A 72,089-nucleotide genomic window follows, 5' to 3' on the forward strand; every position below is an offset into this window, starting at 1 on the left:
AAAACCTAGTAATTATATCAAACAAGGAAGGAAAAAGAGAGTCAGCTCACCAGCATAAAGTCCATCGTATCCTCTTTCAGAGATCCTCGCAAGGAGCCGCCCTGGTTCGGGTCGGTGTATATAAACACAGGAAAGAGATTTTCTCCAGCGTTTTCCCCTCCCCTTTTCTTTAGAGAGTTATTGGATTTTTAAATTGCAAACAAGAACCCCACATGGTTTAAATAGCCGTCAGGATCTTATTCTTCAGTATAATTGATATAATCATGTTCATTGATTTTTCTGTTTTTATAGAGTTTTTTTTTCCCTTCTTTTTCTTTTCCTTGCTATTTTATTTGTTTCCCCCTCCCCTTTTCTCCCAGAATTAGTTCCACCTGTTCTTATGGGGAGGTTTAGTACCATTAAATATTTGAGACCGGCTCTATCTGAAAACAGATTATGATTAAGACTCACAAGAGTTGAAATGCGTTGCTTGAACTGATGTAAATCATCACTGGAATTGATATATGATGGCATAACTTGTCTTTCTCGGATTTACCTGCTCTTTATATAGAGAGGACATGTGATTTCAGCAGCCAATGACAGAAGCCCTTGTGTCTGGACAGTGTGGATGCTTCCTGCGCTCTGATTGGCTAGCTGCGCTTTGCTCATTTAAAGTTACAGGAAAAAAAAAAAAAGATTACAAGCATGCCGCTCCTCTGACCTCTTCTGCGCTCTCCCCAGCCCCTCCACTCAACACACGTCCCCCCGGTCATCATACACAAGCACTATGCTAGCCAAACTGTTAAAAACACTGTAGTTGCCCCGCAATCATTTTCCCGCACCTATTCGCCGAACGTTACCGAATTCCCGATTTAATAAAAATGCTCGCCTTTCCGATCACGAATTCAAATGTGCCATATTCGTGTCAAATTTAACTTTTGATATTGGATTTCGAACTTATTCGCTCATCAAATGGCACAGCCCTACAAACACCAGCTGCAGAACATTCTCTCAAGAAGATAACTATTGATTCAGCATCAGTTGAGATGAAGAACCTGGAAGACTTCGTCATTCAGAAAACCTACAGGTTCCTTAGCATCACCGGCATGTCATTGGCGTTCCTGTCCAAAGATATAGATCTATCATCTGCAAGTGAAGGCTACCAAGCTGCCAAGAAAACAGTTAGTGGTATGAGAGTGACTAATGATACTGCAGGAAGAGGAGTAGAACTGATAGAAGAATATAACAAGTTGCACACAACAAATGAACAACAGACACAATTTCTGCTGCTGGTAGTCAAAAGTATTGAGAATGATATCGAGATAAGGAGATATGGAGAACGAAAAAGACACTCATGGACTGCAATTAATAAGTGACGCTATCAAACAAGCATTTAACTGTCAGGCAGCAAGAGTAGCTTTTTTGTTGAGAAATAAACATGATGTGTAATTGCTGATCATAATGGTTATTATTTACTAAGATACGTTCAAACGACTACATATCTAGATTGGTAGGGAGTCTGGGACCTGTAAAATTTAAAAGATTTTTAAAATGTTTGTAGTTTATTTAGTTTTTTTACCAAAAGTAATCATTTCAGAGGGTGCCCATCAAAAAATTGAAAATATATTTTTTTGCTTGCATTAAGGACCATCCTAATGGGAGGTCTAGCAGGCTCATTAGATCTAGTCTGGCACACAGCCTAATAAGTGACACATCCCTGAATTCAGTGTATTAACTCCTACATTATGCTATCCCCAGATTACATAGCAAAAACCTGCTGACAGATTGCCTTTAATCTAAACATATAGCCCAAATGTGATGTGAACATAAGTTATGTTGTAATCAAACTATAAGTAACTAAGCACTAGTGATGAGCGAGCACTAAAATGCTCGGGTGCGCTTTGCTCGGATCGAGCAAACTGTGATGCTCGGGTGCCCGACCTGAACAACGAGCCCAATGTAAGTCAAGGGGAAACTAGAGCATTTTTCCGGCGCCCCCCACCGGAGGTCTGGAAGGGGCCTGAAAAATGGCCAAATCTATGGGAACAGTGCTCAAATGATATGGGAACAGCAAGAGGAAGACCCCTGGAAGCATTTATGAATCCCAGGTCACTGCTATGAACAATGTTGTCAGAGTATTACGCCACTTTTACAGACTCACAATAAAACATACAAAAACGAAGCCAAAATGGATTTTCCTGGAAAAAATGTTAAGGAACATTCTTTGCAGGGTAATGATGTGTATATAACGCAAAATAAATAACCAAAATCAAAAACGCTCCTCCACACCCTGGGCTATGTTCACACGTAGCATTTTTGATGCGTTTTTGCACTTTTGCATTGCTTTCAATGGTGAAAAATACATTCACCGGTAAATGTAATTTTAACATTTTACTACCTTATCTGGCCATGTGGTGTGTGAGACATGATCAGACACATTCTGTTTCATTTATGAAGGAGGGACTGTGAAAGTCACGAAGCCTATTTTTACAAGGCCATCACCCGCTTTGAATAAACGCTAGCGGCAGGGCAAGCAAGGATCTCCAAGGCGTAGAGAGCCAGTTCATGTCACGTGTCCTGCTTGGATACCCAATAGTTATAAGGCACAGAGGAATCACGGAGGACATTGGTACGGTTGGCAAGGTACTCCTTCAGCATCTTCCAAAACTTTTCTCTCCCTGTCAGAGTACCCCGAGTATGATGGCCAGTGCGCTGGGAGGGTCTGAGAAAACTGTCCCACATCTTTGACAGTGTTCCTCTGCCTCTGCTGCATCGTATTAGTGTCTCCCTCACCTGTACTTAGTTGTCCAATGAACTGTGACCTCTGACACCAGCATTTTCAGATGGGAATTTTTTTTAATAATTCCTCAACAAGGCCCTTTTGGTACTACAAAGTTTTATTAGACTTCTCCACCACAGGAAGGAGAGATAGAAAATTCCCCTTGTAGCATGGGTCTAGAAGTGTGACCAACCAGTAATTACTGTTGGCCAAAATGTGTGCAGTGCGGGGCTCATGGGAAAGGCAGCAGAACATAAAGTCAGCCATGTGTGTCAGACTGCCAAGAGCCAAGTCTTCCCTGTCCTCACCAAAAGGATGACAGTTCATACTCTCCTCCTCCTCCTTGTCCTCTTCCTCCTTTTCCCTTTCCTCAGGTCATTCACTCTGAACAGATGGTATGACTATTGTGTAGGTAGTACCGTCTGTAGTGCAGGAAAACAGCTCCTGTTCCTCCTCCTCCTCTTCTTCTTCCTCCTCCTCATTATCACCCAATCTGCGTTGAGATGAGATGAGACTGGGCTGTGTGGCATCACCCTGTATGATTCCTTGCTTCATCTCATCGTGCTTCTCCTGCAATGCCTTATTTTTAATTGTGAGCAGTGAGTGTTTCAGTAGACAGAGAAGCGGGATGGTGACGCTAATTATGGCGTCATCGCCACTCACCATCTTGGTGGAGTCCTCAAAGTTTCGGAGGACGGCACAGATGTCAGACATCCATGACCACTCATCAGCTCTTATGTGCAGAGGCTGACTTAAATGCCAATAGGCGTGTTGAAGTTAGTACTCAACAACTGCCCTCTGCTGCTCACAAATCCTTCCCAACATATGCAACGTTGAGTTCAAATGCGTGGTGACATCGCACACCAGTCAGTAAGCTGGAAGCTGCAATTGCTGCTGAATCACGGCGAGGGCGGCGGAAGCTGTAGGTGACTCTCGGAAATGGGCACACACCTGGCTTACTTTCACAAGCAGATCAGGCAGATCCGGGTAGGCTTTGAGAAACCGCTGAACTACTAGGTTGAGCACATGGGCCAGGCTTGGTACGTGTGCGAGCTTGCCTAGCTTCAGAGCTGCCACCAGGTTTCGGCCATTGTCACACACGACCATGCCTGGCTTTAGGTTCAGCGGTGACAGCCACAGATCTGCCTGCTCGGGTACAGCTGTCAACAACTCCGCAGTGGTGTGTGGTTTGTCACCTAAGCATATTAGCTTCAGCACAGCCTGTTGCCGCTTGGCCAAGGCAGTGCTGCAGTGCTTCGAGCTTCCAACTGTGGTCATTTCAGAGATGAAAACTGAGGAGGAGGAGGAGATGCAGGAGCTGTAAAATGTGGGGGCGACCTGGACTGACCCAGGGCCCCCAATCCTAGTTGTCAGGAGGACGTGTTCCGTCCCAGGGTCCGACTGGGTCCGGTCTTCCACTATATTAACCCAGTGCGCCGTCAGCGAGATGGACAGTCTCTGGCCACAAGCACTTGTCCATGTGTCCGTGGTTAGGTGGACCTTTCCAGTAATTGCATTGTTGAGGGAATGGGAAATGTTCTGGGACATGTGCTTGTGTAAGGCAGGGATGGCACATCGGGAGAAATAGTGGCGGCTGGTGATAAAATACCGAGGGATGGCCGCCGCCATGAGGTTGTGGAAAGATTCCGTCTCCAAGAGCCTAAAAGGCAATATTTCCAGTGAGAGCAGTCGAGAAATGTGGCAGTTTAGTATACTGGTCTATGGGTGGTTGGCTGCGTATTTGCGCTTGCGTTCAAAGGACTGGGGAAGGGACAGCTGAACCCTGCACTGGGACAAGGACATGGACGTGGATGCTGATGTTGGTGGTTGCGAGTGTGCAATGACAGGTGCAGGGCGGGAGGCATCTTTGCCTGCGCCATGGACAGGGGTTAGGCATTCATGCACAACAGTGGTATAGGCAGTAGTGTCACCCACAGACACTTTTTCTGGACCTTGGCATTTGGCCCAACTAGTCGGGTGCTTTGCTGTCATGTGCCTGAGCATGCTGTTGGTGGTCAGGCTGATAGTTTTGCTGCACCTGCTGATGCTGACATAGCAGATGTTGCAAATGGTCTTTTTGGGGTTATCTGGACAGTCTTTAAAAAAAAGCCATACTCTGGAAGACCTAACAGTTGGATTGGCAACTTCCCTCGTATTGGTGTTCCGGGGAACAGTTGCCCGCCTTGTGTCTGTGGCCACCCCACTGCTTGTGCCTGCCTGTTGTGGTGCTACGCCTTCCTCCCCCTCTGTGCTGCTGTCCTCGCTATGCATGTCACCTTGCCAGGTTGGATCAGTGACTTAATCGTCCACCACCTCGTCTTCCATGTACGCACCCTGGGTCTCTTCCTGACTTGCTGGCAATTGTGTCTCATCATCATCAAACACCTCTTGCGACAGTTATTGCAGTTTCCCACTGTCGCCTTCATTTGACCGTGGCTGCTCAAATATTTGGGCATCGCTACATGCGATTTCCTCTTGCCCCGCTTGAAGCAGGCCAGGCGAAAGTCCCGGATCTATAGATTAAAAAGTGAACAGCTCATCGGAGTGTCCAAGTGTGGGATCACTTGTCTCCAGGCACTCATCATTATGGGAGGAAGGAGGATCAGGGTGAGGAATATGTGGCTCAGACTCACGGCTACTGAGACTGGACCGTGTGGAAGACAGGGTGGTGGTGGTGGCAAACTGACTGGAAGCATTATCTGCTATCCAACCAGCAACCTTTTCACACTGCTCTGGCTTCAAAAGTGATGTTCCGTGGCCCCTTATAAATTGGGACAGGAAGGTAATTCGACATGATGTAAGTGTTTGTTGTGCTCCCTCAACAGGCACAGTTTCATCTTGCCCATGGCCTTGGTTTCTGCATGCACCATCAGCATCACGTCCACTTCCCTGTCCCTTGCCAAGCGTCTTTCCCATTTTAAATGGAGTGTAATATTTGGAACACTCCCAAAAATGTGACGATTATTACTGCAGCAAAATCGTATCACATCTTAATATCTGCCACGCTCCCAAAAAATTCTGGATTATTAGAGCAGTAATATTTGATCCCGTCTGATGACCACGGTTTTAGGCAGTAGAGTTAGAGATATTGTATTGGTCAGCGACTAAGTGTGAATAGCTTGAACAACACACAACTGGCAGACTTTAACTGGAGTGTAATATTTGGCATGCTCAAAAATATGTGACGATTAGTACCGCAGTAATATCGGATCACGTCTAATGACCATGATTTTAGGCAGTGGCATTAGAGATATTGTATTGGTCAGCGACTAAGTGTGAATAGCTTGAACAACACACAACTGGCAGACTTTAACTGGAGTGTAATATTTTGCATGCTCCAAAAAATGTCACGATTATTACTGCAGTAATATCGGATCATGTCTGATGATAGACAAGTTTCTCTGCTTCCACAATATAGCAATGCCAATAAAATAAAAACAATCTGGCTGTATTCTGCTCACAAGCAAATGGAGCAGTAAAATGGTGTACTGTATTGCTTTTTAAATAAATCATCAGAATTAAGAGCAAAAAAAAATTAGCCCTGATATCTAGGGCTATTGATATCTGTAACAGCAGCAGACAGAACGTGCAATGGACTCTATTCTGCTGTATACAGTGTCCACAAACTCTGCCTACCTAACTCCTGCTATCACCAGTAATATATGTGACGAGCATATAGTCACCGTGTCTGATATAGACCCGATGAATCTATGCGGCCAGCCAATCACTGTAATGCCACAACCAACGTGGCTCCGGCATTACAGTGAGTGGCAGGCAATCCCCGCATGTTTATTCACTGTTAAAACAGCGCCAAACATGCGAGGTGAGCACTCAAGCTCCCGCCCGAACAACCTTGCCAAATGCCGAGCATCTCGAACATTGAGATGCTCGGATGAGTACCAGTTGCGAGCATGCTCGCTCATCACTACTAAGCACCTATAGGAGAGATAGACAATGTTTGTCCGACTTAAGACAATTATACTAAACCAAAAAACAATACAGACAAGAAAATTATATACAAATTGATCTAATCTTTTTTTTTTAAATAATAATAAGAATTTAATATAAAATTAGGAGAATTACACAAAGGAATTCACCAATGGGTTGCACAGGATATATAGTACAAATACAGAAGTTTGACGTTTCACCACACTTGATCATGTCATTCTCCATGAACAAATGAGGTGAAACGTGTGCCGGGGTGCTCCACTGCCACAAGGTCTGTATGGATATCCCACTACTATGATACCTTTTTGATTGTTTTGCTATTATCACTCTAACCATATTCTGTGCTAGCTTGATTTGTACATTGTTTAGTATTTGGTAACAGGGGTTTGTTACTTACTTTATAGAGCATGAGGCAAGTTATTTGCCTCCTACCCTAGTGCTTATGCATGCACAAAATGTCACTGCAACGCTAGTCACTACTCAAGGACTAGCCCTGAGGCAGAGTGGTCAAGAGGTCCAAGGTCAAAAGCCAGGAAGGCACTGCAAAGACAAAGGAATAACTAAGGTCAGAATGAGTCAAAGGCAGGAGGGGTTATACAAACGGGAAGTCAAAAGGCAAATCCAAGGTCTGGTAACAAAAGATCAGAATATCAGAATGCAAAGCACAGGGTAAACACACCACTGAGATGAAGCTACAAGTGGCAATGACCAAACATTACCAACCAGTTAAATAGCCTGGCAATTATCTGGAAAGGAATATACCTGCAAGAAACCCAAAAACTACACTGACAGCCCGACATGCCCCTATTATCCATAGGGTGGCTGAGCTTTCACTCACAGCCTGAAAGACCAATACGCCCCTGTTATCCATAGGGTGGCTGAACAGTCACTTACAGTGTCCTTCGAACACTGTGAGTCGCGGGATCATAACAGTCACCTGGTAGTCAGTAGTAGTTTAAAATCTAATGTAATTTTGTCTATTTTTTACTATTTATCCTGCGCAACCCTTTGGTGGTTTTCTATGTGTAATTCTCCCTATTTTATATCATGTTTTTATTATTTTAAAATAAAGATTAAATTAATTTGAATATAATAATATTATTGTATATATTCATGGATGTGTATATAATAATAATAATGTTGTGTATATAATTTGAATATTGTAATTTATATAATATAATTTTGTGTATATTCTGTAAAAATATATTTTTATATTATTATATCATCAGAGCCTACTGGATACCATTGACATACTGTAGACAGGAGTCTTTATGGATCTGTAATGGTTTCCATCATTTTAACAGTAAGACTAGAACTTTATACATCTAGTAGATACATTTTTTCTATCCTAAGAATTTCCATAGTGGTTACACTTGAAAAATAAATACCATATTGGTTACCTATGCATTACATGCAGACAGAACAATTTAATGTTGCTGTCCTATTTTAATTTGACAATTAATAATGTTTTGTAGTACAAGGCATCTGTCGCAACAGTGTTCATTTATATTCTGTTTAATACAGTTTACTCTCAACAAGATTAAAATCAATACAGATGTCAGTAAACATTCCACTACTTCAATGTGACTATACATCTTTTCAATATTTAAAGATCTTTAATACTTAAACAAACATTTCAATAAATAATGCTTGTTTTTTTGCCTAGATGAAAAAAACACAGACGTCACAAAGGAACTAATCAGCAATGGGCTCATCATTAAGAGCTGAAAAGTCTCTGGGCAAGTGGAAAGGAAATTACAGGAAAGATAGGAGGGTTTGATTGGAGATGGAAGATAATTGACTGCTGGGCTATGAATAGCTATGTTTGACTACATTGAAAATTAAAATTCCAAACTTTACAATGTTTCAACCAGTTCCATTCTTGAGCTTATGATGCTGATTATATCCATTTATTCACATTTGCTGGGAGATAATATCTTGTGTACTTAGAACTCCTTCATAAAAAAATATTTTCTTTTAGTTATTTTTCGTAGGGGTATGCAAACAATATTTGATTTTTTCCATTTCTAATAAATTGTAGAAATTGTTGAATACTGTAATTGGATCCTATATAAAAGCAAATGACACATCAGTATAAGATATAGTGCACACAGTACCGTAATTGTTTTTTTCAAAATACAGTGCATAGCATATTATGCTTCTAAATATCAAGACGGACAGACCATGATCTGTACTGAGCACTTCATATATCTATGCATTTAGGAGATTGAGCTTTCTGCTGCAGAATCACATTACATTCTACAACACTATATGGCTTTTGACAAAATTTCCAGGTAGCCATTCTGGCAGTGGGCAGCATTGGCCCACTGCAATTGTAATAGTATATGCACCCTCTTGATGCAGATTCTATTATCAAACAATGGTAGAGAAGAGAGCTATTGACTCCATGCTTTATCACTAACTGCTGGAGGTGGGTGGAACTCAGCAAATATCATGTGGTGTGATGATGTCACAGTGCCAGACTGTTATAGTGAAGGCGGAGGAGGAGGAAGAGGATAAGCACAATACTACTCATGGTGAGAGAGTAATGAGTCGAGTCTTACTTTATTTTGTTCATTGCCACGCATTCTTACTACAGGAGTCTATGTTAACATGAGGATGCACAGAAAGTCATTATTAATACACTGGGCTCTATTGCTGTGAAAGTAGTATTGGTACTACTTTGGGTATTGCGTAGTTGTTCTTTAGAACTATGGATGCTTCCTATGAATCTTGGCATTCTTTGATTGCATGCAGGTTACCATAACTTTATATTACCTAAACATCCTATGTCTTTCTCATTAACATTCTAGAAGTGTCAGGATTGTACATGAATGTCTTTAGGTTTTATTGTAGCTATGAGCAATTATGGTATTTTCACTGCAATTAATAACAAACAAGACATGACTTTTTCTACTGGTACCAAAGAGCAACCAGATGAAAAGCTCTTTAGGGTAAAACACAGGAAAATAATGTGAAATCACCCAACAGTGCATCTCAACAGTACCAGCCACCATCCTTTAATAACACTAACAGCCACTGCTCCCATAACAGTACTAATCTTTGCTATAGGCAGAATTGAACGATAATCTTATATGTATGGGAGTCTCCCCACTCTTTCCTGATATCATCTGAAAGAAGGACCCATGAATAGGAGCTCTGTGAATCTCTTACCTTTTGGGAACTCCTGCATGGCTTTTGATTAGCTGGGCTAGCATGACATCATTATTACGGCGTGGTACACTGATGACGTTATGCGAATCAAGTAAATCAAAAGTCTTGCCGAAAATCCCAGAAGGTAAGGGCTTTGCAAAACTGTTGTTCAGTGCCCAGAGACTACTGACCTGCATGATGGACTGGAGTTCTGCGAATCGATCCACCTATCACTACTCTCTACTTTCCAGGAAGTCACACTCTTTCCCACAAAACCAGAACCCCTTGTGTCTAAAATACATAAATGTGGTGTATGGCAGGTATGACATAAAGTGTTAAGCACAATGAATCTACCTAATTGTATTCATATTGCTTTATTATCTCTATATTTTGTAAATATAAAAAATCTACAAAAAAGGTTTGTTCCTCTTTAAGCATTTGCTATCTTTTACTAAAGCTTATAAAAAGTAATAAATATAATAATTGATAGCAAATAATATCATTTTCTTATATCCACAGAATATGCCGAAATGTGTGATAGAAAGAAGTCCCATAGGATAGTTGATAACTTGGTGATCCTTTTGAGTCCTACTACTGGGACCTCTAGTGTTCCCACTGTAAATAAGCATTATTTTATTGTTCTAATCTGCTTTTATCTTTTGATTATAGACATTTTTTATTTTATTTTTTATACATGAGTATTGGGCAGCTATCTTGCCTTAACATCTACTCTGCTCTGTCAACAGCAATTCAAAGACGTGCTTTTCAGCAACCACATGGGACTTAGAAAATTTTAGACTGGAGATATTCATGAATTTCCACGCAAGAGTATTTCTAGGCTCTTTTAGGCAGAGTAAGCAGGCTGTTACCATCACATTTGTCTCCAGATTTGTAATATATGCATTATCCAACATTTTGTAAAGATCCCCTTTCAGCAGGATCACAGAGTATCACTCTATAATAGGTTCTGTGTAGAGGTGAGTAAAAAGATTTGCAGAACCCTGGTCCAGTAATCTGTGACCAGCAGACCAGAGCCCTTCAAGCCTATATTGACCTGCCATCATCCCCAATGCCTCTACCGATTAGTAGGTCCAGTGAAATGGCACAGGTTGTCACGCAAGGTGTGGGAAAGACTTAGTGCAACACAAAGGGAAGAGGAAAAGAGAGCCCAGACTCTAGAGAAAGGGGAAAGTGGAGACCTCCGAGGCTGATCTAAGGTCACCCTCTCTCCACTAACGTCCCTATATAGGCTCTTCACCAATCGCCACAAGCGAACCTGGCCCTGTCTTTCTCTAGCGTTTGGCCCTGGCTAGGGAAGGGGAGGGGGATGAGCACTAGTCGATCCCCAATGACAACTAAAGACAACAAGGGGGAACAAACAAGGGGAGATAGCTTAGCTTTAACTGACTTCAGAGAGATGAACACTGGTCTGCAAAGCTCCAGAGAGGAAGAAGTAATACACTTGCTTTGAGCCTTCACAAGGGGTAATGTAAGTATCACCGGCACATTCCTTAAGCAGAGCAGGTATTTATACACCCAGGCCAGGGTGTTAATTAGCCAGAGGAATGTAGCCGCTGAGTCCTAGAGAGACAGCCTCTAAGAAGGTATCTGTAATGCCAAACTTAGAGATCTCCTGCAACCAACTGCAGGGTGACTGTCTGTCACTTCTGACACACCCATGACAGTACCCCCTCCTCCACGAGTCGCCTCCGGACACTCATGACTGGGTTTTTCAGGATAAGTGGTGTGGAATGAACGAACCAACCTGGGAGCGTTCATCTCTGATGCTGAAGCCCACATCCTCTCCTCTGGACCATAACCCTTCCAGTGCACCAAGTATTGTAGATAACGACATTGGAGATGAGAATCTACAATCCTTGAAATCTGGAGCTCCAGATTATCATCAACCATTACTGGGGGTGGTAGTAAAGGAGAGGGCTCAAGAGGTTCCACATAGTTCTTGAGTAAGGACCTGTGGAGCATGTTGCAGACCTTAAGGGCATGGTGAAGTTCAAGACAAAATGCTGCTGGGTTAATGACGGCGGTTATTTTATAGGACCAATAAACCTAGGTCCCAGCTTCCAAGAAGGAACTTTCAATCTTATATTCCTGGTAGACAACCACACAAAGTCATTCACATTCAGGTCTGGACCTAGCAAGCGTTTTCTGTCAGCCATACGTTTATACCTGTCTCCCATGATCTTTAAATTACTCAGAAAACCCTGCGATACAGAGCAGAGCGAGGAAGCAAACTATTCCTCCTCAGGAACTCCTGAAGCTCCTCCCCCACTAAAGGTACCAAATTGTGGGTGATAACCGTATGCACCGAAAAATGGTGACCTACCAGTGGATTCTTGTGGTCAGTAGTAACAGTAATAGGATGGACAGCCTCCAACCAATGTTGCCATTCTTCGAACGCCAATTTGATCGCCAAAAGTTCCCTATTAGCCACGTCTAGTGTTGAGCATTCCGATACTGAAATATCGGGTATCGACCGATATTTGCGGTATCGGAGTTCCGATACTTTTAGAATATCGAATACCGGAATCAGAAGTTCCCATAATGCCTGCGCTCTGCAGTGTCTCTGAAGGATGACAAGCTGGATGGCAGCGCTCAGCTTACTGTACTTGTCATTTAGTGTTAAAGGATTTATTAAAAATAATAATAGAGTTTTCATGCACCGTTTCTTTAAAAAAAAGCCGGCCGGCAATTCAGCATCAGTACCCGACAATTTAGAATAGAAAGAATAGAGCATCACACATAAATTAGATACATAGAAACATGTCAGTCACATATATAAGAAGTACAGTGATGGTGCTGATTACTGTACTTGTCATTTAGTGTTAAAATAAAGGATTTGTTAAAAAAAAATTTGGCGTGGGGTTTCCCGTAATTTTAGTCCCTAGCGGAGGTTAAACAGATGGCTGGGGCAGATGTTTGAAGCATAGGAAGGTGGTAATACCCACTGAGCTTCCCAGGCTACTAATATCAGCCCCCAGCTGAATATCTAGCCTTTACTAGCTATTAAAATGGGGGACCCCCCCAAAAATGACGTGGGGTCCCCCCTATTTTAATAGCTAGCAAAGGCTAGGCAGACAGCTGGGGGCTGATATTAATAGCCCAGGAAGGGTGCCATAAATATTGGCCCCCTCCCAGGCTAGAAACACCAGCCGTTAGCCGCCCCAGAAATGGCGCATCCATAGGATGCGCCAATTCGGGCACTTAGCCTCGCTCTTCCCACTGTAGCGGTGGCAGTGGGGAAATATGGCTGGGGTTGATGACAGCTTATAATGCCAGCTGACATCAAGCCCAGGTTAGTAATGGAGAGGCGTCTATAAGACACCCCCATTACTAACCCCATAGTCAAAGTTTAAAAAAAATACAAACACCCAGAATAAAGTTCTTTAATTGAAATAAACACACAATTCTTTATTGTTCTAAATTAAACCATACTTACCATCATGCCCATTCCAGCTGAAGCCAATGTCTTCTGCAATAAAAGTAAAATAATAAACCAACATCATCCTTACCTTTCCATGGTTCCCACGATGGCTCCAGCTCTGCTACATTGACATGACAGGCTGGATCGCAGCCGAAAGCTGCCATCCAGCTTGCCATGCCGCAGACACTGAGAAGCACAGGCATGCTTGTGCTCCTCAGTGTCTGGCTGAGACGGCATCCAGATGAGCCGAGTTCATGTCCAATGAACTCAGCTCACCTCATGCATGTCACTGACAGTGTGGGAAAGTTCTCCTGTGCTCAGCGCTTCTGCAGGAGAATTCCCCACGCTGGGATGGCATTGAGATGACAGGCTGGATCGCAGCTGAGCGCTGCCATCCAGCTTTTCATCCTTCAGAGACACTGCAGAGCGCCGGCATGCTTGCGCTCTGCAGTGTCTGGCTGTGATGGCATCCAGATGAGCTGAGACCATGTCCAATGAACTCAGCTCACCTCATGCACGTCACTGACAGCGTGGGAATATTCTCCTGTGCTCAGCACTTCAACAGGAGATTTTTCTCACGCTCACTGAAAGCGCAGGAGAATTTTCCCACGCTGTCAGTGACGTGCATGAGGTGAGCTGAGTTCATTGGACATGACCTCGGCTCATCTTTATGCCGTCACAGCCAGACACTGAGGAGCGCAAGCATGCCTGCGCTTCTCAGTGTCTGCGGCATGGCAAGCTGGATGGCAGCTTTCGGCTGTGATCCAGCCTGTCATGTCAATGTAGCAGAGCTGGAGCCGTCGTGGGAACCATGGAAAGGTAAGGATGATGTTGATTTATTATTTTACTTTTATTTCAGAAGACGTTGGCTTTAGCTGGAATGGGCGTGATGGTAAGTATGGTTTAATTTAGAACAATAAAGAATTGTGTGTTTATTTCAATTAAAGGACTTTATTCTGGGTGTTTGTGTTTTTTTTTTAACTTTGACTATGAGGGTAGTATCGGGGGTGTCTTATAGACGCCTCTCCATTACTAACCTGGGCTTGATGTCAGATGGCATTATAAGCTGACGTCAACCCCAGCCCTATTACCCCACTGCCACCGCTACAGGGCAGTGGGAAGAGCGAGGCTAAGTGCCAGAATTGGTGCATCCTATGGATGCGCCATTTCTGGGGCGGCTGACGGCTGGTGTTTCTAGCCTGGGAGGGGACCAATATTCATGGCACCCTTCCTGGGCCATTAATATCAGCCCCGAGCTGTCTGCCTAGCCTTTGCTAGCTATTAAAATAGGGGGGACCCCACGTCATTTTTTTGGGGGTCCCCCATTTTAATAGCTAGTAAAGGCTAGGTATTCAGCTGGGGGCTGATATTAGTAGCCTCGGAAGCTCCGTGGGTATTACCCCCTTCCCAGGCTTCAAACATCTGCCCCAGCTGTCTGCTTAACCTCCGCTAGAGACTAAAATTACAGGGAACCCCACGCCAATTTTTTTTTTTAATAAATCCTTTATTTTAACACTAAATGACAAGTACAGTAATCAACACTATCACTGTATTTCTTATATATGTGACTGACATATTTCTATGTATCTAATCTATGTGTGATGCTCTATTCTTTCTATTCTAAATTGTCGGGTACCGATGCTGAATTGCCGGGCGGCTTTTTTAAAGAGACGGTGCATGAAAACACTATTATTTTTTTAATAAATCCTTTAACACTAAATGACAAGTACAGTAACCAACACTGTCACTGTACTTATTATATATGTGACTGACATGTTTCTATCTATCTAATCTATGTGTGATGCTCTATTCTTTCTGTTCTAAATTGTCGGATACCAGTGTATGCCGCTGCTGAATTGCCGGATTTTCATGTAATACATTCTACATTATTCTTAGTTGTTTTCCTTCATGTAGAAATAACCTACAAGGAAAGAAAGGGTTTATTTTCATTCTGATATTAGTGTCCTATTGACTTGCATTGGTTTCCGGTATCGGAATCGCCGATATCCGATATTTTTTGGGTATCGGTCCGATCCAATCCGATATTTCCCGATATCGGAAGGTACCGCTCAACACTAGCCACGTCATAATTTCTGTGAGCTGAAGACAGACAGGGGACAGACCCTGAGACAACACAGCCCCAACCATCGCATCAACCTCCACAATAAAGGGTTGGGAAACATCGGGTTGACTGTATAGGTGCAGTGGCAAAATTATTCTTTAAAGAAGAAAAAGCCTGGAGGGAAGCATCCGACCATTTGGAAAAATCAGACCCCTACTTAGTCATGTCAGTAAGGGGTTTCACTATAACAGAGTAATTTTAGATGAGTTTCCGGTAAAAATTAGTAAAGCCCAGAAAATGCTGTAGAGCCTTCAGGTTCTCGGGATGAACTCAACCAAGGACTGCATGGATCATTTCCGGATCCATCTGAAAATCCGAAGATGACAACAAGTATCCCAAAAACTGCACCTCCTGAACAGCGAAAAACACATTTTTTCCAGTTTGGCATAAAGTTTGTATCCCTTAATATCTGGAGTAGTGATAAGCGATCATTAAAATGCTCGGGCATTCGTTGCTCAGGTCGAGCAAATTGAAATGCCAGAGTGTTCGATCCGAGTAACGAGCCCAATGTAAGTCTATGGGAAACTCGAGCATTTTTACGGTGGCCCCCCCAGCGGTTTGGAAAGGGAATAAAAATTGCCCAAATCAATGGGAACAGTGCTCAAATGACATGGGAACAGCATGAGGAAGTCCCCTGGAAGCATCTATGACTCCCAGATCACTGCTGTCAACAATGTTTTCAGAGGTATTATGCCACTTTTAAGGATTCACAATAAAACATACAAAAACGAAACCAAAATTGATTTTCCTGTGAAAAATGTTAAGGAACATCCTTTCCAGAGTAATGATTTGTATATAAGGAAAAATAAATAACCCAAAAAAATGCTTCTCCACACCTCGGGCTATGTTCACACATAGTGTTTTTGATGCGTTTTTGCACTTTTGCATTGCTTTCAACAGTGAAAAAATACATTTACCAGTATATGTCATTTTAACATTTTAAAACGCTATCTGGCAATGTGGTGTGAGACATGATCAGACACATCCTGTTTCATTTATGAAGGAAAGACTGTGAAAGTCACAAATACTATTTTTATAGGGCCATCAGGTGGCCCTTACTTTTCTTAAAGGGCCAGCAGTCAGCCCTCACTATTGTTTTAGGGCCATCAGCCGGCTATGCTTTGTTGTACTCATTATTAACTAGTGGGTCTCCTATACTGTTATTGCGTATGCAGTGACTGCAAGGACTGCCAAAAATTTGGACGCACCCCAATAACCCTTTGAAGAGACATAGAGGAGGGCCTCAGTTAAAAAAAAATGCTCCCATTATAAAGGAGTGGGTCTCCTATAGTGGTAATGCCCATGCCATGACTGCAAGGGCTGCCAAAATTTGGGAAAAACCTCAATACCAATTTAAAGACACATAGAGCTGGGCCACAGTAATGACATGTTCCGATTAGAAAGGAGAGGGTCTGCTATATAGTTATTGTGTATGCAGTGAGTCCAACAGCTGCTAAAATTTAGGAAAAACCCTATTAAAAATTTAAAGACACATAGAGCTGGGCCACAGTAACGACGTGTTCCTATTAGAAAGGAGAGGGTCTGCTATACATATTATAGGGTATGCAGTGAATGAAAGGGCTGCCAAAAATTTGGAGGAACTCCAATGTCTCTTGCAAGAGATGTAGAGGTCAGAGGGCCTCATGGAAAAAATGTTCCCATCAATAGGAAGTGGGTCTCCCATACTGTTTGCCTATGCAATGAATGCAAAAGCTGCCAACAATTTGGTGGAACTCCAATGTCCCTTGCAAGAGACGTAGAGGTCGGCAGGCTTCCTGAAAACAAGTTTCCCATTATTAGGAAGTGGGTCTCCCATACTGTTTGCCTATGCAGTGAATGCAAGAGACATAGATATGGTGACATGGTAGATATGGTGGTGGAAGATGAGGATGAGGAGAAGGAGGAGGACAAAAGCAAATAGACAAAATCAGGAAGTGTATACCCATGTCTGGGTGTGAAGACAAAGGTGCATGGCAATAGAGTTAGACCTCCCCCAAAAAAAAGATTTGAGTTTGTTACGCTGCTATCATTTGGTGGTGTTGAGAAGTCTCGCCCAATCCAGCCCTTGCTCATTTTTTGTAAGAGTCAGTCTGTCAGCATTTTCAGTTGACAGGTGGATGCTGCTATCATAATTCCACCAGCGGCACTAAAAACCCGCTCTGACAAAACACCAGCGGCAGGCAGGCAAGGACCTCCAAGCCATAGATATCCAGTTCATGCCACGTATCCAGCTTGGATACCCAATAATTTTAAGGCACAGAGGAATCATGGAGGACGTTGGTACAGTCATCAAGGTACTCCCTCACCATCTTGTGAAACTTTTCCCTCCTTGTGAGAGTACCCCGCGCCTCCGGGCCTGTCTGATGGGAGGGTCTGAGAAAACTGTCCCAGATTTTTGACAGTGTCTCCTGCCTTTGCTGGATTTCATTTGTCTCTCTCTCGCCTGTACTCATGGGTTGTCCAACAAACTGTGACCTCTGTCGCCAGCATTTTCAGATGGGAATTTTTTTTACTAATTCTACAACAAGGGCGTTCTGGTACTGCCCCATTTTATTAGGCCTAGCCTGCACGAGAATAATAGACAGAAAGTTCTCCTTGTAGCGTGGGTCTAGAAGTGTCACCAACCAGTAATGACTGTCAACCAAAATTTGGACAACACGAGAGTCAGGGGAAAAGCAGTGTAACAAACTCAACCATGTGTGCCAGACTGGCTAACAGGCAAGATTTTCGTGTCCTTACCAAGAGGATGACTGACTATGCTCTGCTTCTCATCCTCCTCCTCCTCCTCCCTGTCCTCAGCCCATCCACACTGAACAGACGGTATGACAGTTGTGCAGTTAGTATTTTCATTAGTGCAGGAAACTAGCTCCTGTTCTTCCTCCTCCTCCTCTTCCTCATTGTCACCCAATCCACGTTTGGATGAGATGAGGCTTGGCTGTGTGGAATCACCCTGTATGGTTCCTTGCTCCATCTCATCGTCCTCCTCCTGCAATGCATCCTCTTTAATTGTGAGCAGAGAGCGTTTCAGAAGACAGAGAAGGGGGATGGTGACACTAATTATGGCGTCATCACCACTCACCATCTTGATGGAGTCCTCAAAGGTTTGGAGGATGGTACAGATGTCAGACATCCATGTTCACTCCTGAGGTCTTATGTGTGGAGTCTGACCAGAATACCAATGGCCATGTTGATGCTGGTAGTCAACAACTGCCATCTTCTGCTCACAAAACCTTCCCAACATCTGCAATGTAGAGTTCCAACACGTGGGGACATCGCACACTAGTTGGTGAGTTGGAAGCTGAAGGTGAAGACTTAGTGCAACACAAAGGGAAGAGGGAAAGGAGCCCAGACTCAAGGAGAGGGGGAAGTGGAGACCTCCTAGGCTGATCTAAGGTCACCCTGTCACCACCAACATCCCTATATTGGCTCTTCACCAATCGCCGCACGCGCACCTCACCCTGTCTTTACTAGTGTTGAGCCACCCCCATAGTGTTCGGGTTCGGTTCGTCAAACACCGGGATGTTCGAGGAACTGTTTGTGGAACACCTTAGAACACCGTCGAACACCGTTAAAACCAATGGCAGGCAAACAAAAACACATAGAAACACATAGAAAACACCTTCAAAGGTGTCCAAAAGCTGAAAAACTGCTCAGAAGACACTCTCTTTAAAAAATCCGGCCGGCAATTCAGCAGCGGCATACACCGGTACCCGACAATTTAGACAAGAAGGAATAGAGCATCACACATAGATTATATAGATAGAAACATGTCAGTCACATATATAAGAAGCACAGTGACAGTGATGGTTACTGTACTTGTCATTTAGTGTTAAAGGATTTATAAAAAAAAATATTAGTGTTTTCATGCACTGTCTCTTTAAAAAAGCCGGACGGCAATTCAGCATCGGTACCCGACAATTTATAACAGAAAGAATAGAGCATCACACATAGATTAGATAGATAGAAACATGTCAGTCACATTGTGGCAGACCATCCCTGCATGATTGGTGCTCTAAATAGCGCCAGACATGCAGGACACGCTTTTGGTGCACGAACAGTTATCGAACATAACCTCGAACAGCCAAATTTTTTGCAAATCGTTCGCGTTCGTCGAACGACTTGAACACCGCCCAAAACAGCTCGAATTTGAGATTAGCGAACAGTTCTAGTCGAACACCGCTCATCTCTACTGTTTACCTGGCCTTTAGCCCTGGCTAGGGAAGGGAGGGGGGGGTGAGCACTAGTCGATCCTCACTGACCACTAAGACAACAAGGGGGAACAAACATGGGAAGATAGCTTAGCTTTAGATGACTTCAGAGAGATGAACACCCATACTCAAAGTTCCAGAGAGGAAGAAGTAATGCACTTGCTCCGAGTCTTCACAAAGGGGAATGAGAGTATCGCCGGCGCCTCCCTTAAGCAGAGCAGGCATTTATACATACAGGCCAGGGTGTTAATTAGCCAGAGGAAGGTAGGCGCTGGGTCTTAGAGAGACAGCCTATAAGAAGGTTTCTGCAATGCCAGATGTAGAGATCTCCTGCAACCAACTGCAGGGCGACTTTGTCACTTCTGACACACCCGTGACACAGGTGTGTCATGCCATAGCGATGATGTCTCACTGGATCTACAAATCAGAAGAAGTGCTGAGGTTGTTGGCAGGTTGGAGAAGATTTTCAGAACCCTGGCCCTGCAGCCATGCTAGACCACAAATATATTTGCTCAACTGTGGCTCTGTGTACAATTTAAAAACTGCAAAAATCATAGATTTTTTAATAGGTATAGACATGGAATATTAAAATCTTTATCTATCTATTTGTTAAAGTTTTTATAAGTTGTAGATGCTGCATAGTGTTTCTAGTTGTTTGGGCTTGGTTCCTGAGACCCCACTAAGTGGTCAAAACACTGCTTTAAAGTCTGCAGCTTCTGCATGAGATGTACAAACAGACCAGTTTATGGGCTCAATAGTAAGTCTTTGGGACTTTCTGTGAGAGTGAATGTACTGATCTATTGAACCCCTACACCCCTGTGTGTACAGCTCATGCAGCAGCTACCTACTTCAAAGTGGTGTTTTGGCAAATCAGTGGTGGTCATATAATAATGTAGTAAGTAATGTAATATATAAAAACTTTTACAAAATTATACTTGCACTTTAATTAGACTATACAGTTTTAAAATGATGTTTGATAAAATTGGCAAATCTTTAGACTGTCTAGTTTAAATTTAACCCACTTATTAGTTGGCTTACTTTGGTCAACTAAGTAACGCCAATTTGTGGTGCATTTTTGGTGCAAAGGATTGCAATTTAAGACTCTAATTTTTCTTTACCTTCTTTCCAATAGCCCGTCTATTTGTCCAGCATGTCAAAAAACTTGTCCAAAACGCATTATAAATGTAATGCATGGCACGTATGACAGTCTTTGGGCACAAATTAAATCATATTTCTGTTTTGCTGTTTAGCAAATGAGCCCTAGGAAGTATGAAATATTTACAACGTCAAATTTAATTATCATTTGCCATATGTATAGTGAAAGGTCTTATTAATATTCTACTATGACATCAGATAAGTCAAGTTTTATCTCATTTTACTTTTTAATGCTAAAGGTTATAAATAAATTAATTTCATTTTCTTGATTCAGCTGAACAATTGATTCTGATATAATATAAATAATAAATCTAAATATATTTCTATGCATGGAAATAATATATTATCATTTTACAGTTATAATTCTTCTTACATCAGAATTGATGCTATAAGAAATATATGTGTATTTGCATGCTGCTTCTCCAGCAGATACAGTAACATTCCTAGCATCAATATTATACTTACGCAGCACAATGTGGATCTGTATGCAGCCCATAGTTGATGTTAGTGCAGTTCTGGCAGTCTATTTAAACAAAGGAAGTTTAGATAAGAAAAGGGGTTGTTAAAAACAGCTTTATAAGGCATCTGGGATTATTAAATGTAAACTTCTAGAAATGTGCAAAACCATCTGAATATTTATAATTTTTCATAAGAAGTGTAAAATGTTTTGATGACAGATCCAAACAAAGCTACTCACCTTTCCTGAAGAAAGGAAGAAAAAGAGAATATTTTTTATTGAATAAAAAAATATGACACAAAAGTATCCACTCTAGTATATATTTTTAATTATTTTCCTTCTTCACAAAAAAGTGAAGTGCTATGGCTGTGTGACAGATGTGAGTTCACAAGCTCAATTTATAGGGCTGTCATAGCTTGTGATGTCATGGACCACCATGCCTCTATCTAGGACATAACCTGTGACATCCTTTTCTGGGTCCTTAAGGAGTTTTCTCTGGGAATAGAAAACAATAAAATAAAATAAAATGTCATTTTAAATAATTTTTTTAAATTATTTAATACAATTAATTAATTAATTTACTTGTCAAATGTTACTTTCATATACACCACACCAATTCCGGACCCCATTGCAGGTGTTGTCTTTGTACCTACCTAACATTTCTTCATTTTTGGGATGGAAGTTCATTTTGTGTAGTGTAAAAGGAAAAAATTACTAATGACTTAGGGGGTTAACTTTTGACCCTTTTTAATGAAAAAAAACATGAAAAGTTTGTCAGTGCGCTGTACTGTTAAAGGTGCTGTTGTTACTTCCAGGTTATCATCTGTTTCTATGGTGACATCAAGTTGACATTACTAATGTTGTATTTGTGTTAAAGAGCTTAAAAAGGGTTGAATACAGTTTTAACAGACCTCACAGTGTTACACACGTCTTTTCAGAGCAATTGGAGACTTTCGATTTGCTGCAAATCAGTTCACTGAGAATTTATTTCCTGTTTAAATTTGAACCTAAAAAATTCAAATCTCAAAATGTTTGATCATCTTTACTCCCTAAACAAAGCAATTCTGGTTTGCCAATTAAAGGTATTTAGGAATTTATAATGACATTTCCTTTATTTATTTTTTCTATTCTATTCCATTTAAAGGGAACATGCCACTGATGCTGTCAGCTGCTGTGAGGTGCAGTGGCCGGAATGTAGCAAGTACAAGTCACGTTTATTCATTTGGATTAGCTCCAAGTGAAGCAGCTCACCATTGACTAGTTTGGCAGCAAATCAGAGTGCTTGTTTCCTTTTAGTATACAATTTGCCAGTCGAAGTCTTTTTCATGCATAGAAACCTGCAGTGGTGTGAATTTAGTAGTTAGTTGTACTAGGAAGATAAGTTTTAATCTATCACTCATAGGCTGTGTGCACACGATGCGTTTTTAATGCGTTTCCGCAGCGTTTTTGCAGCTGCAGAAACGCATTAAAAACGCATGGCAGAAGGGCAGCAATGGTCCCCAATAATAATCCGCATGTGCTGTGCCCATGCTGCAGATTTTTCCGCAGCGCTTATGCTGCGCTCAAAAATCCGCCGCATGTCCATTAATTTTGCGGAAGCGCAGCGTTTTCGCCGCCATTGACTTGCATTAGACCGCATGGATTATGCATCACTGTATATGTAGATGCGTAATCCACGCGTTCTAATGTGCGGATGGTACCCGGGTGTGGAGGAGAGGAGAGTCTCATCCACACCCAGGTACCATTAAAAAATCTGTAAAAAAAGAATAAAATAAAAAATAAATGTATATTTACCTTCTGTCGGCCCGCACAGCGCTCCTGCTTGCTTCCCAGCACTTTGCAGTGAGTTGAAGGACCTGCGCTAACGTCAGAGTCATGTGACGGGTCACATGACGCTGAAGTCGGCAGGTCTTTCAATTCAATGTTGCCGGCGAGGTAGAACGGAGTGAGCGGGACACCGGGGGCCATCGGAGGGTAAGTATACTTTATTTTTTATTTTTACCACTCTCTCGGGTCATGCTGTTTGCATGGATTTATATAGTGTGACCTAGTTGTCACAAGCACTTTCCAAGTGATGCTAATCGCTTGGATAGCGCTTGTCAATCCGCATGCGGAAATGTCAGTGGGTACCGCTCCATTTCCGCATGTCCCTGGCAGGAAAACGCATGTACAATCCGCATGCGTTTTTTCCTGCCAGGGAGATGCAGAAACGCTCAGGAAAAAATCCTGAGCATTTCTGCATCGTGTGCACATAGCCATACTGGATCATTCTACCTAGAATTAGAACTAATATGTGTCTGGCTTACCAGTCATGTTCCTGTTTCAGAGCTCTCAGTGCTTCTGTCATGAATGTCACTAAACTCTTACAGTAGATCCAGAGCTTAAGTCCTGGATCATAATTGTAATGCCCAAATCGCTTTAGCTTTTTTTGAAAATTGAATGAAGTTTATTTAACTGTTTGTCACTGCAGGGAACACATGTACACATGTGGCACCCTGCTACCACAGGTACCACAAGACCCAAAAGGGTGCATGGACGGACTTCTCCACAAGAGGCCCTCACTACATAACAGACACCTCCACCCTTCCACCCCATACCACCAGAGGGAGCCCTGTTAGGGATATATATACTGGAGGGTGGAGTTAGGTAGGGAGAGTGTGCTGACACTTTAGATCAGTGAAGGAGCAGCACGTCTACTGCTGTGTTGAGGGCCCCGAGTGTGGCCGAGGCAAGGAGAGAGGAGATAAGGGGGCAGAGGAGCATCTGAAGCTCACCCCAGGACACAAGCCGGACACCAGGTCCGTGCCTGCAGGGTCCTCTACACCCAGTAGGGACAACCGGCATACCAGGAGGATTCCAGATCCCTGGTCAACCTGAAGCTACCATCATTTTACAGAACTAGAAACCACGAAGGCCCCAGCGTCCAGGGATAGTGGTAGCCAAAGAAAAGTTTTACTACCAGCAGACAGATGAGAGAGTGAAACAGCATAAATGCTAGGCCTAGTTCCAGGCTGGCCAGAAGTTTTAGAGAAAGGAAGAAACAGACCAGGAGGCCTACTACCCGCTCACTGGGGAGAGTCCAGAAGTGCACCCTCCTAATAGGTACCCTGGACCATACCTGCCGTTACACTGGTAAAGGTACTGAAGCGAATCCCCTGTGTGCGTGTCCGTCATTCCCCCTGACCCGACAGGGCCACCTCTCACCTGCATCCCTTCCATCAACTCTGCCCCGGGGGCCCGCTCTGCCTGTGGGGGGCAGAAACATCCCAGCTGCCATCCCATCACCCCCGGAGGTCTGCAACAGCACCGGTACTCATTACCGGGAACCACAGGTGGCATCACGAGACAAAAACTGTTAACAAACCCCCTTTTTAAGAGTGACCCCAGGGTACGAGCCCGGGAGCCGACTGCCGTGACATCCCATAGAAGGTCAAGACCGGGGTACCGAGTCTCCCCCCATATCACCCTGGGCGAGTCACACACATACCCAGCTATGTGGACTGCAGGTAAAATCTCCTACATTATCACTGTGCTATCTGATGTGGGTTTCTAGTGACATCTACTATATTATTTGTACTCAGAGACAGAATCGGACATATCGCCGATGCAGCTACACCGAGGCCTGCAGCCAGCTGGAGGTGTGCCCGCTGCCACCAGTGACTACTTCACATTCAGCTGACATGTTTTGAGACGCAGGGAACTCACCGGCTCCCTTCGCTGCAATACATGCCGCCCGCCAATCAGCTAACGTCGGCGTGTCCATGACTGGGAGTGCATGATGTCATTGCCATGGCAGGATGGGGGACATATATCTGAGGATGGGGCATGAGGCACATTATACGAGGGTGGGGGAGATTATACGAGGACAGGGCATGGTATACCAGCATGGGATAAATATACAAGCATGGGGCACGTTATACCAAGATGGGCACATTATAGCAGGATGGGGCACATTATACACTAGCAAGCAAAAGGGTAACAATATTTTGAACTTTTGACTTTCAGGCTCCATATCTCACCATCCCCTACTGCTTTGAACGTGAGACTACCATCATTTTATAGACAATGATCTTGGCTATCTCATATATAAATTTGACTTACAACTATTTTGCATTTGATTAGTTATGTAGATTCTTGTCATGTCACTGCATTGTTACTGTTTTGCTCCTACAAATCTAAATTTTAATTCTTATTAATTTGTTAGTATTTTGTAAATCCACCATTGGATTTCAACACTGCCTGAAACCTTCTGGGCATGCTCTCAATCAGATTCAAGCATGTCTTGAATGAAATCTGATCCTAGGACTCTTCTACATGTTCCCAAAGTTGGTGCATACTGGTCGACTCCCTTGGGTATATCTACAGCTTTTTCTTCAACTCTACCCACAAGTGTTTGATTGGGTTGAGGTCTGGGAACTGTGGGGGCCAATCCAGCACCTCTACTTCATTGTCACTGAACCATTTCTTCTCCAATTTCGAACACTGCTGGAACACTAGGTCATCCTTTTCATATCCACAGTACTCAAGCATATGAAGCAATTCATCATGTAGAATACTCACATATAGCTCAGCATTGAGACTACCATCGATCCTGGTCAAGTATCCAATGCCTTTGGCTGTGAAACAACCCCATATAATTTGGCTTCCTCCAGCGAACTTGACAGTTCCTTCAATTTCTCAATCTGTTAGCCCCTTTTTCCATTGTTTCTTCCAGACCCACTTGCACCCATCAGAACCTTGTCTATTGACTTTTGTCTCATCGCTCCAAATCATACATTTCCAATCTTCTACTGTCCACTTCTCATACTTTTTTGCAAACCAAAGAACTTCTTATGACAATATTGAAGTTGAGACTTCTTCAGCTTTTTTGGGCCACGATTCCAGAGTTGTGTAATGTGCATCGCATGGAGCTTGCATGGACATATGTGATCTCACTATTACGACACAAATGAGCCACCTCCACTGCCATGTTTGTCGCGCCAGAACTGATAAACCTTGTGATGAGCCGACTTGTTGACGCCAATATTTTGCCTTGATGTCCAGCTTTTGGCTTTTGAATGGATGGACGAACTTCATTTTGTATTCTTCCAACTATCATGTCACTCACACGATGCAGTTTGGCAATTTTCTTGGCCGAGAGATGGCTATCGATGAGTTGGATGATGCTGGTTCTCTTTTCTTGGGAAATCTTCTTCATGGCTGCTCTTCGAGTAGAACCAGTGACCTTTCACTTGGGAATCAACTTAATTACACACAGAGCTATTAGGGAATGTGAAATTCTGTTTTGGCTTTTATCCTAAGTCATGTGGCAAAGCTGTTTAAAGGGTCGATATTGACTTTTAGGATTGCTACTTCCAATAGGTGGCACTAGAGTAAAGTTGAGCCACCCCCTGTCACGGGTGTGTTGCCACGAAGATCGTCACGAGTACACAGCCTGACTTCTCGCAGCTGACTTGTTGGTGCTTTGTGTTTTCTCGGCAGTGAAGGAGTTAATTCTCTCTCTCTCTGGGCTAGCTGAGGTCCAGCCTCGCCCAGCTGCAATCAATGCTTCGTTAGTGAGACTCCTTTATATTCCTGCAGGTCTGTTTGTGAGGTGTCGGTGAAAGCTTTTCATTCAGACTTACAGAGCGGATTGTGGTGTTTGGAGTTGCTGAGATAAGTGTATTTGAAAGTGTTATTTCCCTTTCCTCGCTTTATCATTTATCTCCTTTCCCGTTGGTGTTCCCTCTGTTGTAGTTTTGTTGAAGTTGTATGCAAGGTGGTTTTGGTTTTTCCCTTGTACTGTCTCGTTCGTCTAAATACTGTGTGTGGGCATATTATCGCTGGTTCCCAATTGTTGTGATCGGGGTCCTTCTCAGGACTAGATTACTGTGGTGCAGGGATCCTCAGGAGGTAGGGGTTACGCTGGCGGCCTGGACCTCTGTACCTTTAACAGTACCTCCAGGATGAGGGATTAGTCAGGGCCCCAGCTTAGGGTCAGCTTAGGCCCCCTACCTCCAGTATTCTGTGACAGTGTGACATTTTCACCGACCAACTTAGTTTTTCTCCAGCTACCATGGATCCAGTAGCCGGTCTAGCTCAGCAGTTGCAGAGTTTGTCCATGGGGCTGGCGGACGTTAGGTCCAAGGTTTTGCATCCTCTGGAGCAAGCCGGACCAGAACCTAAAGTAGCTCTCCCTGACAGGTTCACTGGGGGGCGGGACAAGTTTTTTGTTTTCCGGGAGGCATGCAAATTGTACTTTCGGCTGCGGCCTCGGTCATCGGGCAGTGAAGAACAAAGGGTGGGAATTGTCATCTCGCTCCTACAAGGGGACCCACAATCTTGGGCGTTCTCTCTTCCCCCTAGCTCCCCAGTTCTCCAGTCAGTGGATAGGTTTTTCGCTGCTTTGGGACTCGTATATGATGACCCAGATCGGATCTCCCTTGCTGAGTCTAAGTTACGTAGGATTCAGCAGGGAGATCGTCCGGCGGAGGAATTCTGTTCGGAGTTCCGTAGGTGGGCCACGGACACCCAGTGGAATGACCCGGCTCTTAGGAGCCAGTTTTGTCATGGTTTATCCGACAAATTACAGGATGTGTTGGCACAGTATGACTCTCCCGCGTCACTGGAAGCCGCTATGGCCCTTGCTATTCGCGTTGACAGACGGCTTCGGGAGAGGTGCGGGATAACTCTACCCCCTGTAATGTCTCCACCTCTTACAAGGTCCCCTCATATGGTGGTTCCCCTGGTCAGTCCGGAGGAGCCTATGCAATTAGGAGGGACATCATTTCGGGGAAGGGGACCGGTGGTGCGCCATAAGACAGGAAGGTGTTTCCTCTGCGGGAAAAAGGGACATTTTATTGGGGGGTGTCCATCCCGCCCCTTGCTGAGTAAAGAGTCGTCGAAAAAACTGTTGATCCCAGGTTGTGTGGTGGACGGCAATCTGGGAGTAGGTATTTCGTCCCTAGGTTCGTCTCAGTTTCTCGTACCGGCGGAGGTGGTGGTGGGTACGAGAACTGAGAGGATATCTGTTCTTCTGGATAGTGGGGCCGGGGCTAATCTGGTTGATGCTCGGTTTGCCCGGGTTCAAGGTATGCGATTGAGTGAGTTGGCTAAACCCATCCCCATATTCTCGATCGATGCCAGGCCTCTCGGTCAGGGAAGTTTTTTGCAAGCTGTGCATGGCGTAAAACTTCAAGTGGGGGCAATACATAAAGAACTGTTGTCTTGCTACGTGTTGGAGGGTCTTCCCACTCCTATAGTGTTGGGCCTTCCTTGGTTAGCTAAGCATAACCCTGTTATTAATTGGCAAACCAGAGAGATAAGCCAATGGAGTAAATTCTGTAATAAAAACTGCATGAACACGGTCATCGGTGCGGTTACTCCTTGGGTCTTACCTCCATTTCTGGCAGACTTTGAGGATGTATTCTCGGAGAATGGGTGTCAGGAACTACCTCCTCATCGCGAGTATGACTGTTCTGTAAAACTGCTCCCTGAGGCCAAGTTACCTAAAGCTAGGTTGTATAACCTTTCTGGTCCTGAGAGGCAGGCCATGAAGGATTATATTTCTGAAAGTCTGGCTAAGGGGCATATTAGACCTTCATCTTCACCGGTGGCCGCGGGGTTCTTCTTTGTTAAGAAGAAAGATGGAGGCCTACGCCCTTGCCTGGATTTCCGTGAACTTAATCGGATTACGGTCCGAGATCCGTATCCGCTCCCACTTATTCCCGATCTCTTTAATCAGATCGTGGGCGCCAAATGGTTCTCTAAGTTGGATCTCAGGGGGGCGTACAATTTGATTAGGATGAAGGAGGGGGATGAGTGGAAGACGGCTTTTAACACTCCGGAGGGGCATTATGAGAACCTTGTCATGCCATTCGGTCTGACTAATGCCCCGGCGGTGTTTCAACACTTTGTTAATGATATTTTTCGCCACCTGGTGGGACAGTTTGTTGTCATATATCTGGATGATATCTTAATTTACTCGCCGGATCTGGTGTCTCATCAGGAGCATGTTAGACAGGTGTTACAGATCTTGCGGGATAATAAACTGTATGCCAAGTGGGAAAAGTGTGTGTTCGCCGTACAGGAACTCCAGTTTTTAGGCTTCCTGGTTTCTGCGTCCGGTTTTCGTATGGACCCTGGGAAAGTGCGGGCAGTTCTTGAGTGGGATCGGCCGGAGAATCTTAAGGCACTACAACGTTTCCTGGGGTTTGCTAACTATTACCGGAAGTTCATTCGTAATTTCTCGTCCGTGGTTAAGCCTCTCACAGACATGACTAAAAAGGGGACGGATTTTTCTAGGTGGTCTGACAAGGCTTGTCAAGCATTCTCCTCCTTGAAAAAATGTTTTGCCTCGGCACCCATACTCATTCAACCTGATGCGTCTCAGCCATTCTTTGTAGAGGTAGACGCTTCCGAGGTAGGGGTGGGAGCAGTATTGTCACAGGGTTCGTCCCCTGGTAAGTGGCATCCGTGCGCCTTTTTCTCTAAAAAATTGTCGTCCGCTGAGAGGAATTACGATGTCGGCAATAGGGAACTCCTGGCCATTAAGTTAGCTTTTGAGGAGTGGCGCCATTTTTTGGAGGGGGCAGTTCATCCGGTCACCGTCATCACCGATCACAAGAACCTGCTATATCTGGAGTCCGCTAAACGTCTGAATCCCAGACAAGCTAGGTGGTCATTGTTTTTTACCAGGTTTAATTTCGTCGTTACATATCGTCCTGGGTCTAAAAATGTAAAGGCGGATGCCTTATCTCGTAGTTTCCCTGGGGCCGGGAATACGGACGACCCGATTCCTGTTCTTCAGGAGGGGGTGGTGGTTTCGGCAGTATGCTCTGAGCTGGAGGAGGAGATATTGGAGGCTCAGGGGGACGCCCCTGTTGGACCTCCGGGGAGACTGTTCGTTCCAGATCAGTTGCGACAAAAGGTGATCGAGGCACACCATAACTCAGTTTTTGCAGGACACCCGGGGAGTAAAGCAACTGTGGATCTCCTCTCGCGTCGGTTTTGGTGGCCTAACTTACATAAAGAGGTGGTAACTTTTGTCGCGTCCTGTGGGGTTTGTGCGCGCTCTAAGACCTCACATACCCGTCCGTCTGGGGCCCTCTTACCTTTGAAGATCCCGGAGCGTCCTTGGACTCATCTGTCTATGGACTTTATTACGGACCTCCCTCCGTCTTCGGGTAAAACGGTCATACTCGTTGTAGTGGACAGGTTCAGCAAGATGGCACATTTTATCGCTCTTCCGGCTCTCCCTAATGCTAAAACTCTTGCGCAGGTGTTCATTGGGGAGATTGTGAGGCTTCACGGGGTACCCTCCGAGGTGGTGTCTGATCGGGGGTCTCAGTTTGTGTCCAAGTTCTGGAAGGCGTTTTGTGCACGGCGGGGGATGCATTTGTCATTCTCGTCGGCTTTTCATCCTCAGACCAATGGTCAGACGGAACGTATGAACCAGAGCTTGGAGACATATCTTCGGTGTTTTGTGTCAGAGAACCAGGAGGACTGGGCTTCTTTCCTACCTCTGGCAGAGTTTGCTCTCAATAATAGGCGAAGCGAGTCCACTGGTAAGTCCCCGTTTTTTGGGGCATATGGTTTTCACCCCCAGTTTTGTACTTTCAGTAGGGGGGGCTCTTCGGGGGTTCCGGAGGAGGAACGATTTTCCTCATCTCTCGCTTCAGTATGGAGAGGGGTGCTGAAGAATCTGAATACTATGGGGAACCGATACAAACGTATGGCTGATAGGAGGAGAGTGTCTGGTCCGGACCTAAGTGTGAACGATCAGGTATGGTTGTCTACCAGGAATATTAAACTTAAGGTTCCCTCCTGGAAACTGGGTCCCAGGTTCATCGGGCCGTACAGAATCAGTTCTGTTATTAATCCGGTGGCATTCCGTCTTGACCTCCCCCCTACGTTTAAAATTCACAACGTGTTTCACAGATCATTGCTTAAGAGGTATGTGGCGCCGGTGGTACCGTCACCTTTACCTCCCCCTCCTGTGGTTGTCAATGGTAACTTGGAGTTCCAGGTATCGAGGGTCATTGATTCACGCTTTAATCGCCGGTCCCTTCAGTACTTGGTTCATTGGAAGGGGTATGGTCCTGAGGAGAGGATGTGGGTTCCTGCGTCGGATATTAACGCAGACCGATTAGTTCGGGCCTTCCACACGACTCACCCGGATAAACCTGGCCCTGAGGGTCCGGAGGCCCCTCGTAGAAGGGGGGGTACTGTCACGGGTGTGTTGCCACGAAGATCGTCACGAGTACACAGCCTGACTTCTCGCAGCTGACTTGTTGGTGCTTTGTGTTTTCTCGGCAGTGAAGGAGTTAATTCTCTCTCTCTCTGGGCTAGCTGAGGTCCAGCCTCGCCCAGCTGCAATCAATGCTTCGTTAGTGAGACTCCTTTATATTCCTGCAGGTCTGTTTGTGAGGTGTCGGTGAAAGCTTTTCATTCAGACTTACAGAGCGGATTGTGGTGTTTGGAGTTGCTGAGATAAGTGTATTTGAAAGTGTTATTTCCCTTTCCTCGCTTTATCATTTATCTCCTTTCCCGTTGGTGTTCCCTCTGTTGTAGTTTTGTTGAAGTTGTATGCAAGGTGGTTTTGGTTTTTCCCTTGTACTGTCTCGTTCGTCTAAATACTGTGTGTGGGCATATTATCGCTGGTTCCCAATTGTTGTGATCGGGGTCCTTCTCAGGACTAGATTACTGTGGTGCAGGGATCCTCAGGAGGTAGGGGTTACGCTGGCGGCCTGGACCTCTGTACCTTTAACAGTACCTCCAGGATGAGGGATTAGTCAGGGCCCCAGCTTAGGGTCAGCTTAGGCCCCCTACCTCCAGTATTCTGTGACAGTGTGACACCCCCGTAGTGTTCGAGTTCGGTTCGGTTCGTCGAACACCCGTATGTTCGTCGAACTGTTCGTCGAACACCTTCGAACACTGTTAAAACCAATGGCAGGCAAACAAAAACACATAGAAATACATAGAAAACACCTTCAAAGGTGTCCAAAAGCTGACAAACTGTTCAGAAGACACAACTAACACATGGAAAAGTGACAAGTACAAATAGTCATGCGAAAAGAAAAGAGGTGGAGGAGTAAAAGGAGGGGGAGACACAGCTATAGGCATGTCATGCCCTTCTAAAACCAAAAAAGTGTGAAGCTGACAAGGCCAGTCCGTTCCTGCCCGTGCGACCTCCGTGTCGCCGGATTTGTGCCAGAGCTGCGGTGGACCCTGACAACCAGCCCTCCTCTCCCAATACTGGTGCCTGTCTGCTGGTGGGTCGAGCGAGCCCCCCTGTGGTGGAGGCAGGTCTAAGCTTTTTAATTTAAATTGTCTCTGAAATTTGAATGAGTACACTTTAAATCCTTTTACAAGGATCTATTGGAGGGCAAGTCTGATGCCAGCAGCCACGGTAATTCCAGCTCCAGTAGCGTCCACTAAAGCTGCTGCAGTTAAAAAGCTTTTATAAGGATCAAGCTTGACGGTCCACTGAAAGGCGTACAACTGCCAGTCCCAGCCCCTGTACCTTGGGGTGCCTCCCCGATGCTCTTCACTGAGTGTCCCGGGGGCCCGAAGCATTTCCTTTGAAAAAATTAAGTGTTCAAACTACAGGTGGTGTAGCTTACTTAACAGGTAGGATACTCCGCTGACTAGCAGACAATGCTACTAGGCCCAAAGTATTGCCTGGGCTAGATGCAGATAAAAATTTGTAATTAGATCGACAGGCGGTGGCTACTCCGCTGACTAGCAGACACTGCTACTAGGCGCAAAGTATTGCCTGGGCTAGATGCAGTTAAAAATTTGTAATTAGATACTCTCGTTGGATGCTGAGAAAGCATTCCATAGAGTCTCCTGGCACGCCATATATTATTCTTTTAAAAAGCTTGGGGTAGGGGTCTAGGGGACCCTTTTATAGCCAAAATCATGGCCCTGTATCGCAATCCGTCAGCTAGGCTGAAGATAAATGGAACATTTTCATCACCTTTCATAATCACCAATGGGACAAGGCAGGGATGTCCTCTGTCCCCTCTCTTATACATCCTAGTGATGGAGCACCTGCTCTCATCAATTCGCGATAACCCCAATATTAGGTGGATTGAGGTGGGAGGCACCGAGTACAAGTGCTCTGCATTTGCTGATGATGTCCTAGTATATATCACTCAATCACATATATCCATCCCTGCTGTTATGGCTGAAATAGATCACTTTGTTACATGGTCAAATTTTAAAATCAATGCAGCGAAGTCTGAGGCCCTCAATGTCTCCCTCCCCAAATCCATACAGGATTCCATCAAGTCCAACTTTTCTTTTGCCTGGCCCTCACAGGGTATCAAATACTTAGGAATTCGTATTCATAGAGACCTCTCCCATCTATTTTATCTTAATTTTGGGCCCTTTATTGAACAACTCCATAAAGATCTTACTTCTTGGACGGTGAAGGATTTTTCCTTGTTCAGCAGAATAAGTATACTAAAAATGAAAGTCCTACCTAAACTCTTATACCTCTTCCAAACCATTCCCGTGGTAATTCCCTCAAATTTTTGGAAAAGACTACGCAGTAGCTTTTAGTCTCCCCAAGATGACACAGGTGGGGCAGATGGTGGTTGTCCCAGCCCGCTAGGCCGCATTAGAGCACAGTGAGCTTCGCACTGCAACTTATGCTTCATATCCATGTGACGGTTCATGCATGAAGTACTCAAACTATGGATTTTTTGGCCTCTACTTAGCTTTTGGTGACAAATGTTACAGATAACACGAGTTGGGTCATCCTTATCGATCTGAAAAAATGCCCAGGCTATGCAAGGCTTATTACCCATGCGACCTGAAGAGCCACCGCGACTTGTGGTCAGAGGCAGAGTTGTGTTTGAGGATGCAGTTGTTAGCGTGCTTCCAGTTCTACGTCTCTGTCCAGGAAGGCGCAACCTGACCTCGTCGTCACTAGCATCCTCCTCCACCTCCTCTGCTGACCTCATCGACTGGCTGACTGTGGGTTGACAGTAAGTGGGATCTGCAACCTCGTCATCATCACCCTGAGTGTTCTCTCACCCGTCGTCCTCAGAGCCAACCTCTTCCTGCCCTGACAAAAAACTATAGTTGTCGCTCCAATCAGGTATTTGAGTCTCATCATCGTCTTCCTCATTGTCTCCACCAACAGGAGTTACAGTTTGGGAACGAGGGTCTACATTATGGTCAGAACCTTCTGCGTCTGGTCCTGGATCCAACTCATAAAGATTCTGGGCATCAGTGCAGATAATTTCCTCGTCTGGATTCACAGAAGCTCAGGAGCCGACCTCTGATTCCCAGGCTATAGTATGAGTAAACAGCTCTGCAGACTCAACCATCTGTTCTACCCCATACTCAGACGGGCAGCTGGAGACTTGGGAGCTGTGAGGAAGCAAGTGCGATTGGGGTGACACCTCTGAGGACTGGAGTATTTGTGATGTTGAAGTTGAGGTGGAGTAGAGCCCACTTAAAGGAGCACTTGATATCCGTTGAAGCACCTGCTGTTTTTGTGCCTCATCTGGAATTTGTAGCGATTGGCGTGGCTTTAAGAAAGGGATCGTATCACATTGTCCGCTAAAAGAAGTAGACATCTTAGTTTGGCTGGAAGATGGTATTTCTTCTGCAGATGTTACTGTTGCTTTAGCACCTACCCCACGGACACAACCTTTTTTTCCCTTCCAAACACGCCTATTCCCCTTTCCACCAGCAGCAGGCCTTTTTCCACTCATTTTGGTGGTTAACTAATTGACAACTCTGGAGTTGTTTGCACAAAAAATGATGGATGGGAACCGAGAAGAGCTGAGTGGCCAAACTGTGGTATTAGCTCAAAAGGATTGGCTGGGTTATATGCAGTAAAACAACTTTATTACATACACAGGTAGTGGAGCTTAGTATAGATGGACTAATAGAATGAGTCCCACACACTGCTACAAGCCCAAAATTATATTCCGAGCTAGATGCAGCTAAAAATTATTTGTAATTTGCAAGCTGGTGGAGCTTAGTATAGAAGGACTAAGAATAAGTCCCACACACTGCTAGAAGCCCAAAATTATTTTCCGAGCTAGATGCGGCTAAAAATTATTTGTAATTTGCAAGCTGGTGGAGCTTAGTATAGAAGGACTAAGAATAAGTCCCACACACTGCTACAAGCCCAAAATTATTTTCCGAGCTAGATGCAGTTAAAAATTGTTTGTAATTTGCAAGCTGGTGGAGCTTAGTATAGATGGACTAAGAATAAGTCCCACACACTGCTACAAGCCCAAAATTATTTTCCAAGCTAGATGCAGATAAAAATTATTTGAAATTTGCAAGCTGGTGGAGCTTAGTATAGATGGACTAAGAATAAGTCCCACACACTGCTACAAGCCCAAAATTTTTTTCCGAGCTAGATGCAGATAAAAATTATTTGCAATTTGCAAGCTGGTGGAGCTTAGTATAGATGGACTAAGAATAAGTCCCACACACTGCTACAAGCCCAAAATTATTTTCCGAGCTAGATGCAGCTAAAATTATTTGTAATTTGTAAGCTGTTGGAGCTTAGCATAGATGGACTAAGAATAAGTCCCACACACTGCTACAAGCCCAAAATTATTTTCCGAGCTAGATGCAGCTAAAATTATTTGTAATTTGTAAGCTGTTGGAGCTTAGCATAGATGGACTAAGAATAAGTCCCACACACTGCTACAAGCCCAAAATTATTTTCCGAGCTAGATGTAGCTAAAAAATATTTGTAATTTGCAAGCTGGTGGAGCTTAGCATAGATGGACTAAGAATAAGTCCCACACACTGCTACAAGCCCAAAATTATTTTCCAAGCTAGATGCAGATAAAAATTATTTGTAATTTGCAAACTGGTGGAGCTTAGTATAGATGGCCTAAGAATAAGTCCCACACACTGCTACAAGCCCAAATTTTTTTTCTGAGCTAGATGCAGTTAAAAATTATTTGTAATTTTCAAGCTGGTGGAGCTTAGTATAGATGGACTAAGAATAAGTCCCACACACTGCTACAAGCCCAAAATTATTTTCCGAGCTAGATGCAGATAAAAATTATTTGTAATTTGCAAGCTGGTAGAGCTTAGTATAGATGGACTAGGAATAAGTCCCACACACTGCTACAAGCCCAAAATTATTTTCTGAGCTAGATGTAGATAAAAATTATTTGTAATCTGCAAGCTGGTGGAGCTTAGTATAGCTGGACTAAGAATAAGTCCCACACTGCAACAAGCCCAAAATTATTTTCCGAGCTAGATGCAGCTAAAAATTATTTGTTATTTGCAAGCTGGTGGAGCTTAGTATAGATGGACTAAGAATAAGTCCCACACACTGCTACAAGCCCAAAATTATTTTCCGAGCTAGATGCAGCTAAAAATTCTTAGTAATTTGCAAGCTGGTGGAGCTTAGTATAGATGGCCTAATAGAATGATGCTATGCCCAAAAGGTTTTACTTGACTAGGTGCAGTGAAAAAAGCTGTATTCTATACACAGGTGGTGTAGCTTGCAACACAGATACGCTACTCCACTGGCTAACACACACTGCAAGAGGCCAAAAAGGATTTGCTTAGCTAGATTTAGCTAAATGCTGTGAAAAACACTTGCACAGCACTGGCACAGACCTGCCTGGCAAAAGGACTGCAATTACAATTAGTCCCTACTCCAAACCTATCTATTTAACAGCACAGACCTGCCTGCCAAAAGTCGTAGGAAATGCTGTAACCTAGTCCTTAAAAGGACTGCAATCACAACTATTCCCTACTCCCAAGCTATCTGTAGATTTCTGAGAAAATTGGCTTGAAATTAACACTGAAAGTATAGCGCACACAGCAACAGCGGTGCCGTCTAACATGCAGCTGCAGCAGTGAGAAAATGGTGGCGACGGTGAAAATGGCTGGGTCTTATAGGGCAAGGACATGTGACATACACAGCCAATGACACATGCCTTTGCTTGTGTGATAAAAAGCGGTTCGCTCCATGTGTGCGCTGCTGATAGGCTGACAGATTGCACCTCCTCACTGTAAATGCGGGAAAGAGAAAAAAAAATGGAGATCTTCATTATTTATGCAGAGATCCATCCCCTGCCCCTCCCCCCACCCCGCTGTACACTAAAACTGAGAATTAACAATGATTATCAGCATTACTGTTAAAAAATCCAGTTTTTATTTTGGTGCACGAGCAGTTATGGAACATAACCTCAAACAGCCAGATTTGTTTCAAATCGTTCGTGTTCGCCGAACGGCTCAAACACCGCTCAAAACAGCTCGAATTTGAGATTGACGAACAGATCGAGTCGAACACCGCTCATCTCTACACTAGAGTTCTAGTCCTCTTCCGCTCTGAAGAGACAATTTGCATATTAAATTTCCCAGAGGAGCATTGCAAGGCTTAAAAGTCTCCTCACCTTGGCATGCCAGGCTTGACATGTTACTCTCCTCAAGGATAAACATTAACCCTTGGATAGGAATGCAGGTGATATCTATTACATTATCTGCACTCAGAGAGTAATTACTGTGTTATCTGTGGCATTCCATAAGGCTGCAGGTAATATCTAGAGATGAGTGGTGTTCGACTCGAACTGTTCGCCAATCTCAAATTCGAGCTGTTTTGGGCGGTGTTTGAGCCGTTCGGCGAACACGAACGATTTGAAAAAAATTTGACTGTTCGAGGTAATGTTCGATAACTGTTAGTGCACCAAAATCATAACTGGATTTTTTCTCAGTAATGCTGAAAATTAATGTTAATACGCAGTTTGAGTGTACAGCGGGGCGGGGGGAGGTTCAGGGTATGGATCTCTGCAGAAATAATGAAGATCTCCATTTTTTTTCTCTTTCCCGCATTTACAGTGGGGAGGTGCAATCTGTCAGCCTATCAGCAGCGCACACACGGAGCGAACTGCTTTTTTTCACACAAGCAAGGGCATGTGTCATTGGCAGTGTATGTCACATGTCCTTGCCCTATAAGACCCATCCATTTTCCCCGTCGCCACCATTTTCTCACTGCTGCAGCTGCATGTTAGACGGCACCGTTGTTGCTGTGTGCACTATACTTTGTTAATTTGAAGCCAATTTTCGCACAAATCTACAGATAGCTTGGGAGTAGGGAATAGTTGTGATTGCAGTCCTTTTAAGGACTAGGTTACATCATTTCCTATGACTTTTATCCGGCAGGTCTGTGCTCTTAAATAGATAGGTTGGGAGTAAAGACTAATTGTAATTGCAGTCCTTTTCAGGGTTAGGTTACATCAGTTCCTATCACTTTTTGCCAGGCAGGTCTGTGCCAGTGCTGTGCAAGTTTTTTTCACAGCATTTGGCTAAATTTAGCAAAGCAAATCCTTTTTGGCCTATTGCAGAGTGTGTTAGTCAGTGGAGTAGCCTATCTGTGTTGCAAGCTACACCACCTGCGTATAGAATACAATTTTTTTTACTGCACCTAGTGAAGTAAAACCTTTTGGGCATAGCATCATTCTATTAGTCCATCTATACTAACCTCCACCAGGTTGCAAATTCAATATAATTTTTTCCTGCATCGAGCTCTGAAAAAATATTTAGGCTTCTAGCAGTGTGTGGGACTTGTTCTATTACTCCATCTATACTAACCTCCATCAGGTTGCAAATTCAATATAATTTTTATCTGCATCCAACCCAGCCAATACTTTTGGGCTAATTCCACAGTTTAGCCACTCAGCTCTGCTCGGTTCCCATTCATTGTTTTTTGTGCAAACAACTCCAGAGTTGTGAATTAGTTAACCACCGAAATGAGTGGAAAAAGGCCTGCTGCTGGTGGAAAGGGGAATAGGCGTGTTGGGAAGAGAAAAAAGGTTGTGTCCGTGGGGTAGGTGTTAAAGCAACAGTAACATCTGCAGAAGAAAGACCATCTTCCAGCCAAACTAAGATGTCTACTTCTTTTAGCGGACAATGTGATAAGATCCCTTTCTTACGGCCACGCCAATCGCTACAAATTCCAGATGAGGCACAAAAACAGCAGGTGCTTCAACGGATATCAAGTGCTCCTTTAAGTGGGCTCTCCTCCACCTCAACTTCAACATCACAAATACTCCAGTCCTCAGAGGTGTCACCCCAATCGCACTTGCTTCCTCACAGCTCCCAAGTCTCCAGCTGCCCGTCTGAGTATGGGGTAGAACAGATGGTTGAGTCTGCAGAGCTGTTTACTCATACTATAGCCTGGGAATCAGAGGTCGACTCCAGAGCTTCTGTGAATCCAGACGAGGAAATGATCTGCACTGATGCCCAGAATCTTTATGAGTCGGATCCAGGACCAGACGCAGAAGGTTCTGACCATAATGTAGACCCTCGTTCCCAAACTGTAACTCCTGTTGGTGGAGACAATGAGGAAGACGATGATGAGACTCAAATACCTGAGCCCCCCCCCACATCTCCTCCCTTGTCTCAGTCTACCAACCTACACGAGCCCTCCGTTCTGCAAATGACTTAAAACTAAAATCTTCCATAATCCGAACTTCCCACTCCCGTCTCCAATATTTCTCGCGTGCTGCGCCAATTCTTTGGAATGCACTACCCAGGACAGTTCGATTAATTCCCAATACCCACAGTTTCAAGTGTACCCTAAAAACACATTTCTTTAGACTGGCGTATCGCCTAAACACACTGTCAGTCCCAGTTTTCCCCCATATTAAAATCTTCTTCAACTTCAGGTTCACACCAACCATGCACTTAATAGCCTCTGTCAGGACAGTACACATACTGGCAGGACACCAGTCCATGTATTATTATATATCCTATTCAGTATATCAAGGCTACATTATACAATATATGTACATTTTACCTTTTGTGTCTCCCCCATTTCCTCATAGACTGTAAGCTTGCGAGCAGGGCCCTCACTCCTTTCGATATGTGATATGCTTATTCTGTATTGTCTGTATATGTCCCCCCTAAAATTTGTAAAGTGCTGCGGAATATGTTGGCGATATAAAAATAAAAACTATTATTATTATTATTATTGGAGAGACAACTTTAGTTTTTTGTCAGGGCCGGGAACAGGTTGGCTCTGAGGACGACGGGTGTGATAACACACAGGGTGATGATGATGAGGTTGGAGATTCCACTTACTGTCAACCCACAGTCAGCCAAGAGATGAGGTCAGCAGAAGAGGTGGAGGAGGATGCTAGTGACGACGAGGTCAGATTGCTCCTTCCTGGACAGAGAAGTAGTACTGGAAGCACGTCAACAACTGCATCCTCAAACACAACTCTGCCTCTGACCACAAGTCGTGGTGGCTAGTGTTGAGCATTCCGATACTGAAATATCGGGTATCGGCCCATATTCGCGGTATCGGAATTCCGATACTTAATTCCGATACTTTTACAATATCGAATACAGGAATTGGAAGTTCCCATAATGCCTGCGCTCTGCAGTGTCTCTGAAGGATGACAAGCTGGATGGCAGCGCTCAGCTGAGATCCAGCCTGTCATCAGAATGCCATCCCAGCGTGGGAGATTTCTCCTGATCGTTTAAAAGCCGGCGGGCGGTAAAAAGCCGCCGGCTTTTAAACAGTCACACAGCCCCATACGGCTTCCCCGCAGCCTACCACCCCGATCCTCTGCTCCCCTCGCCACCTCCCATCCCGATCGTAAGTTAGGACCGGGCGGGGAGGGCAGCACCAAGGAGCGGGGAGCGAAGGACCCGGGCGGGGAAGCCGGCAGTGAAAAGACTTCACCGCCGGCTTTCCCGTTCTGTGCTGCGCTTTCCCGCCGGTTATTTCAAATGAACAGCTGAGGTATCAGATGATGCCGATCATCTGTTCATTTGAAGTCGCCGCGGTGCCCTCAAAGGGTTCACGTGAGTTCATGCTTGACTGCATTGCATGAACTCACATGAACTTTCCCACGGCCGCACAGGTCAGCCTCACCTCCCAGACGATCAGTCCGTCATGATTGGTGTGTGTGGGTGTCTGTGCGCGGTGTCTGCGAGTGTGTGCGGGGTGTCTGTGCGTGTGTCTGCGAGTGTGTGCGGTGTCTGTGCGATGTCTGCGGGTGTGTGCGTGCAGGCAGACATAGGCCGATGTGACACTACTACTCCCATCGGCCTATGTCTGTCCCCAGTCCACTCGTGCCAGCAGGATCAGCTCGATGGGAGCAGTAGTTCCCATCAGCCTGATCCTGCTATTTAAATTGCCCTAATGTGTCCCCAATAAATTTTAAATACATGTCATTGGTGGCCAGTGGTTAACTAAAATAAATTAGTTTATACATTACCTGTCCCCGCCGATCGCCACCTAAAATAAAGTAAAAAATAAAAAACTACACCTAAACTCACCTAGACACCTAATTCCCCGAAGCCATTGATCTCCTGTAATAAAATATAAAATAATAAACCACAACCTTATCCTTACCCCTCCGTAGTAGTCCACGAGTGTCCCATGATGATCTCCAGTTTAGAGCAGCCACATAGAATGTGACCGCTCTGAACCGCTGCCGCCGCTAGAATGACGGGGCCGTAAAGCAGACCCGTCACTGCATAAACGGGTTCGCCGGAGTTCAGGCAGCGCTGCTCCGGTTAGTTCCTTTACGGCCCTGCTGTATCGTGAGAAATTCCCACGGTACAGCAGTGCCGTAAAGGAGGGCTCCGGAGCTGCGCTGTCTGAATGCACTCCGGTGACCTCAGTCAGTGGCTCCTGCTGCCGGGAGCGGACGTATTCCCGGCAGTGTGAGCTTACAGCAGCCATGCACAGCTGTCACCATCTCCAAATGTGACAGCTGTGCATGGGAGATCAGCGCAGGAACGTGGACAGGTAACTATTTTTTTTAGTAAACTAAGAATTAAATAAAATTGTGTGTTTTATTTCAAATAAATTATTTTTTTCTGGGTGTAGTGTTTTTTCTTTTTAACAATTTGTAGGTTAGTAATGGGGGTGTCTTATAGACGTCCATCATTACTAACCAGGGCTTCATGGCAGCTGGCGCTGACATGAACCCCACCACTATTACCCCCTGCCACCGCACCAGGGCAGCGTGGAAGAGCGAGGCTAAGTGCCAGAGTTGGCGCATCCTATGGATGCGCCATTTCTGGGGCGGCTGACGGCTGGTGTTTCTAGCCTGGTAGGGGGCCAATATTCATGGCACCCATCCTGGGCTATTAATATCAGCCCCCAGCTGTCCGCCTAGCCTTTGCTAGCTATTAAATAGGTGGTACCCCACGTCATTTTTTGGGGTGGTCCCCCATTTTAATAACTATTAAAGGCTAGGTATTCAGCTGGGGGCTGATATTAGTAGCCTGGGAAGCTCCGTGGGTATTACCCACTTCCCAGGCTTCAAACATCTGCCCCAGCCGTCTGCTTAACCTCCGCTAGAGCCTAAAATTATGGGGGATCCCACGCCAATTTTTTTTTAAATAAATCCTTTATTTTAACACTAAATGACATTTGAGGAGTTAATAAAGATGCAGTCCCTAAATTATTATTTATTTTTTAATTAATTTTTCCCAAAAATTTTGACGTGGGCTTTGCCATATTTTTGTATGCCAGCCAGGTACAGCATCCAGCTTCTATGAACGCGCCATTTTCCGGGGTGGCTGCGGACTTCAATTTGCACGGGGGGGGGGGGCAGAAAGCTTGGGCCTCCCTGAGCTGCAGATTCCAGCCCCCAGCTGCCTAGTTGTACCTGGCTGGACACACAAATAGGGAGAAGCCCCACGTATTTTTTTTTAAATTATTTCATGAAATTCATGAAATAATAAAGAAAAAAAGGGCTTCCCTATATTGTTGTGTCCGGCCAGGTACAAATAGGCAGCTGGTGGTTGGGCGCAGCTCGTTCCTGCCTGCTGTACCTGGCTGGACACAAATATAGTGCGAAGCCCCACGTCAATTTTTTTTTAATGATTTCAGGAAATTCATGAAATAATTAAAAAAAAAATTGATGTGGGTCTTCGCCCTATATTTGTGTCCAGCCAGGTACAGCAGGCAGGAACGGGCTGCGCCCAACCACCAGCTGCCTATTTGTACCTGGCCGGACACAACAATATAGGGAAGCCCTTTTTTTAAAAAATTATTTCATGAAATAATTTTAAAAAAATTGACGTGGGGCTTCGCACTATATTTGTGTCCAGCCAGGTACAGCAGGCAGGAACGGGCTGCCCCCAACCACCAGCTGCCTATTTGTACCTGGTTGGACACAACAATATAGGGAAGCCCTTTTTTTCTTAATTATTTCATGAATTTCATGAAATAATTAAAAAAAAAATACGTGGGGCTTCGCCCTATTTTTGTGTCCAGCCAGGTACAACTAGGCAGATGGGGGCTGGAATCCACAGCGCAGGGAGGCCCAAGCTTTCTGGGCCCCACCCGCTGCAAATTGCAGTCCGCAGCCACCCCGGAAAATGGCACGTTCATAGAAGCGCCATCTTCTGGCGCTGTACCCAACTCATCCAGGGCCCTGGTGCGGTGGCTCACTGGGTAATAAAGGGGTTAAGGCCAGCTTGGCATTATCAGCTGGCCCTAAGCCCGAAATTCATGGGGTCACGCCAATATTAGACATGACCACCATGAATTTCTAGTAAAGTATGTAAAAAAAACACAACACCCAGAAAAAAGTCCTTTAATTGAAATAAACACACAATTCTTTATTGTTCTAAATTAAACTCTACTTACCATCACGCCCATTCCAGCTGAAGCCAACGATCTCCTGCAATAAAAGTAAAATAATAAACCAACCTCATCCTTACTTTTCCATGGTTCCCACGACAGCTTCAGCTCTACTACATCGAGATGACAGGCTGGACCGCAGCAGAACGCTGCCATCCAGCCTGTCATCCCGCAGACACTGAGAAGCGCAGGCATGCTTGCGCTCCTCAGTGTCTCTCTGTGACGGCATAAAGATGAGCCGAGGTCATGTCCAATGAACTCGGCTCACCTCATGCACGTCACTGACAGCGTGGGAAAATTCTCCTGCACTCAGCGCTTCAGCGTGAGAATTTTCCCACGCTGTCAGTGACGTGAATGAGGTGAGGTCATGTCCAATGAACTCAGCTCACCTCATGCACGTCACTGACAGCGTGGGAAAATTCTCACGCTGAAGCGCTGAGTGCAGGAGAATTCTCCCACGCTGTCAGTGACGTGCATGAGGTGAGCTGAGTTCATTGGACATGAACTCAGCTCATCTGGATGCCATCACAGAGAGACACTGAGGAGCGCAAGCATGCCTGCGCTTCTCAGTGTCTGCGGGATGACAGGCTGGATGGCAGCGTTCTGCTGCGGTCCAGCCTGTCATCTCGATGTAGCAGAGCTGAAGCTGTCCTGGGAACCATGGAAAGGTAAGGATGAGGTTGCTTTATTATTTTTCTTTTATTTCAGGAGATCGTTGGCTTCAGCTGGAATGGGCGTGATGGTAAGTAGAGTTTAATTTAGAACAATAAAGAATTGTGTGTTTATTTCAATTAAAGGACTTTATTCTGGGTGTTTGTGTTTTATTTTTAACTTTGACTATGGGGTTAATAATGGGGGTGTCTTATAGACGCCTCTCCATTACTAACCTGGGCTTGATGTCAGATGGCATTATAAGCTGACGTCAACCCCAGCCCTATTACCCCACTGCCACCGCTACAGGGCAGTGGGAAGAGCGAGGCTAAGTGCCAGAATTGGCGCATCCTATGGATGCGCCATTTCTGGGGCGGCTGACGGCTGGTGTTTCTAGCCTGGGAGGGGGGCAATATTCATGGCACCCTTCCTGTGCTATTAATGTCAGCCCCCAGCTGTCTTCCTAGCCTTTGCTAGCTATTAAATTAGGGGGGACCCCACGTCATTTTTTTGAGGGGTCCCACATTTTAATAGCTAGTAAAGGCTAGGTATTCAGCTGGGGGCTCATATTAGTAGCCTGGGAAGCTCTGTGGGTATTACCCCCTTCCCAGGCTTCAAACATCTGCCCCAGCCGTCTGCTTAACCTCCGCTAGAGACTAAAATTAAGGAGAACCCCACGCCAATTTTTTTTTAAATAATTTCTTTATTTTAACACTAAATGACAAGTACAGTAAGCAACACTGTCACTGTACTTCATATATATGTGACTGACATGTTTCTATCTATCTAATCTATGTGTGAAGCTCTATTCTGTCTGTTATAAATTGTCGGGTACCGCTGCTGAATTGCCGGCCGGCTTTTTTAAAGAGACAGTGCATGAAAACACAATTATTTTTTTAAATAAATCCTTTACACTAAATGACAAGTACAGTAAGCAACACTGTCACTGTACTTCATATATATGTGACTGACATGTTTCTATCTATCTAATCTATGTGTGAAGCTCTATTCTTTCTGTTCTAAATTGTCGGGTACCGGTGTATGCTGCTGATGAATTGCCGGCTTTTCATGTAATACATTCTACATTATTCTTAGTTGTTTTACTTCATGTAGAAAGAACCTACAAGGAAAGAAAGGGTTTATTTTCATTCCGATATTTGTGTCCCATTGACTTGCATTGGTTTCCGGTATCGGAATCGGCGATGTCCGATACTTTTTGGGTATCAGTCCGATCCAATCCGATACGATATTTCCTGATATCGGAAGGTATCGCTCAGCACTAGTGGTGGCTCTTCAGGTCACATGGGTGCTAAGCCTTGCATAGCCTGGGCACTTTTTCAGATCGATAAAGATGACCCAACTCGTGTTATCTGTAGCATTTGTCAGCAAAAACTAAGTAGAGGCCAAAAAATACATAGTTTGAGTACTTCATGCATGAACCGGCACATGGATATGAAGCATAAGTTGCAGTGGGAAGCTCACTGTGCTACAATGCGGCCTAGCCGGCCGGGCCAACCACCGTCTGCCACATCTTGTGCATCCGCGGCCTCTTCATCCTCTGTGACTGAGGGGACAGCGGTCACACCTGTTTTGGGACGCAGACCTGCCACCTCTTTACCCGCAACAGCCAGCGTGATTGGCAGGTCATCATTTTCTTTGGAGGTTGGAAACACCAGCTGGTGTTGAGCGCTGTCCGACATCGATAGCACCACCTTTGGATCAAGGCAACCTAACATGTTCACCTGCATCTTCTTCACAGACCGGCAGTTTGCCGGGGACACCCTACTCAACCCCGTCTAAGCACAACAGCCAGCCCTCGGTCCCTCAGATGTGGACAAGTAAAAGACCATTTCCTCCTAGCCATGAGAAAGCTAAGAGGTTGAATTTCACCATCTGCAAGCTCTTGGCTACAGAAATGCTGCCTTTCCGCCTGGTGGACACAGATGATTTTCGAGACCTTATGTCCGTCGCAGTGCCCCAGTACCAGATGCCCAGTCGGCACTACTTCTCAAAGAAAGGTGTGCCTGCGCTCCACCAGCATGTCGCAAACAACATCACCGCTTCTTTGAGAAACTCGGTGTGTGACAGGGTGCATTTCACCACAGACACTTGGATGAGTAGGCTTGGACAGGGGCATTACATGTCGCTGACTGGGCACTGGGTAACTATGGTGACAGCAGGACAAGGGGCTGCTGTCCAAGTCTTGCTGTCCCCACGAGTTGTGCGTCAATCCTCTTTATCTCAAAGTTCCTCCACTGCTTCTGCCTCCTCAACCTCCTCTCGGTCCTCCACACGCACACAAAGCCTGTCTGGTCATGCCACAAGCTTTCTAACTGTGCAGAAGGGATCCTTCACACCTCCTCACTATGCTGGTAGCAGGGCTCAAAGTCATCAGGCAGTTTTTACTTTGAAATGTCTGGTAAATGTGAGTCACACAGCTGAGGAGTTGTGGTCAGCTCTGGAGAACAAGTTTCATGAATGGTTTTCTCCATTGGACCTGAAACCAGGGAAGGTCGTGTGCGACAATGCTGCAAACCTGGGTGCGGCCCTTCGCCGGGGCAATGTCACACACGTGCCTTGTATGGCTCACATGTTGAACCTGGTTGTCCAGCAATTTTTAGCCCACTATCCCTGACTAGATGGCCTTCTGCAGAGGGCACGGTCGCTGTATGCTCACTTCCGCTGTTCGCATCCCGCAGCTCAGCGACTTACATTTCTACAGAAGTCGTAGGGCCTGCCACTTCACCGGCTAAAATGCGATGTGCCTACCCGGTGGAATTCAACTCTGCACATGTTGCAGCGACTGTGGCAGCACCGACAAGCCCTGGTGCAATACGTTCTGACGTATAGCCTGGGCCAACGAGATCCAGAGATGGGGCAAATCACGCTGGAGGAGTGGTCTCAGATAAGGGACCTTTGCACCCTTCTGCACAGTTTTGAAATGGCGATGAAGATGTTTAGTGCTGACGATGCCATTATCAGCATGACTATACCGGTGATTTACATGCTGGAGCACATGTTAAACAGAATATGGAGTCAGGTGGTGCGACAAGAGGAGGTGGAGGAAGTAGAGGAGGAGGAGTTGTATGCGGAAGGGCTAACATCTGCAAGGTCCAGACGGTCGGCAGCACCAAGGCGGCAGGCATGTGAGGGTTGGGGAGATGGTTTTACCAGGGTGCATGGTAGCAGCCAAACTAGTGAGGAAGATGCAGGAGCCCAGGAAGAAGTGGAGGACGAACTGATGGAAGACTCATCAGATGAGGGAGACCTTGATCACATTTCTGTTGTGCGAGGTTGGGGGGAGAGGGCAGAGGAAGGAAACATGATTGTTACTTCACCACGAACACAACAGGGACATGGTGCTCCTGGATGCGCAAGACACATGAGTGCCTTCTTGCTGCAACATGACCCTCGAATTGTGAGAATTAGAAATAATCCTGACTACTGGGTTGCCACACTGTTAGATCCTCGGTACAAAAGTAAATTTGCAGAAATTATTCCTGCCATAGAAAGGGATGCACGCATGCAGGAGTATCAGCAGAGACTGTTGCAGAATCTTACATGTGCTTTTCCACAAAATACTAGTGGTGCACGTAGTGAATCTCACAGTTCCAACTTGCCAACCGTGGGACCGTCGAGTGTTCAGCACTCAAACCGTAACAGAAACACAGTATCTGCTGGTAACATCAATTTTGCGGAATCATTTCACCACTTTTTTAGCCCATCCTTTGCAAGGCCACAGGAGACAAGAAGTCTGACACATAGTCAACGCCTAGAGACGATGGTACAGGAGTATCTCCAAGTAAACATTGAAGGAATGACTGTGTCACTGGACCCTTGCTCTTTTTGGGCTTCCAATCTGGATAAATGGCCGGAGCTCGCCACTTACGCCTTGGAGATCTTGTCATGCCCTGCTGCCAGCGTTCTGTCTGAACGTGTGTTCAGTGCTGCTGGTGGTGTGCTGACAGATAAGCACACGCGGCTCTCCACTGATAATGTAGACAGACTCACGTTCATAAAGATGAACAAATCATGGATCCGAAACGACTTTTCTACCGCTGTGTCATCCTGGGGAGAATAAAAGCTTGATGATTTGTTAAAATCACCTCACCAACCGTTTTAAGCTTTAAAATTACTAATCATGTTTATCTGTATCTTGGCTGGAAAATAATTTGGGCTTTGTAGCAATTTGTAGTACTGATTCTATTAGGCCATCTATACTAAGCTCCACCAGCTTTCAAATTAATAATAATTTTTAGCTGCATCTAGCCCGGAAAATAATTTTGGGTCTCCTAGATGCACAAGACACATGAGTGCCGTCTTGCTGCATTACCTGCAACATGACCCTCAGATTGTCAGAATTCGAAGTAATCCTGACTACTGGGTTGCCACACTCTTAGATCCACCACACTTTTCGATCAACCTTTTCATTTTAATAAAGAGCAAAAAAATGGTAATTTTTGAAAATATAAGCATTAGCAGGTTATTAGAAACTGAAATCAAACAGTTTTCAACTCAAAACTTTATTCTAGGTGATGCTACATTTGCACATAGGACCCCTTGTTCGAAAGGAGCTTCTGAACTCTCTCGTCCATTGAATTTGTTAGGTTTTGGATGGTTTCTGCTTCAATTGTTTTGCATGAGGACAGAATACCCTCCCAGAGCTGTTGCTTAGATGTGAACTGCCTCCCGCCATCATAGACACTCCTTTTGATGATGCTTCAGAGGATCTGAATGGGGTTGAGGTCAGGGGAGCATGGGGGTCACACCATAAGTTTGTCCCCTTTTATGCCCATATCAGCCAGAGATGCAGATGTGTTATGTGCAGCATGAGATGGTGCATTATCATGCATGAAAATGATCTTGCTGCGGAATACACGGTTCTTCTTCTTGAACCATGGCAGGAAGTGCTGTTTGAGAAACTCCACATACATTATGGAGTTCATCTTTACCCCTTCAGGGATCCTAAAGGGGCCGACAATCTCTCTCCCCATGATTCCAGCCCAAAACATTACTCCACCTCCTCCTTGTTGGTGCTGTAGCCGTGTTTGCGTGGGGTGTCCATCAACCAGCCATCCTCCACTCCATCCATCTGCACCATCGAGCATTGCACGGCACTCATCGGTGAAAAAAACAGATTTGAAGTCAGTCTTCATGTATTGTTTGGCCCACTGGAGCCGTTTCTGCTTGTATGCAGTGGATAGAGGAGGTCGACAGGATGGCTTACGCACAGCTGCAAAGCTCTGAAGGACTCTGCATCTTGTTGTTCGGGGGACGTTGGAGGCACCAGCAGCTTCAAAAACTTGTCTGCTGCTATGACAAGGCTTTTTTGCCGCTGCTCTTTTAACCTGACATAATTGCCTGGACGAAAGAGTCCTCAATTTTCCCTTATCAGCACGCACACGTGTGTACTGTGAATCAGCTACATACTTCTTGATTGTGCGATGATCAGGATGAAGTGTCTTGGCAATGTTGATTGTAGTCATGCCTTGACCTAAACACTCCACAATTTGTTGCTTCTCAGCAGCCGACACATCCTTTTTCTTTCCCATTTTGGCAGAAAATGTAGGCTGCTTAATAATGTGGGACAGCCTTCTTAAGTAGTCTTGCCTTTCATTGGAAACACCTTCCAAACTAATTAGCACAGGTGTCTGCAATTGCTTACAGTGATATAAAGAGCCCTGACACACATCACCATCAATGAGTTTAACTGACAAACAAACAAATTCTTCCCTTATCACTAGTGTTGAGTCACCCCCGTAGTGTTCGAGTTCGGTTCGGTTCGTCGAACACCCGTGTGTTCGCCGAACTGTTCGTCGAACTGTTCGTCGAACACCTTCGAACACCGTTAAAAACAATGGCAGGCAAACAAAAACACATAGAAACACATAGAAAACACCTTCAAAGGTGTCCAAAAGCTGACAAACTGCTCAGAAGACACAACTAACACATGGAAAAGTGACAAGTACATATAGTCATGCGAAAAGAAAAGAGGTGGAGGAGTAAAAGGAGGGGGAGACACAGATATAGGCATGTCATGCCCTTCTAAAATCCAAAAAGTGAGAAGCCGAGACGGCCAGTCCGCTCCTGCCCGTGCCACCTCCGTGTCGCCGGGTTTGTGCCAGAGCCGCGGTGAACCCTGACGGCCAGCCCCCCTCTCCCAATACTGGTGCCTGTCCGCTGGTGGGTCGAGAGAGCCCCCCTGTGGTGGAGGCAGCTCTAAGCTTTTTAATTTAAATTGTCCCTCTAATTTGAATGAATACACTTTAAATCCATTTACAAGGATCTATTGGAGGGCAAGTCTCATGCCAGCAGCCGCGTAATTCCAGCTCCAGTAGCGTCCACTAAAGCTGCTGCAGTTAAAAAGCTTTTATAAGGATCGAGCTCGGCTGTCCACCGCAAGGCATCCTAGTGCCAGTCCCAGCCCCTATGCCTTGGGGTGCCTCCTGATGCTCTTCACTAAGTATCGCGTGGTCCCGAAGCATTTCCTTTGAAAAAATTAAGTGTCCAAACTACAGGTGGTGTAGCTTGCTTCACAGCCGGGATAATCCGCTGACTAGCAGACACTGCTACTAGGCACAAAGTATTTCCTGGGCTAGATGCAGTTAAAAATTTGTAAGTAGATACTCTCGTTGGATGCTGAGAAAGCATTCCATAGAGTCTCCTGGCACGCCATATATGATTCTCTTAAAAAGCTTGGGGTAGGGGTCTAGGGGACCCTTTTATAGCCAAAATCACGGCCCTGTATCACAATACGTCACCTAGGCTGAAGATAAATGGAACTGTAGCACCGAGGGCTCGGTTGCTACAGACGTATTGCACCTCACCCAGAGGTGTGATATCTCACTCTCAGATAAGGATGGAGTGTGGATCAGGACCCGACACCTGCATGCATTACACCACATTGCCGTGGGGCAGGGCGACCAATATGCCCCTGAGATGGGCACGACAGTCCCTGTCCCTGGCTGGAGTGGGGGGAGGGAACACTGAGGAAGGGGAACCCTGCAGTGCAGGAGCAGGGAGGAAGCAGTTCCTGGGTGCATTGAGAAGGGAGTATAAAAGGTGGGCACCATCTTAGTTCAGTGCAGAGAAGTCTGAGCAGAAGTGGCAGGGAGCAGGGGCTCTGCATGAGCTCTGCTCCGGAGGCGGGCCTAGTAACAGAGGCCCAGGCCTGCAAGAGGGAGAAGGAAGGAAGAGGAGCGGAGAAGGCTCCAGGAACGAGGAATGAAGGGATCCCAGGGGTGCGGATGGGCGAGTCGCCACCGCACGCCCGAATCCACCTGCGTGGAGGGGTCAGGCCAAAGGGGGAGACCGGTACCCGAACTAGTGGAGGCAGGAAACGACCCTCAGCTAGAAACCGGAGGCTCTGACATTTTATGTGGCGCAGCCCCTTGCTCCACCCGCTAGGAAGGCACCACATAGGGTCAGGGAAACTGGCGCCAAGTTTACCAAGAGGAGGCCCGAGGCAGCCAGACAGAAGTGTTGGTAAGAAAGGCCAGACAAAGGACACACAAAGGGGGTCCTGTGAAGCGCTCCAAAGTTATCTGGGAGTTGTCTGAGCCCCTCACCTGGTGAGCACAGTACGACGTGGGCAGCCGTTACCTGCAGACGTGGTCTGGATAATAAGAACTGTGAGTAAAGGCCCTGAACTGCATCACTGACTCCGTGTCGTTACTGCTGCTGCCCTGCACCATCACCCCCATCCTCCGCATACACTGCCCTGAGGCTATACTCCTCCCGTGGGGAGTTATGCTACGCTCTGCTGCACCCACAACACCAGCCTTAGCGGTCTGCCCTGTAGCGGCGGTTCACTCTGACCGCAATCCACGGGTGGCGTAGTCGGACATTTAAACATCAAAACCACATAAATAGTTCCGCCACTGGTTTGACCGCCCTGAGCCACGGAACCGGATCGCCGCCACGAAGACTACAACCACCAGCATCCACCAAAAAGTGTCCGGCTCCGGGTGTCCCAAGGCCCAGGGGGTGCGTCAGAACATTTTCATCACCTTTCACAATCACCAATGGGACAAGGCAGGGATGTCCTCTGTCCCCTCTCTTATACATCCTAGTGACGGAGCACCTGCTCTCATCAATTCGCCATAACCCCAATATTAGGTGGATTGAGGTGGGAGGCACCGAGTACAAGTGCTCTCTATTTGCTGATGATGTCCTAGTATATATCACTCAATCACATATATCCATCCCTGCTGTTATGGCTGAAATAGATCACTTTGTTACATGGTAAAATTTTAAAATCAATGCAGCGAAGTCTGAGGCCCTCGATGTCTCCCTCCCTAAATCCATATAGGATTCCATCCAGTCCAACTTTCCCTTTGCCTGGCCCTCACAGGGTATCAAATACTTAGGAATTCCTAGTCATAGAGACCTCTCCCATCTATGTTATCTTAATTTTGGGCCCTTTATTGAACAATTCCATACAGACCACGGTTGGCAAGTTAGAACTGTAAGATTCACTACGTGAACCACTGGTGTTTTGTGGAAAAGCACATGTACACCGCGTTCCAAATTATTATGCAAAAAGTGTTTAGGAGTGATAAGGGAAGAATTTGTTTGTTTGTCAGTTAAACTCATTGATGGTGATGTGTGTCAGGGCTCTTTATATCACTGTAAGCAATTGCAGACACCTGTGCTAATTAGTTTGGCAGGTGTGTCCAATGAAAGGCAAGACTACTTAAGAAGGCTCTCTCACATTATTAAGCAGCCTACATTTTCTGCCAAAATGGGAAAGAAAAAGGATGTGTCGGCTGCTGAGAAGCAACAAATTGTGGAGTGTTTAGGTCAAGGCATGACTACAATCAACATTGTGCGATGATCAGGATGAAGTGTCTTGGCAATCAAGAAGTATGTAGCTGATTCACAGTACACACGTGTGCGTGCTGATAAGGGCAAATTGAGGACTCTTTCCTACAGGCAATTACGTCAGGTTGAAACAGCAGCGGCAAAAAAGCCTTGTCATAGCAGCAGACAAGTTTTTGAAGCTGCTTGTGCCTCCAACGTCCCCCGAACAACAAGATGCAGGGTCCTTCAGAGGTTTGCAGCTGTGCATATGCCATCCTGTCGACCTCCTCTATCCACTTCACACAAGCAGAAACGGCTCCAGTGGGCCAAACATTACATGAAGACTGATTTCAAAACTGTTTTGTTCACGGATGAGTGCCGTGCAGCGCTCGATGGTCCAGATGAATGGAGTGGAGGATGGCTGGTTGATGGACACCCCACGCAAACACGGCTACAGCGCCAACAAGGAGGAGGTGGAGTAATGTTTTGGGCTGGAATCATGGGGAGAGAGATTGTCGGCCCCTTTAGGATCCCTGAAGGCGCTAAAGATGAACTCCATAATGTATGTGGATTTTCTCAAACAGCACTTCCTGCCATGGTTCAAGAAGAAGAACCGTGTATTTCACAGCAAGATCATTTTTCTGCATGATAATGCACCATCTCATGCTGCACATAAAACATCTGCATCTCTGGCTGATATGGGCATAAAAGGGGACAAACTTATGGTGTGACCCCCATGCTCCCCTGACCTCTACCCCATTCAGAACCTTTGGAGCATCATTAAAAGGAGTGTCTATGATGGCGGGAGGCAGTTCACATCTAAGCAACAGCTCTGGGAGGGTATTCTGTCCTCATGCAAAACAATTGAAGCAGAAACCATCCAAAACCTGACAAATTCAATGGACGAGAGAGTTCAGAAGCTCCTTTCGAACAAGGGGTCCTATGTGAAAATGTAACATCACCTAGAATAAAGTTTTGAGTTGAAAACTGTTTGATTTCAGTTTCTAACAACCTGCTAATGCTTATAATTTCAAAAATGACCATTTTTTTGGTCTTTATTAAAATGAAAAGGTTGATCGAAAAGTTTGGGGGATCTAAGAGTGTGGCAACCCAGTAGTCATGATTACTTCGAATTCTGACAATATGAGGGTCATGCTGCAGGTAGTGCAGCAAGAAGGCACTTATGTGTCTTGCGCATCTCGGAGCCCCAAAATTATTTTCCGGGCTAGATGCAGCTAAAAATTATTTTTAATTTTAAATCTGGTGAAGCTTATTATAGATGGCCTAATAGGATCAGTGCTGCACACTGCTACAAAGCCCAAATTATTTTCCAGTCAAGATACAGATAAACATGATTAGTAATTTGAAAGCTTAAAACGGTTGGTAGGGTGATTTTAACCAATCATCAAGCTTTTACTCTCCCCAGGATGACACAGGGGTAGAAAAGTCATTTCGGATCCATAATTTGTTCATCTTTATGAACGTGAGTCTGTCTACATTATCAGTGGAGAGCCGCGTGCGCTTATCTGTCAGCACACCACCAGCAGCGCTGAACACACGTTCAGACAGAACGCTGGCTGCGGGGCATGACAAGATCTCCAAGGCGTAAGTGGCTAGCTCCGGCCATTTATCCAGATTGGAAGCCCAAAAAGAGCAAGGGTCCAGTGACACAGTCGTGGCTTCAATGTTTACTTGGAGATACTCCTGTACCATCGTCTCTAGGCGTTGACTATGTGTCAGACTTCTTGTCTCCTGTGGCCTTGCAAAGGATGGGCTAAAAAAGTGGTGAAATGATTCCGCAAAATTGATGTTACCAGCAGATACTGTGGTTCTGTTACGGTTTGAGTGCTGAACACTTGACGGTCCCACGGTTGGCAAGTTGGAACTGTGAGATTCACTACGTGCACCACTGGTATTTTGTGGAAAAGCACATGTAAGATTCTGCAACAGTCTCTGCTGATACTCCTGCATGCGTGCATCCCTTTCTATGGCAGGAATAATTTCTGCAAATTTACTTTTGTACCGGGGATCTAACAGTGTGGCAACCCAGTAGTCAGGATTATTTCTAATTCTCACAATTCGAGGGTCATGTTGCAGGTAGTGCAGCAAGAAGGCACTCATGTGTGTTGCGCATCCAGGAGCACCAAGTCCCTGTTGTGTTGGTGGCGAGGTAACAATCATGCTTCCTTCCTCTGTCCTCTCCCCCCAACCTCGCACAACAGAAATGTGATCAAGGTCTCCCTCATCTGATGAGTCTTCCATCAGTTCGTCCTCCACTTCTTCCTGGGCTCCTGCACCTTCCTCACTAGTTTGGCTGCTACCATGCGCCCTGGTAAAACCATCTCCCCCACCCTCACATGCCTGCCGCCTTGGTGCTGCCGACCGTCTGGACCTTGCAGATGTTAGCCCTTCCGCATACAACTCCTCCTCCTCTACTTCCTCCACCTCCTCTTGTGCCACCACCTGACTCCGAATTCTGTTTAACATGTGCTCCAGCATGTAAATCACCGGAATAGTCATGCTGATAATGGCATCGTCAGCACTAAACATCTTCGTCGCCATTTCAAAACTGTGCAGAAGGGTGCATAGGTTCCTGATCTGAGACCACTCCTCCAGCGTGATTTGCCCCACCTCTGAATCTCGTTGGCCCAGGCTATACGTCAGAACGTATTGCACCAGGGCTTGTCGGTGCTGCCACAGTCGCTGCAACATGTGCAGAGTTGAATTCCACCGGGTAGGCACATCGCATTTTAGCCGGTGAAGTGGCAGGCCCAACGACTTCTGTAGAGATGTAAGTCGCTGAGCTGCGGGATGCGAACGGCGGAAGTGAGCACACAGCGACCGTGCCCTCTGCAGAAGGCCATCTAGTCTGGGATAGTGGGCTAAAAATTGCTGGACAACCAGGTTCAACACGTGAGCCATACAAGGCACGTGTGTGACATTGCCCCGGCGAAGGGCCGCACCCAGGTTTGCAGCATTGTCGCACACGGCCTTCCCTGGTTTCAGGTCCAGTGGAGACAACCATTCATGAAATTGGTTCTCCAGAGCTGACCACAACTCCTCAGCTGTGTGACTCACATTTCCCAGACATTTCAATGTAAAAACCGCCTGATGACGTTGAGCCCTACTGCCAGCATAGTAAGGAGGTGTGCAGGATCCCTTCTGCGCAGTTAGAAAGCTTGTGGCATGACCAGACAGGCTTTGGGTGCAGGTGGAAGACCGAGAGGAGGTTGAGGAGGCAGAAGCAGTGGAGGAACTTTGACATAAAGAGGATTGACGCACAACTCGTGGGGACGGCAAGACTTGGACAGCAGCCCCTTGTCCTGCTGTCACCATAGTTACCCAGTGCCCAGTCAGCGACATGTAACGCCCCTGTCCATGCCTACTCGTCCAAGTGTCTGTGGTGAAATGCACCCTGTCACACACAGAGTTTCTCAAAGAAGCGGTGATGTTGTGTGCGACATGCTGGTGGAGCGCAGGCACACCTTTCTTTGAGAAGTAGTGCCGACTGGGCATCTGGTACTGGGGCACTGCGACGGACATAAGGTCTCGAAAATCCTCTGTGTCCACCAGGCGGAAAGGCAGCATTTCTGTAGCCAAGAGCTTGCAGATGGTGAAATTCAACCTCTTAGCTTTCTCATGGCTAGGAGGAAATGGTCTTTTACTTGTCCACATCTGAGGGACCGAGGGCTGGCTATTGTGCTTAGACGGGGTTGATAAGGGTGTCCCCGGCAAACTGCCGGTCTGTGAGGAAGATGCAGGCGGACATGTTAGGTTGCCTTGATCCAAAGGTGGTGCTATCGATGTCGGACAGCGCTCAACACCAGCTGGTGTTACCACCTCCAAAGAAAATGATGACCTGCCAATCACGCTGGCTGTTGAGGGTAAAGAGGTGGCAGGTCTGCGCCCCAAAACAGGTGTGACTGCTGTCCCCCCAGTCACAGAGGATGAAGAAGCCGCGGATGCACAAGATATGGCAGACGGTGATTGGCCCGGCCGGCTAGGCCGCATTGTAGCACACTGAGCTTCCCACTGCAACTTATGCTTCATGTCCATGTGCCGGTTCATGCATGAAGTACTCAAACTATGTATTTTTTGGCCTCTACTTAGCTTTTGCTGACAAATGTTACAGATAACACGAGTTGGGTCATCTTTATCGATCTGAAAAAATGCCCAGGCTATGCAAGGCTTAGCACCCATGCGACCTGAAGAGCCACCACGACTTGTGGTGAGAGGCAGAGTTGTGTTTGAGGATGCAGTTGTTGACGTGCTTCCAGTACAACGTCTCTGTCCAGGAAGGCGCAACCTGACCTCGTCGTCACTAGCATCTTCCTCCACCTCCTCTGCTGACCTCATCTCTTGGCTGACTGTGGGTTGACAGTAAGTGGGATCTCCGACCTCATCATCATCACCCTGTGCGTTATCACACCCGTCGTCCTCAGAGCCAACCTGTTCCTGCCCTGACAAAAAACTAAAGTTGTCGCTCCAATCAGGTATTTGAGTCTTATCATCGTCTTCCTCATTGTCTCCACCAACAGGAGTTACAGTTTGGGAATGAGGGTCTACATTATGGTCAGAACCTTCTGCGTCTGGTCCTGGATCCGACTCATAAAGATTCTGGGCATCAGTGCAGATCATTTCCTCGTCTGGATTCACAGAAGCGCTGGAGTCGACCTCTGATTCCCAGGCTATAGTATGAGTAAACAGCTCTGCAGACTCAACCATCTGTTCTACCTCATACTCAGACGGGCAGCTGGAGATTTGGGAGCTGTGAGGAAGCAAGTGCGATTTGGGTGACACCTTTGAGGACTGGAGTATTTGTGATGTTGAAGTTGATGTGGAGGAGAGCCCACTTAAAGGAGCACTTGATATCCGTTGAAGCACCTGCTGTTTTTGTGCCTCATCTGGAATTTGTAGCGATTGGCGTGGCCGTAAGAAAGGGATCTTATCACATTGTCCGCTAAAAGAAGTAGACATTTTAGTTTGGCTGGAAGATGGTCTTTCTTCTGCACCTACCCCACGGACACAACCTTTTTTCCCCTTCCCAACACGCCTATTCCCCTTTCCACCAGCAGCAGGCCTTTTTCCACTCATTTTGGTGGTTAACTAATTCACAACTCTGGAGTTGTTTGCACAAAAAAACAATGGATGGTAACCGAGCAGAGCTGAGTGGCCAAGCTGTGGTATTAGGCCAAAACTATTGGCTGGGCTAGATGCAGAAAAAAATTATTTTTAATTTGCAACCTGATGGAGGTCAGTATAGATGGACTAATAGAACAAGTCCCACACGCTGCTAGAAGCCCAAATATTTTTTCAGAGATAAATGAAGAAAAAAATTATTTTTAATTTGCAACCTGATGGAGGTCAGTATAGATGGACTAATAGACCAAGTCCCACACACTGCTAGAAGCCCAAATATTTTTTCAGAGCTAGATGCAGAAAAAAATTATTTTTAATTTGCAACCTGATGGAGGTCAGTATAGATGGACTAATAGACCAAGTCCCACACACTGCTAGAAGCACAAATATTTTTTCAGAGCTAGATGCAGAAAAAAAATATTTTTAATTTGCAACCTGATGGAGGTCAGTATAGATGGACTAATAGACCAAGTCCCACACACCGCTAGAAGCCCAAATATTTTTTCAGAGCTAGATGCAGAAAAAAATTATTTTTAATTTGCAACCTGATGGAGGTCAGTATAGATGGACTAATAGACCAAGTCCCACACACTGCTAGAAGCCCAAATATTTTTTCAGAGCTAGATGCAGAAAAAAATTATTTTTAATTTGCAACCTGATGGAGGTCAGTATAGATGGACTAATAGAACAAGTCCCACACGCTGCTAGAAGCCCAAATATTTTTTCAGAGATAAATGAAGAAAAAAATTATTTTTAATTTGCAACCTGATGGAGGTCAGTATAGATGGACTAATAGACCAAGTCCCACACACTGCTAGAAGCCCAAATATTTTTTCAGAGCTAGATGCAGAAAAAAATTATTTTTAATTTGCAACCTGATGGAGGTCAGTATAGATGGACTAATAGACCAAGTCCCACACACTGCTAGAAGCCCAAATATTTTTTCAGAGCTAGATGCAGAAAAAAATTATTTTTAATTGGCAACCTGATGGAGGTCAGTATAGATGGACTAATAGACCAAGTCCCACACACCGCTAGAAGCCCAAATATTTTTTCAGAGCTAGATGCAGAAAATTTTTTTATTCAATTTGCAACCTGATGGAGGTCAGTATAGATGGACTAATAGACCAAGTCCTACACACTGCTAGAAGCCCAAATATTTTTTCAGAGCTAGATGCAGAATTTTTTTTTATTCAATTTGCAACCTGATGGAGGTCAGTATAGATGGACTAATAGACCAAGTCCCACACACTGCTAGAAGCCCAAATATTTTTTCAGAGCTAGATGCAGAAAAAAATTATTTTTAATTTGCAACCTGATGGAGGTCAGTATAGATGGACTAATAGACCAAGTCCCACACACTGCTAGAAGCCCAAATATTTTTTCAGAGCTACATGCAGAAAAAAATTATTTTTAATTTGCAACCTGATGGAGGTCAGTATAGATGGACTAATAGAACAAGTCCCACACGCTGCTAGAAGCCCAAATATTTTTTCAGAGATAAATGAAGAAAAAAATTATTTTTAATTTGCAACCTGATGGAGGTCAGTATAGATGGACTAATAGACCAAGTCCCACACACTGCTAGAAGCCCAAATATTTTTTCAGAGCTAGATGCAGAAAAAAATTATTTTTAATTTGCAACCTGATGGAGGTCAGTATAGATGGACTAATAGACCAAGTCCCACACACTGCTAGAAGCCCAAATATTTTTTCAGAGCTAGATGCAGAAAAAAATTATTTTTAATTTGCAACCTGATGGAGGTCAGTATAGATGGACTAATAGAACAAGTCCCACACGCTGCTAGAAGCCCAAATATTTTTTCAGAGATAAATGAAGAAAAAAATTATTTTTAATTTGCAACCTGATGGAGGTCAGTATAGATGGACTAATAGACCAAGTCCCACACACTGCTAGAAGCCCAAATATTTTTTCAGAGCTAGATGCAGAAAAAAATTATTTTTAATTTGCAACCTGATGGAGGTCAGTATAGATGGACTAATAGACCAAGTCCCACACACTGCTAGAAGCCCAAATATTTTTTCAGAGCTAGATGCAGAAAAAAATTATTTTTAATTTGCAACCTGATGGAGGTCAGTATAGATGGACTAATAGACCAAGTCCCACACACCGCTAGAAGCCCAAATATTTTTTCAGAGCTAGATGCAGAAAAAAATTATATTCAGTTTGCAACCTGATGGAGGTCAGTATAGATGGACTAATAGAATGATGCTATGCCCAAAAGATTTTACTTCACTAGGTGCAGTAAAAAAATTGGTATTCTATACACAGGTGGTATATCTTGCAACACAGATAGGCTACTCCACTGACTAACACACTCTGCAATAGGCCAAAAAGGATTAGCTTTGCTAGATTCAGCCAAATGCTGTGAAAAAAACTTGCACAGCACTGGCACAGACCTGCCTGGCAAAAACTGATAGGAACTGATGTAACCTAGTCCTGAAAAGGACTCCAATTACAATTAGTCTTTACTCCCACAATCTATCTATTTAAGAGCACAGACCTGCCTGATAAAAGTCGTAGGAAATGCTGTAACCTAGTCCTTAAAAGGACTGCAATCACAACTATTCCCTACTCCCAAGCTATCTGTATATTTGTGCGAAAATTGGCTTGAAATTAACAAGGTATAGCGCACACAGCAACAGCGGTGCCGTCTAACACGCAGCTGCAGCAGTGAGAAAATGGTGGCGATGGGGAAAATGGCTTGGTTTTATAGGGCAAGGACATGTGACATACACTGCCAATCACACATGCCCTTGCTTGTGTGAAAAAAAGCACTTCGCTCCGTGTGTGCGCTGCTGATAGGCTGACAGATTGCACCTCCCCACTGCAAATGCGGGAAAGAGAAAAAAAAATGGAGATCTTCATTGTTCCTGCAGAGATCCTTCCCCTGCCCCTCCCCCCGCCCCGCTGTACACTCAAACTGCGTATTAACATTAATTTTCATCATTACTGAGAAAAAATCCAGTTATGATTTTGGTGCACGAACAGTTATCGAACATAACCTCGAACAGCCGAATTTTTCTCAAATTGTTCGTGTTCGCCGACCGGCTCGAACACCGCCAAAAACAGCTCGAATTTGAGATTGGCGAACAGTTCGAGTAGAACAACGCTCATCTCTACTTATCACTCCAAAACACTTTTTGCATAATAATTTGGAACACAGTGTACATGTGCTTTTCCACAAAACACCAGTGGTTCACGTAGTGAATCTTACAGTTCTAACTTGCCAACCGTGGTCTGTATGGAGTTGTTCAATAAAGGGCCCAAAATTTAGATAATATAGACGGGAGAGGTCTCTATGAATACGAATTCCTAAGTATTTGATACACTGTGAGGGCTAGGCAAAGGGAAAGTTGGACTGGATGGAATCCTGTATGGATTTGGGGAGGTAGACATCGAGGGCCTCAGACTTCGCTGCATTGATTTTAAAATTTGACCATGTAACAAAGTGATCTATTTCAGCCATAACAGCATGGATGGATATATGTGATTGAGTGATACATACTAGGACATCATCAGCAAATGCAGAGCACTTGTACTCGGTGACTCCCACCTCAATCCACCTAATATTGGGGTTATGGCGAATTGATGAGAGCAGGTGCTCCGTCACTAGGATGTATAAGAGAGGGGACAGAGGACATCCCTGCCTTGTCCCATTGGTGATTATGAAAGGTGATGAAAATGTTCCATTTATCTTCAGCCTAGGTGACGTATTGTGATACAGGGCCGTGATTCTGCCTATAAAAGGGTCCCCTAGACCCCTACCCCAAGCTTTTTAAGGGAATAATATATGGCGTGCCAGGAGACTCTATGGAGTGCTTTCTCAGCATCCAACGAGAGTATCTAATTACAAATTTTTAACTGCATCTAGCCCAGGAAATACTTTGTGCCTAGTAGCAGTGTCTGCTAGTCAGCGGATTATCCCGGCTGTTAAGCAAGCTACATCACCTGTAGTTTGGACACTTAATTTTTTCAAAGGAAATGGTTCGGGCCCCCGGGACACTCAGTGAAGAGCATCGGGGAGACACCCCAAGGCATAGGGGCTGGGACTGGCGGTAGGACGCCTTGTGGTAGACCGCCGAGCTCGATCCTTATAAAAGCTTTTTAACTGCAGCATCTTTAGTGGACGCTACTGGAGCTGGAATTACGCGGCTGCTGGCATGAGACTTGCCCTCCAATAGATCCTTGTAAAAGGTTTTAAAGTGTATTCATTCAAATTAGAGAGACAATTTAAATTAAAAAGCTTAGACCTGCCTCCACCACAGGGTGGCTCGCTCGACCCACCAGCGGACAGGCACCAGTATTGGGAGAGGGGGGCTGGCCGTCAGGGTCCACGGCAGCTCTGGCACAAACCCGGCGACACGGAGGTCGCACGGGCAGGAACGGACTGGCCGTGTCGGCTTCGCACTTTTTTGGTTTTAGAACTGCATGACATGTCTATATCTGTGTCTCCCTCTCCTTTTACTCCTCTACCTCTTTTCTTTTCGCATGAGTATATGTACTTGTCACTTTTCCATGTGTTAGTTGTGTCTTCTGAGCAGTTTGTCAGCTTTTGGACACCTTTGAAGGTGTTTTCTATGTATTTCTATTTGTTTTTGTTTGCCTGCCATTGGTTTTAACGGTGTTCGAAGGTGTTCGACGAACCGAACCGAACTCGAACACTACGGGGGTGGCTCAACACTAGTAATATCCACTACATTATCTGTATTTAGAGATTTATCACTGTGTAATCTGTGGTGTTACAAAGGACTGCAGGCAATATCCACCATATTATCTGTATTCAGAGAATTATCACTGTGTTATCTGTGGTGTTATAGAGGAATGCAGGTGATAGCTGCTACATTTTCTGTACTTTGAGACTAATCACTATGTTACATGTGGTGTTTCAGAGGACTGCCGGTAGCATCCATTGGTGTACTGTTAATAGTGGCAGACTATTGTGAGGCCTAAGAGTCAGGGGGGTGCAATGCTGAACAACAGCTCCCCATTCCCAGTGTCTCAATTTCAATTGCATATACAGACATGGTCTAATGCAATGCTGGTCGAAGGCTCTCTGTTCCACCATTCAACCTATGCGTCTCTGCAAAGCAGGCACAATGATGTCACGGGATCGCACCTGGTAAAATCTACTACATTATCTGTACTCAGAGAGTTATCACTGTGCTATCTGTGTTGTTACATATGGCTGCAGGTAATGGTACCCTACACATTAGACTAACATTGGCTGAACCTATAGATATGACAGGTTCAGCATCAGTCTAATGTACAGTATGTGGAACGTCAGATTTCAGATGGCGGCTTCTTTTGTTCTTTAAGAGATGAGCTGCCACAAAGGTTATCTGACTGTGGCTCTATCTCGTTAAACACAGGAGCATTCGGCAGTGTGGATGACGGGGTGGGAGTGGGAGTAGTATCTTTAAAAACTTGTGTTTTGGAGCTTGGAAGCCTGATCTTTTCTGACCTAAGTAATACCACTGGCTTCTGTAAAGTGCAGTTCACAACAATGATAGGCAGTCTAGCTCATTTTGGTGAACTGAATCATTTGGGTCAGCTCACCAAAAATAGACGTCTCTTTTGAATCCAAAATGGATCCCTATTAAATATGTGCTCACAAGCGGATGAACACAATATTTATGGTATAATAAGACAATTCTGATGCAGTTGAAAACCCAACAACAGCAGAGCATTTTTTTGAGGTGGATAGGCATGGTTTCAGTTGAATCAGCCAGACTGTGTAATTTTACCCACAATTGGAGCCATTAATAAGTGCAAGTGGCATTCAGTGGGGTGCCGACTCTCATCATACACATAAAGGAGCTAGCTCTTTGTATTGACTCATTTGAAAACAACCCATCACTAGTTCACTGGTTTCCTATAATGTCTATTGTAAGGCATCCAGAATCAATTTTGCTATAGAAGCCTATTGTTCATTTTGGATCAGCATGTCAGGAAACCATAGCTGTCAGGATGCTACCAAATTATAGAATAAACTCTCAGATGCAAAATGTCAGAGACAATCATGGTAGTGTAAAAAATCTACATGACATGATCTTTTTAGTAGTATATTTAAAGACAAAAATTATTAGCGTCTGCAAATTCCACATTTAGCTCCAAGCGCTTCAAATTGATTGAAGATTCAAATGGAAAATATGATTTGCAGCTAATGGCAGATGAATCAGATGTGAAATGCTTGTTAATTGATATTAAGACTCTTATTATCTACTCAGCAGGAATGCATTGTTCTTTATTTCAGAACTAAATGAAAACTGAATACCTGGAGAGAGAAGGCGCATATACCACTGTCATAGCGGTATACTTACAGTTTACATTCTATATCCTTGTATAAGTAGTGCCTATAGTGATCTGAATAGAAAATGAAAAGTGCATACAGATTTAACTCTATAGTGGAACGTATAGTTTTTAGGAAAAAAACTCTGCAAAATCATTGTTCCCAAGCCATGGACCCCTTACATGTGGATCCTCAGCTTATAGGAAAGCTGTATGGTGATCTAGAGACACCAAGGACTCCAGAATATTAATGAAACTTAGTACTAGTAAAAGAACTGTGATTTAGTTATTTTCCACTAAGGTAAAAGCCAAGACAGTTAACCCTAAGGTAAGGTTATTATTTCTTTAGAGTTGTTGTCCAGCGATACTAACAAATTTTCAAAACAGCTCAGAATGGTGGTCAATGGTCATTAATAAAAAAGTTATACTAACTTTACCAATCCCCTCACAATCCCATTCCCATTGTGATGCTGCTTGGTCCCCAAATTTTTTGTTTTTTGCTTCACTAATGATGTTCTGATAAATGACTGCTACAGTATATCCAATGAATTTCTGTAGTGAGTCATTTGAAGCTATGCCCATGTGATCATCATTTACCCAGGCTGTAAATGGCAGCTATGGTAGCACTGCAGCGGTCAGCATCATGGTCGCTAGACAAAGCAAGAAGTCATTGGTGGTACAGTATCATAGTGCAATATGAAATAAAATGTTTAAAAATATAAATGGAATAAAAAGTTTTCAAACAAGTTCATGTCCTGCAAAATTATAAAAACTGCGAAAAAACTCACTCAACACTATGAAAGGAAAAGTAAAAATGTTGTAGGCCTTTGTATTCTTAAAGAAATAGTTTTATTTTGCAAAATTATTAAAAACAATTAGTTTAACCCCTCTACCCCCCAAGGTGGTTTGCACGTTAATGACCAGGCCAATTTTTACAATTCTGACAACTGTCACTTTATGATGTAATTACTCTGGAACGCTTCAACGGATACCCCTGATTCTGAGACTCTTTTTTTCATGACATATTGAACTTCATGACTGTGGTAAAATTTCTTCGATATCACTTGCGCTTATTTGTGAAAAAAACTGAAATTTGGTGAAAATTTAGAAAATTTAGCAATTTTCAAAATTTGAATTTTTATGCCCTTAAATCAGAGAGATATGCCACACAAAATAGTTAATAAATAACATTTTCCACATGTCTACTTTACATCAGCACAATTTGGAACCAACATTTTTTTTTATTAGGGAGCTATAATGGTTAAAAATTGACCAGCGATTTCTCATTTTTCCAACAAAATTTACAAAAACATTTTTCTAGGAACCACATCACATTTGAAGTCACTTTGAGGGGTCTTTATGACAGAAAATACCCAAAAGTGACACCATTCTAAAAACTGCTCCCCTTAAGGTGCTCAAAACCACATTCAAGAACTTTATTAACCCTTGAGGTGCTTCACAGGAATTTTTGGAATGTGGAAGAAAAAAATGAACATTTAACTTTTTTCACAAAAATGTTACTTTAGACCCAATTTCTTTTATTTTCGCAGGGGTAACAGGAAAAAATGGACTGAAAAATTTGTTGTGCAATTTCCCTTGAGCACGCAGATACCCCATATGTGGGGGAAAACCACTGCTTGGGCATACAGCAGGGTTCGGAAGGGAAGGAGCACCATTTGACTTTTTGATTTTAAAATTTTCTTGAATAATTAGCGGACACCATGTTACGTTTGGAGAGCCCCTGATGTGCCTAAACAGTAGAAACCCCCCCCCCAAGTGACACCATTTTGGAAACTAGACCCCTCAGGGAACTTATCTAGATGTGTGGTGAGCACCCTGAACCCCCAAGTGCTTTACAGAAGTTTATAACATGGAGCCGTGAATAAAAAAATATCTAACTATTTCCACAAAAATGATGTTTTAGCCCCAATTTACTTATTTTCACAAGGGTAAAGGAGAAAGTGGACCCCATAAACGTTTGTGCAATTTCTCCTGAGTACGCCACTACCCCATATGTGGGGAAAATACAGTATTTGGGCAGACGACAGAGTTCAGAAGGGAAGGAGCACTGTGTGACTTTTTGAACGCAAAATTTGCTGGAATCGAAAGCGGACGCCATGTCGCGTTTGAAGAGCCCCTGATATGCCTAAATAGTGGAAACCTCCCACAAGTGACCCCATTTTGGAAACTACACCCCTCAAAGATTATATCAAGGGGTATAGTGAACATTTTAAACCCAGAGGTACGACACAGAATTTGATAACATTAGGTCATCATATTGAATAAGTTGTCATAAGTCTTGAACGCAAGTGCCCGCTACTTGAGTTTGCATTGAGTACTCAGGTTGGCACCATGTATCTCGGGTGCTCTAGTGACATGCTCGAGTCCCCGCTCGCATGTTTCATGGTTATTAGACACCCAAAAAAAACATGCAAGGTTTTTTTGGCCGCGAAGCATATGGGGTGGAGACTCGAGCAAGTCACTTGAGCACCCGCGATACTCAGTGCATGCTCGAGCACCTGATGAAAACTCAAGTAGCAAGCACTTGTGCTCAACACTAGTCGCCATATCGTCATCTTTTTTTTTTTTTTTTTTACTTTTGAAAAAAATCCCAACCCTAACCCTAGCCAAACCCTAACCCTAGCCCAACTCTAACCCTAGCCCGACCCTTGCCCAACCCTAACCCCAACCCTAACCCTAACCCCAACCCTAGCCCAACCCTAACCCTAACCCAACCCCAACCCTAGCCCCACCCTTGCCCAACTCTAGCCCAACTCTAACCCTAGCCCAACCCTAACCCTAACCCCAACCCTATCTCTAACCCTAGCACAATCCTAACCCTAACCCTAGAGTTTATTTTTTGCGCCGTTTCTCGTGCGGTATAAGCGATTAGACAACTTTATTCTTTGGGTGGGTGCGATTACAGCGATACCAAATTCATATTGGGTTTTTATGATTGACAGCTGTCGCACACTAAAAGATGCATTTTTCTGTAAAATCTAGTTTTTGCATCGCCATATTTTGAGAGCTATAATTTTTCCATATTTTGGCCGACAGAGTCATGTGACATCTTGTTTTTTGCGGGATGAGTTAGACTGTGTGCCCACGATGTGTTTTTAAGCATTTCCGCAGTGGCAAAAACGCTGCATAAACGCTTAAAAAACGCATGGTAGCAGGCCTGCCATGTTCCCCAATGATAATCCCCATGTGCTGTGCACATGATGCGGAAATTTCCGCTGCGGATTATCATTGCGGAATAAAACGCAGCACTACCAATCATTTTGCGGAAGTGCTGCATTTTTGCCGCCATTGACTTGCATTAGATCGCATGGATTATGCATCACTGTATATGTAGATGCGCATTTCATGCGTTCTAATGTGCGGATGGTACCCAGGTCTAGAGAAGAGGAGACTCTCCTCCGGACCCGGGTACTATAGAAAACTGTAAAAAAAAGAATAAAATAAATATATACTTACCTTCTGGCGGCCCCCAATGTGCTCCTCCTTGCTTGCCGGCAGTTTGCGATGGAATGAAGGACCTGCGCTGACGTCATAGTCATGTGACGGGTCACGCGACGCTGACGTCGGCAGGTCCTTCAGTCTACCCCTGCCGGCAGCCGGGACGGAGGTGATCAAGACTGCGGGGGCCATAGGAAGGTAAGTATATATTATTTTTTATTTTTAACCATTCTTTAGGTCACACTATATAAATCCATGCTGTTTGCATGGATTTATATAATGTGATCAAGTTGACAAGCACTTTCCAAGTGATGCTAAAATCGCTTGGAAAGCGCTTGTCAACCCGCATGCGGAAATGCAAGTGAAGAACGCTTCACTTCCGCATGTCCCTGGCAGGAAAACGCATGTACAATCCGCATGGGTTGTTTTCTGCCAGGGAGATGCAGAAACGCTCAGGAAAAAATCCTGAGCATTTCTGCATCGTGAGCACATAGCCTTAATGTTTTTATTGGTGCCATTTTCAGGCACGTGACATTTTTTCATCGCTTTCTATTCCGATATTTGGGAGGCAGAATAAACAAAAACCAACAATTTAGGAATTTTTTATTTTTTTTATTTTTTTTTATTCTGTTCCGCGTGTGTTAAAATTGATAAGTTAGCTTTATTCTTCGGGTCAGTACATTTACAGTGGTATCACATTTATATCGTTTTTCTATGTTTTGGCGCTTTTACACAATAAAAGCTATTTTATAGAAAAAATTATTTTTTGCATCGTTTTATGCTGAGAGCTATAACTTTTTTATTTTTTGGCTGATGGAGCTGTATGGTGGCTTGTTTTTTTGCGGGACAAGATGACGTTTTCAGCGGTACCATTTTTATTTGTCTTTTTGATCGCGTGTTATTCCATTTTTTGTTTGGCGGTATGATAATAAAGCATTGTTTTTTGCTTTGTTTATTTTTTTTTTTTTTTACTGTGCTCACTAAAGGGGTTAACTAGTGGGACAGTTTTATAGGTTAGGTCGTTCCGGACGTGGCAATACCAAATATGTGTACTTTTACAGGTTTTTTTTTTTTCAGAATAATATTTATTGATGGGTACATTATATTTTTATTTTTGGAGGATTTTTTTTTTTTTTTTTAAATATTTTTACAAATTTATTTATTTATTTTTTCATTTTTTAACACTTTTTTTACTTTTATTCTTTGTCCCACTATGGGACTTTCACTTTTTTTTATTCTGATCGCCTGTATAGCATAGGGATGGAGCTCCATACCTGTGCTATACAGGCTGTCAGCGCTGCAGATGCAGAAGATACTTTGGTAATGCACTGCGCATGACCAAAGTATCTTGCTGCTGTGTGGTGACCCGGATGTTGTCATGAGGCGAGTATCAAGATTACCCCCACTTGCCACCACAATGCTGCGATTGATTTTGATCGCAGCATTGCGGGGGTTAATGTGCCAGGAGCGTTGCGGGACTGCTCCCAGTACATAGCACTGGGTGTCAGCTGATTGTGTGCGGGCTTGATCGCCATGACGTACTATTTCGTACCAGGCTCTTAAGTCCCAGGACGCAGGCACGTATTAGTATTAGTGATGAGCGAGCACTAAAATGCTCGGGTACTCGTTGCTCGAGTCGAGCACTTTGGAATACTCGGGCGCTCGACCCGAGCAACGAGCTCAATGTAAGTCTATGGGAAACTTGAGCATTTTTCAGGCGGCTCCACCCGGCGCTCTGCAGAGGGCCTAAAATTTGCCCAAATCGATGGGAACAGTGCTCAAATGACATGGGAACAGCATGGGGAAGACCCCTGGAAGCATCTCTGACTCCCAGAACACTGCTGTCAACAATATTGTCAGAGTATTATGCCACTTTTACGGGCTCACAATAAAACATACAAAAACAAAACCAAAATGGATTTTCCTGGGAAATATGTTAAGGAACATCCTTTCCAGGGTAATGACTTGTATATAAGGCAATAGCCAAAACAAAAATACTCCTCCACACCTTGGGCTATGTTCACACGTAGCATTTCTGATGCGTTTTTTCACTTTTGCATTGCTTTCAACCAAGACAAATGCATTCACCAGGAAATGTCATTTTAACATTTTGCAATCTTATCTGGCCATGTGGTGTGTGACACATAAGACACATGCATACAGTGCTGATAATACATGGGAACAGAATGGGGAAGACAACTGGAAGCATCTCAGACTCCCAGGTCATTGCCTAAAAGTTTTCCCATCATAAGTGATCCTTGGCGCATGCGAAGATGCCTCCCGCTATGCACCTGTCATTGCAGACTTGCGACAATCACCGTCCACGTCCTTGTCACTGTGCAACGTTCAGTTGTCCCTACCCCATTCCTTGGAATGCAAGCGCAAGCATGCAGCCAGCCACACACCAACCCATAGGCTGCAATACTATACTGCCACATTTTTAACAGCTGCTTGCACTTGAAATGTGGCCTTTTAGGCTCGTGGAGGCGGAAGCTTTTCATAACCTCATGCCGGCGGTGGCTGGGTGTCCATACTCGGTCCCCAACCGCCACTGTTTCTCCCGGTGTCGTCTCTGCCTTCCACAAGCACGGGTCCCACAACATTACCCGTGCCCTCCCCAGTGCACTTACTGGGAAGGACCGCCTAACCACAAACATGTGGACAGGTGAATGTGGCCAGGGACGGTACGGAGCCTGTCCACAGCTTTTTTTGCTGAGTTGTATTTCACCATAGCCATATTCCTTAGCTTGGTGAAAAGACTTGGGAAACCATATCTACCCAGCTGTCATTTGTCCCAGGAAGTCCTCTAAAGCTGCTTTCACTTGAAATGTGGCCTTTTAGGCTCGCGGAGGTGGAAGCTTTTCATAACCTCATGCCGGCGGTGGCCGGGTGTCCATTATCGGTCCCCAGCCGCCACTGTTTCTCCCGGTGTCGTCCCCGCCTTCCACAAGCGCGGGTCCCACAACATTACCCGTGCCCTCCCCAGTGCACTTACTGGGAAGGTCCGCCTAACCACAAACACGTGGACAGGTAAATGTGGCCAGGGACGGTACGGAGCCTGTCCACAGCTTTTTTTGCTGAGTTGTATTTCACCATAGCCATATTCCTTAGCTTGGTGAAAAAACTTGGGAAACCATATCTACCCAGCGGTCATTTCTCCCAGGAAGTCCTCTAAAGCTGCTTTCACTTGAAATGTGGCCTTTTAGGCTCGTGGAGGCGGAAGCTTTTCATAACCTCATGCCGGCGGCAGCTTTGTGTCCATACTCGGTCCCCAGCCGCCACTATTTCTCCCGATGTCATCTCCGCCTTCTACAAGCATGGGTCCCTGAACATTACTGCTCATACTTTTCTATGGGAATTTGCTTGCCTCCTACCAGCCTAGAATATTTCCAGTAAACTATGGTACGACACCATGGTATTAGCACTGCTCCCAATAACAGTAACTAAGCCATCCCCAAATTCCTTCTCTGGAATTTTATTTGGTAGACTGAGTGGCTGCCCAAATACATTAGTTTCTCACAAAGGAGCTGAAGATAGAGTGGCAGTAGGTGCAAGTTTCTCCAGCCTGTTAGATATTAGAGCGTGAACGGCAGCACATTGGATCAGTGGTTAGCACTGAAGCCTTGCAGCGTTGGGATCCTGGGTTCAAATCCCAGCAAGCACGACATCTGCATGGACTTTTTATGTTCTCCCCATGTTTACGTGGGTTTCCACCTCAGTAAAAAAACAGCCATAGAGTGTCCAGGAACCTTCCCACACACTTTTCTTAGCCAGGACTGCTTCTCGGCAGGGTTGGACGGTCCCACCAGAGAATCCTCTGGTGTGCCCTGGCTTCTACATCAGGAGAGTTCATGATAGCGCTAACTTTGCAGCTGCTATGGGGCTCTTGAG

Source organism: Phyllobates terribilis, unplaced genomic scaffold, assembly GCF_046119375.1.
Source record: "Phyllobates terribilis strain yellow unplaced genomic scaffold, ASM4611937v1 Scaffold_2__4_contigs__length_985480577, whole genome shotgun sequence".
In the NCBI taxonomy this organism is placed as follows: Eukaryota; Metazoa; Chordata; class Amphibia; order Anura; family Dendrobatidae; genus Phyllobates; species Phyllobates terribilis.